Here is a 54,295-nt window from a genome sequence, read left to right on the forward strand (position 1 = left end):
TTCAGATTTCCCAAATTAAGAACAATCTAGGCCATAACCATCCCATTATTTTTAATAATAAAATACATAATTAAAATGAACTACTTTTAATTATAAATATTACTTGAATAAGTGTGCATAGACCATTTCTCTGAATTTATTTCAGGATTTAATTAATATTCTCAATAAAACTAATCACTGTTCATTGTCCCTATATTCATCAGGGCCTTTAATATATTGTATTATAATTGACAGAACTGGAGGACATCAATTGATTGTTTGTTTCAATTCATAAACAAGGCTAATGTTTGTCAACCTAAGTATTATAGGGAGACAGTGAGCTAGAAATCAATTTCTGTAGCAGAAAAAAAAGCAGTAAATGTATTTTTTTAACTTGGAAAAAAATTATATCTAAAGGATTGCCTGACTGAAAAGGAAAATATTTCTCTGTTTGCTTAATTCATTGTACTTTGACTTACTGATTATATTTATTCATTATCTTGCCAAAATGATTCATTTGTCATTAGCGACTCATTCTAGAATAGCCGTTGAAGTCTTTATTGGTTTGATTTAACACATTCTAGTTGCATTTTCCATTCCAAGAATATTTTCAAGAATGTTCACTGCTAAAAACTTCAGTCATGACCACACACATTTTGGCTGTATTTCTTATACCATCTGAGTTTCCTTTCTTTCTTCTTTTTGAGGCAGAGTAAATTAAAAAATACATTTGACAAATTTACAGAAAAGTTGGACCTATGCTTATTTAGTTCAATTAAAAGCCCAAATCACAAGGAGAAATGGTATCCCTGCAAGGCTATGTTCATCTACAAAGAATAATAACATTCATCAGTAATCCTGGATTTACATCTGAATTACCATGAACAGGACTATGCTGTATATCTCAGAATGGCCAAATGTATGTTTGTTACCACCTTGTTCTCTCCATACTGAGTTTGGAATTGCTTTGTTTAAAATATAACTGTACTCTGTCTTAACATTGATTATATGGGTCTTCAGAGGAATTTGCCACATAAATATTAAATTATTTAAAGAAAATTTCATTTCAATTAAAACTAATATTAAACTATTTTAAAGTTTGCTAGGTTATTAGGGTTTTAATTAATGGTTTTATAACTTAGTTTTATAATTGACTTCTTTTTTATTGTTGTATTTTATACTGTTGTAAGCCACCCTGAGTCCTTCGGGTTTGGGCAGCATAGAACTCGAATAAATTAATAAATTAATAAATTAGATATTATTATTATTATTATTATTATAAAAATGTCATATTTCACATGCCCTTACTAGCAACAGGCAATATTAGATTCAACAATTGTCTTGATATCATCTTCTGCAACAGTTTACACTCCACTTATGGACTACAAGTAAAATAATCCTTTTCCAACAGTGACATAGCACGATTGACTTTTGTCTCATTATATGTCCATACAAGAACCACCTCAATGGTGAGATAACCAATTACAACTTTAAAAAAGCCAACTATGATATCATAGATTCTATTCTCTCATCTCTGGATCGGGCTGTAATAGTGCCAAAAACTACAATATATATTTTGGTTGAAATCCAAAGAATCATTAAATTATATGTACCACTAATAATCACCAAACCAAGAAAAATAAATTATCCATAAAAATAAGGAAGCTCCAATCAAAGTAAAAGATCTCTTTGGCAAAAAAATAAAACAGGCTATGTTGCAAACTTTAAAAGCCATTACAAAAATCTGTGCCAGCAAATAAAGATTGAATGCACCAATTATCACATCAATCAAGAAGTAAACCTACGCACAAAGTCCACACGTGCCTTCTACAACTTTGTAAATAACCAACTCAAATACTCAAGATCCATCCCACCCCTTAAAGGACCAAATAAAGACTCTAACTCTAACAAAAGACAAATAAAGACTCTAACAATGAAACAATTAAAGCCAACCTCTTTAACACATTCTTCATCTCAATCTTTGTAAACAGCAATGGCTCATGCCAAATATTTCCTAGTTGTCAATCAACTTCAATGATCTAACACAAATTGTTTTACAGAAGATAACATATACAACCTAAAACCATCTCTATCTATTGGACCTGATGGACTATATGCATACTTCTTTAAAAATCTCTCCACAATCTTGGCATAATTTTAAAAAAATCCCTCAGCACTAGCTCCTTACACAATTTATGGTCACTAGTCACAGTCATCCCTATCTTCAAAAAAAGAGATCCAAGTAATGTTGAAAATTACAGACCAATCTCTTTGGGTTGTGTCACCTACAAAATCATGGAATCAATCATAAACCAATCCATTCCATTCCATTTAGAAACTAATAACCTATTATCCCACAAACAATTTGGTTTCAGGAAAAAATTATCAAGTAATCTGCAACTCTTACACTGCAAAAACATATGGACCACTTAACTTGATCAGGGTAACACAATAGATTCAATTAAATAGACTTTTGTAAAGCCTTTGATTCAGTAGTACATTACAAACTACTTCTGAAATTAAAACCCTATAGCATCTCTGGACCACTAAATGATTGGCTAACCGTGGTCAAAATAGAAAGTACCATATCAAATCCTGATCTTATCAACAGTGGTGTCCCTCAAGGTAGTGTTCTAGGACCAACACTCTTCATACTCTACATAACCAATCTTTGTGATCATATTATATTATATATCTAATAGACTAAGTGCTAGAGCCCATTGTAACAACATTGCCAAAAAAGCACTAAGAGTTGTTAACCTAATCTTGTGTAGCTTCTTCTCTGGCAATATTACACTGCTAACCAGAGCATACAAAATATTTGCCAGAGCTATCTTTGAATACAGCCTACCTGTCTGGAACCCACACTGCATATTGGACATTAATACAATCGAGAGAGTCCAGAAATATTTCACAAGAAGAGTCCTCCACTCGTCTACTTGCAACAGAATATCTTATTCTACCAGATTCGAAATTTTAGGCTTAGAAAACTTAGAGCTACCTTGCCTTCGATCAGATCTAAATGTAATTCATAAAATCATCCACCACAATATCTTACCTGTCAATGAATACTTCAGCTTCAACCACAACAACATGTGTGCACACAATAGATTCAAACTCAATGTAAATCACTCAAAACTCAATTGCAGAAAATAGGACTTCAGCAATAGAGTGATCGATGCCAGGAATACAGTGGTCCCTCGATCATCGCGAGGGTTCCGTTCCAGGACCCCTCGCGATGATCGATTTTTCGCGAAGTAGCGGTGCGGAAGTAAAAACACCATCTGCGCATGCGCAGATGGTGTTTTTACTTCCACCGCAGCAGCGAGGAGCCGAAGATTGGGGTTTCCCCGCCGCCTCGCTGCTGCCGCTTATCCGCGCGCGCGCCGCCGGGGCTTCCCCCACCCACCCGGTTAGTGTTGTTGCTTCCCAGCTGGGAAGCGGGCCTCGCGCGCGCGCCGCCGGGGCTTCCCCCACCCACCCGGTTAGTGCTGTTGCTTCCCAGCTGGGAAGCGGGCCTCGCGCGCGCGCCGCCGGGGCTTCCCCCACCCACCCGGTTAGTGTTGTTGCTTCCCAGCTGGGAAGCGGGCCTCGCGCGCGCGCCGCAGGGGCTTCCCCCACCCACCCGGTTAGTGCTGTTGCTTCCCAGCTGGGAAGCGGGCCTCGCGCGCGCGCCGCAGGGGCTTCCCCCACCCACCCGGTTAGTGCTGTTGCTTCCCAGCTGGGAAGCGGGCCTCGCGCGCGCGCCGCCGGGGCTTCCCCCACCCACCCGGTTAGTGCTGTTGCTTCCCAGCTGGGAAGCGGGCCTCGCGCGCGCGCCGCAGGGGCTTCCCCCACCCACCCGGTTAGTGCTGTTGCTTCCCAGCTGGGAAGCGGGCCTCGCGCGCGCGCCGCCGGGGCTTCCCCCACCCACCCGGTTAGTGCTGTTGCTTCCCAGCTGGGAAGCGGGCCTCGCGCGCGCGCCGCAGGGGCTTCCCCCACCCACCCGGTTAGTGCTGTTGCTTCCCAGCTGGGAAGCGGGCCTCGCGCGCGCGCCACCGGGGCTTCCCCCACCCACCCGGTTAGTGTTGTTGCTTCCCAGCTGGGAAGCGGGCCTCGCGCGCGCGCCGCAGGGGCTTCCCCCACCCACCCGGTTAGTGCTGTTGCTTCCCAGCTGGGAAGCGGGCCTCGCGCGCGCGCCGCCGGGGCTTCCCCCACCCACCCGGTTGGTGTTGTTGCTTCCCAGCTGGGAAGCGGGCCCCGCGCGCGCGCCCACGCCTTTGCTCGCGCCACTTACCGGGGCAAGAGGGGGAAGACCCAGGGGAAGCCGCTCAGCCCGGTGGGGAAACTCCACCATCTACGCATGCGTGGCCATAGAAAAAAAGGCCACGCATGCGCAGATGGTGTTGTTTACTTCCGGGTTGAAAACTCGCGATATAGCGTTTAGCGAACATCGAGATCGCGAAACTCGAGGGATCACTGTACACTACCTGACTCTGTGGTTTCTTCCCCAAACCCCAAAAACTTTAACCTTAGACTGTCTACAGTTGACCTTTACCCGTTTTTACAAGGTCTGTAAGAGTCATGCATAAGAGCATCACCACGCTTACCGTCCCTGTCCTACTGACCTATTATCCTCTTTTATTCTTAGTATTTACTTTATGTTAACTACTACTATTCTATATATGTATGACAAACAAACAAACAAACAAATAAATAAATAAATAAATAAAATTGTGATCATAATTGTGCAGCATTCTGTTAAGAAATGAAAATGAACAAGTAAAGAGTGGAAGGGGGTCTTTCAGGTGAGAAACAATAGCAGATGAAGTGTCCCTGTGAGCATTTCCACAAATGGAGATAACACTGCAGTGGAATCACTGGCCAAAAGCCAGTTTCCAGGTGATGAAAATCCAGCTGAAACTAAGGAGAGAGTCATTTTTACTCTGGAAGAGCTGCTCCTTGGAAGGAGAAACTAAGTTTAAATACTTTACAATTAAATTATTTTACAACCACAGAAAGATACCCTGAATGGCAGTGATGGTCAAAGATTTTCCGTTAGTATCTTCTTTTTGAGATTAGGAAGGAGTGTGTGGGAACCCACTACCTTAAAGGATTTTAATTTAAAACCAAAACACTTGACAAGATTCGGATCCAGGAAAGTTTTAAACAGATAAAGGTGACAGTGATTTTTTTAAAAAAATATAAGAAATGTTTTCTGAAGAAAGTGGCTTTGCATAAAGTAGCAAATGAGACTTTCAGATGATACCTTCATGGGAAAACTGATTGATTATTATCAACAACAGTAGATAATTGGTGTATTTTATGAAAGAAAAAGATAAGGATAGAATTAGCTAAACTCTATGCAGAGCTGAGGCTAAAGTGCTAAAGACAAAAAAACAAAAGGGGGGAAATAAAACCCTGCCTTTTACTTTCACTATTAAAATAAACATAGTTTCATTTTTTCAACATGGCAATCCTAAGAAAACCTGCTAAATTAGAAAGCACAGGAGTTCACTAGAACAATTTACAGATATAGACATTTTGCCAAATTTATTGTAGAAAATATTTGAAAAATTTGGCAAAGGTTGACTGCAATGGTTAAAAAATGAAATGGAAGAAGGCTTTGTAGGGCAACTGGCTGCAAACTAGGACCCAAAATGAAAGATTTGAAATATGACAGAAGTTATAAATAGAAAGTGGGAGAAAGATTTGGGCAATTAGCATTGCTGGAACTCAGAGACTCAACTGAAGCCAGAACCTTCCCCCTTTGGACAAAGGAATAGCAGTTAGAAAGATGCCAAAGAAATTATTTCAATATACGATTACAGTGGCAACATTACTATATGAAGAGAGTTGGAAAGATTCAGCACTACTATGGAAGAACAGTTGGTAAAACTGACAAATCTTATTGAGAGAAATGAATTATTTTCTTTGATTATAGAAAAGACACTATACATTTATTGGTGTCTCTTTAGGCTTTTTGTGTAATTTTTTTAAAAAAATGATCTTGTGATTTATGATGATGATTTTTGAAGATTAGAAAGGATTATACAAAAAAATATTATGATGATATAACTTTTTGGGAAAAGGTTAAAAAAGTTATTTATTATCATTGTAAAGAATATTGGAAGTCACTTTTTGGTATCTTTTTTTTCTGTTTTTCTTAAATAAATTTTCTTTTCTTGACTTTTTTGTATTCTCTTTGATTTCTTTTATTCCTTATACAGTGGTACCTCGAGATACGAGTTTAATTCGTTCCGGACCTGGGCTCTTAAGTCGAGCAGCTCTTATCTCGAACGACTTTTTCCCATAGGAATTAATGTAAATAATTTTAATTGGTTCCAGCCCTCAAAAAACTCACAAAGTTAGTCTAAATTATGCAGAAAGACATGTTTTTAATGAAGAAATGTACATGTACATATAAATGAATAATGAAGTTTCTTTCACTTAACTTGTAAACTTTCTTAAACTTTTAAATTTACATATGTTCAACTTCTCTGCCACCCAATCCTGTAGGACAGAGGTCCCCAACCCTTTTTGCACCAGGGACCGGCTTTAAGCGATCAAGAGAGGAATGGGTGAATGAATGGACGGAGGGTGGGAAGGAAGGAAGGAAAGAGGGAAGGGACAGGAACAGAGGAAGGAAGCAAGGAAACTTATGAAAGGGGAGAGTAAGAGAGGAATGAGTGAAGGGAGGGAGGGAGGGAAGAAGGTGGGAAGGAGAAAGAAAAGAAGAAATAGAGGAAGGGAAGGTAAAAGAGAGAAAGAAAAAGAGCAAGAAAGAAAGAAAGAAAGAAAGAAAGAAAGGGGGAAGGGACAGGAACAGAGGAAGGAAGCAAGGAAACTTATGAAAGGGGAGAGTAAGAGAGGAATGAGTGAAGGGAGAGAGGGAGGGAAGAAGGTGGGAAGGAGAAAGAAAAGAAGAAATAGAGGAAGGGAAGGTAAAAGAGAGAAAGAAAAAGAGCAAGAAAGAAAGCTGCAAGCACCCCCCCCCGACCCCCCCAGGCCGGCTGCAACCTTTTAAAACACGCGCGCCGCTTCGCAGCTGTCTCCTGAAGCCGAACGCGGAAGTTAGCGTTTGGCTTCAGGAGACAGCTCCTTGGCGCTTGTATCTCGAATTTGGGCTTGTAAGTAGAACAAAAATATCTCTCCCCTCCCAGCTCTTATCTCGAGTTGCTCTTAAGTAGAGCAGCTCTTATGTCGGGGTTCCACTGTATTATATAGGATTAGTTTTTAGCTTCTTTTTAAACATTTTAATAAAATAACTTTAAAAAATAAGAAACGAAAAACGTTTCACTTGGATAAAGAATAAATGAAAAGGTTTATTGATGAGTCTATGCTTAGAAAAAAGTTTCAAATATATAGTTCAAGAATTCTCATTTGTTTGCATACATGAAAAAGAAATTAGCGTAAAACTAAAAGTTGACTGGTGTCTTTTTTTTATGATGTCTGAGAATTATTGAAGGATAAAAGGATGATGAGAGGTTCTGAGTAGAATAACTATTTTGGGCAGTGTCAAGATTAGTCAGACATGGAACAAAAGGGAAAATAAAATAAGAATGAAAGCAGAACAATTGCAAGACAAGAAAAATAATCTTCTTTGAAAAAGTAATTAAAAGATAAATTAAATTTTTTAAAGAAATATTGTATATATGTGTAAAGGAAAAGAATATGGAAGCTGCTCGAAAGAGAGTGAGTATTATGTACAGAAGATCTTGGAATCGTATGAATTGATTACAATGGGAACTGAGAAAATGACTGAGAATTAAGAGAAAGAGGCTGTGGTAACAAGAAAATATATACTGTATAAATGAATGGCTGTTGTGAAAGGAAAAAAGAGAGAAAGAGAGAAAGAAAGAGAAATATAGAAAGGAAGGAAAGAAGGAAAGAAGGAAAGAAGGAAAGAAGGAAAGAAGGAAAGAAGGAAAGAAGGAAAGAAGGAAAGAAGGAAAGAGAAAGATCTATAAAGTAAAAACAGTGACTGATAATGTAGTCAAAGAAAGCAAAAGAGAAAAAATAGGAGACCAGAACAATTTGGAAGTGAAATTGATTGTCGGGAGCTCCAGAAGAATCTCTCGAAATTGAGTGAGTGGGCAACAAAGTGGCAAATGCATTTTAACCTAAACAAGTGCAAAGTTATGCATATTGGGGCAAAGAATCTCAATTACTGTATAGCCAAAAACTGATGGGGACCAAGCTTTCTGAAACAACCCAAGAAAGGGATCTTGGGATTTTGGTGGACAGCTCAATGAAGATGTCAACCCAGTGCGCAGTAGCAGTAAAAAAAGCAAATTCCATGCTTGGCATGATTAGGAAGGGAATCGAAAATAAGTCAGTAAGTGTTGTATTGCCTCTGTACAAATTAATGGTGAGACCACACTTGGAGTATTGTGTACAGTTCTGGTCACCTCACCTCAAGAAGGATATAATGGAACTGGAAAAGGTGCAAAAATGGGCAATAAGTATGATCAAGCAAATGGAGCATCTCCCTTATGAAATCAGGTTGCAACGCCTTGGTCTCTTCAGCCTTGAAAGACGGTGTTTAAGGGGTGACTTGATCAAAGTGTATAAAATCATGCATGGGATAGAAAAGGTGGATAGAGAAAAAATATTTTCTCTATCACACAATACTACTCCCTAAAGCTCATAGGTAAGAAAGCTAAGACAAATAAAGGCAAATATTTCTTCACCCAGAGGGTCGTTGGTTTATGGAATTCACTTCCAGAAGAAATCGTGACAGTTGTCAGCCTTAATAGCTTCAAGGCAGGATTAGACAGATTCATGGATGCAAAGTGTATCAGTGGTTATTGAAACGGATGTCCATGTGTCTCCTCTATGTTGGTTGAGGCAGGCAGGATTCCCTTGAGCCTTTGTTAGGTATCAAGGGAAAGGGAGGGTTTTGCCTTCTCTTTCTGCTCAAGAAATATACAATTGGTGGGCCACTGTGTGACACAGAATGCTGGACTCAATGGGCTTTGGCCCAATTCAGCATGGCTCTTCTTATATTCTTATGTTCTTATACACAGTATTGCATATTTGGATGTATATGTAACATTTAGCAGCACTTAGATTAGATAAATTAGCCAACTACATGTGCATCAAGATAATTTACATTTACACATCATTTAAAAGAAACAATAAAAAAGCTAAGATGGAAACAAAAAGATGAGACCAGGGCAAGCTACTGTGTATAAACAGAAAGCTCCACTCACTTTTAGCACTGAAGATGTTATCTAGTTGGGTTTCGGAACATCTCTAAACAAACAACAAGCTCAGGGAGGACCAAAGACTCCACAATACAACACTGTTTTGGAAATAGGTGAAGAAGATTGAACAGGGAATTACAAGTGGAATAACTTCTTATTAGAATTAAGAATTAAAAGATGAAATTATTTGAGACACAATTGAAGTGAGGTAGTTTAGAGCACTTTTTAAAGAATAATAGTGATTTGTTAAAAAACAACTTTTAAAAAACCTCAATATATATTAATGTCCAAGAAAAATGATGAAAAAGTAATGTAATAATGTGGAAATGTTGAAAATTTGTCAGGCTGCAGGTATCATATAGTATAAGATTTACACTCTACGTCAAGATCATACAAAGTATAAGAATTCACAAAATACTTCTTTGTATAATTGTTATAGAGAAAGCATATAATTAAATTAAATATGGAATGCTTTAAATATTTATGGAACTGGAGATCGGTAACTGAATGTAGTATTCCCTTTCCTTATCTTATTATTACTTCCTTTTTGCTAAACGTTGCTTATCCTAAAACAGAATAGTTTGGTGTATGCATATAGCAGTGATGGCCAACCTATGGCACGGGTGCCATAGGTGGCAAGCTGAGCCATATTGGAAGGCATGCAAGGCATTGCCTTATGTCAATCAACGCTGGCGGCCTGATTTTTGGCCTTGGGGAACCTTCCTGAAGTCTCTAGAGCAGTGTTTCCCAACCTTGGCAACTTGAAGATATCTGGACTTCAACTCCCAGAATTCCCCAGCCAGCATTTGCGCTGCCAAGGTTGGGAAACACTGCTTTAGAGTGTGAAAAAAACCCTGCACAACAGGCAAATCGGAAGTCTGTTTTTCTGAACTTCTGGTTTGCCCATTTGGCTGTTTTTCTACCATCCCAAGCTTCAGTGAGGCTTGTGCACATACCTGGTGTGTGTGTGCACGCATGTGCAGGGGCAGTGCAGGGGAGTGCACATGAATGGGGGGCAGGGAATGGGTGTAGCACGTGTGTGTGTGTGCTAGCCATGCACACACACCCTTTTGGCACGTGAACCAAAAAAGGTTCACCGTCACTGGCATTTAGTATGCACAGTAATTGAAATGTGTTCCTACATCTGTACATAAGCACTAATGGACCGTAAGCTATTTGCAACCGGCTCTTAGAAATGGCAGGTGAGCATGCGCTCATCCCCATTTGTGCAAGCAGTGGATGAGAGCATGTATGTGTGCTCCATTTGTGTGAGACACTCGCATGTGCATCCTGCTCATGCAAATAGAACTGCCTGTGCATATACACGCTTGCTGGCCGCTCGTGTAGAACCATATCTTGCCCCCCCCATCCACAAAGCCAGAAAGATTTATTTATTTATTTATTTATTTATTTATTCGTTCATTCATTCATTCATTCATTCATTCATTCATTCATTTATTTTTTATTCATTTATTTTATTTATTTATTTATTAGTTTAGTTTAGTTTAGTTTAATCAGATTTGTATGCCGCCCCTCTCCGCAGACTCGGGGCGGCTCACAGCAACAGCAATACAAGACAAATCCAATATTAAATTAATTTTAAGAACACCACAAGTTAAAAACCAATCATACACACTAGCATACCATACACAAATTTTATAAGCCTAGGGGGAAGGAACATGTCAATTCCCCCATGCCTGACGACAGAGGTGGGTTTTAAGGAGCTTACGAAAGGCTAGGAGGGTGGGGGCAACTCTGATATCTGGGGGGAGTTATTATCTATCTATCTATCTATCTATCTATCTATCTATCTATCTATCTATCTATCTATCTATCTATCTATTCGACTTCAATACCGCCCAATCCCAAGGAACTCAGGGCGGCTTACAACAGTGATAAAAATACAATAAAATTGATACAAACATAAAAGAAGTCGAACATTTCTAAACTAAAACATTGTAAAACAAAACCCCCATAAAGATTAAAAAACAGTCACCTTCATACAGGTTGGGGAACTCTGCAGTAGCATGTGCATTTTAATTACGATCTCTGTACCCTTTGCGGTCTTTTTTTTGCAATGCAGAAGTGATCAGTGTCTAAATCTAATGCACTAAACTGAAATCAACCTATGATTTCTAAGCCACTTATAAGCTTAAGCAGGTTTTGTTATTTTTATTTATTATTTATTTATTTATTTTGTCCAATACACAATACATATTGAAGAGAATAGACATGAAATATTATATATAAAGAAAAGGATAGAAGAAAAGATATAAAAATAGAGGAAAAGATATATGAAAGGAAGAAAATATATATGATATATAAGATAAGGAGAGACAATTGGACAGGGGATGAAAGGCACACTAGTGCACTTATGTATGCCCCTTCCTGACCTCTTGGGAACCTGGAATGGTCAATCGTGGATAGTCTAAGGGAGAAATGTTGGGGGTTAGGGGTTGACACCACTCAGTCCAGTAATGAGTTCCACGCTTCAACAACTCGATTGCTAAAGTCATATTTTTTACAGTCAAGTTTGGAGCGATTAATATTAGTTTGAATCTGTTCTGTGCTCTTGTGTTGTTGCGGTTGAAGCTGAAATAGTCATTGACAGGCAGGACGTTGCAGCATATGATCTTGTGGGCAATGTTAGTGTCATATTTGTAGTTGATTTTTTTTCATCTCACAATAACTGGAGACATAGGCATGTTAAAGTTGTATGATGTAAAAGACATTTTCACCCCTTATATCATTAAACCTGATATATCAGGTAATATCACTGTATCACTTGATATGACTCCTATATATAATACCCACATATAATGTTCAGGATTCAAGCTGAATAATGTTGCCTACCTCTGTACTGAACTGTGGACTACTCTCGTTATCTTCTGCCACAGGAAATCAACATTATGTCAAAAATCCAAATGTACATTCCTTCCAGCATTAAAATTCTGAACAGTAACACAATGTGCTTTTAAACTAAAGAATTCATTTCCAGTATTTTTTTAAAATAAAATTTTGCCTATAATGTAATACATTCCTTAGGCTAATAGGAATAGAAATGGCTGCAACATCATCCAAATTTCTAAAAATTCTTTTGCTCTGATAGTAGTGATCTGCATTCAACCTTCTATCCACTTTTACTTCCACTTTTACAAAATCTGTATTCGGTTTTCAAAGCAAACATTAAAATATAAACTAACACGAAGGGGGGGAAAAAGGGAAGGAAATAAAAAAAAGTAGTTACTTCTGTTATATAATAGATTCTTGATGTATTTTTGATACTTTTAATGTCCACTTTTAAAGTTTTGGTATAGCTTTTTCTTCAAAACCTCTGAATTTGTATAAATGAATCATCAGAAGTGTATACAAGCACAAACAATTTCATTCGTTCATGTTTTTTAAAGAAATGTTCTGCTGTGAGGAATTTAAAATTCCTTTCCTGTCTTTTCTAACCCTGTATAGCTAACAGGACTTTCCTTTGACAAAAAAGAGACACCTGGTTAAGTCATTCTGTTGTGACACAATAAATAAAATTATGTTTTTAGAAAACTACAATAAGGAACAACAGTGGGAAATAAGCATGATTTTTAGAAGAAAAGAATATAATCTCTTAACATTACTTGCTTTTGCAAATGCAATACTCTCTATCACCGTTCCCTGTAAGCTGCGCACGTGAGCCCGCGCGCGCTCCAAAATACCCCCCCGCGCACCCTTTTCCTCGGCCACGCGGGCAGGCGTTCTCCGGAGGTTGGCGGGTGCGTGGGCCGGCGCGCACTCTTCCCATCTCCCTGCCTGCGCGCCCGCCCGGAACATTCAAAGTAAGAGCGAAGGCGAAGGGTTTTCTTATTTTGAATGTTCCGGGCGGGTGGGCTGGCAGGGAGATTTGGGGAGCGCGCCCCGGCTGCCCCCGAACACCTGGCCGCCGGCCCGCTGGCCCGCTGCCCGCCACTGCCCGCCGCCACCCGCTCGTGGCGGGCGGGCGGCGAGCGGCGAGCGGGCTCCAAAAGTCAGCTGGGCTCCCGGGAGGCGGAGCGTGGCCGGGCACCGTGTCTTCGCCTCCGCGCGCCGCCTCCGCCCGGCCGAAAACAAAACGGCTCCAAAAGTCGGCCGGGCTCCCGGAAGGCGGTGTGCGGCTACTTCCTCTTCGCTGCAGAGCCGCACGGAGGCGAAGACACGGCGCCCGCCCACACTCTGCCTCCCAGGAGCCCGGCCGACTTTTGGAGCCGTTTTGTTTTCGGCCGGGCGGAGGCGGCGCGCGGAGACAAAGACACGGTGTGCGGACACGCTCCGCCTCCCGGGAGCCCAGCCGACTTTTGGAGCCGTTTTGTTTTCGGCCGGGCGGAGGCGGTGCGCGGAGGCGAAGACATGGTGCACGGCCAAAAACAAAACGGCCTCCAAAAGTCAGCCTCCGCCTGGCTGAAAACAAAACGGCTCCAAAAGTCAGCCGGGCTCCCGGGAGGCGGTGCGCGGCTGCTTCCTCTTCGCTGCAGAGCCGCCGGGCAGAGGCGAAGACAATGGCGCCCTCCACTCTCTCTCCATCTCTCTCTCTCTCTTTCTCTCTGTTGCCGGCGTGGTGAACGAGAGAGAAAGAGAGAGAGAGAGAAAGGAGGGGAGAGTGAATGAGAAAGAAAGCAAGAGAGAGAGAAAGAGAGGGGGGAAGGAGGGGGAGGGAAAGACATGGAGGGAAGGAGGGAGAGAGAAAGAGCAAAAAAGAGAGGAAGGAAGGAAGAGAGAAAGGAAGAGGGATGGAGAGAGAGAGGGATTGAAAGATGAAGGAAGGGAGAGAGAAAGGGGGAGGGAGAGATAGAAAGGAGGGAGAAGGGGGTAGTTAGGGAGAGGGAAAAGGAAGGGCTTGGAGAAAGGCAGGGGGAAAGAAAGATAGAAAGAAAAGAGGGAGGGAGAGATGGAAAGGAAAGAGGGAGGGAGGAAAGAGGGAGGGAGAGATAGAAAGGAAAGAGGGAGGGATAGATAGAAAGGAAAGAGGGAGGGAAAGATAGAAAGAAAAGAGGGAGGGAGAGATAGAAAGGAAAGTGGGAGGGAGGAAAGAGGGAGGAAGACATAGAAAGGATAGAATTATGGATGCAAGAACTTGCTCATGTGTGATAGCGCACACCCACACTTACTTACTTACTTACTTACTTATTTACTTACTTACTTACTTTATTTATTTATTTATACTTATATGCCGCCCAGTGCCAAAGGGACTGCCGCTCAGACACTATACTTTTCCGCTCACCCCGAAAAAAAATTAGAGGGAACACTGCTCTCTATAGTATTTTAAAATAAATTTGTATTTACTTTTGTGATGCATGGAATAAAGCTATTTTGTCCATCCAGAACTCCAGGTGAACACACGAAGGAAGACAGTGCCTCCTAGTGGTCTCTTTGAAAATATATCTCTGATTATTATTAAAAACTTCTTTTTAAACAAAATAAAGATTTTCTTTGCTTTATGCTTTGTTATGAAATTGAGCATTGTTGTCTGAGAGTTTGCTTTGTGAAAATGCTATTATGCAATTAATTCCAGTATAGACAACTTTGGCACATGGTAAAATTCCTTTCTGCTATCACTCATACTGTACATTTATCATCATGTTCTGTAGTGTTCTAATTGTGTATCCTGTCTCCCATATCTGCAACTGAATATCTACTGCACTTACTTTAACTTCAGCAACCAAGTTTCAAAATCTAAATTAAACAATATAAATAATTATTATTGTAAAATGCCGTGAAATCTGTGCAATAGGAAAACATATTGCATCATTAGTAGTTTCAAAAACAGATAAATTATGTATCCATTGAATTAGTATCAAGAATATTTTTGTTTGATCAAATACTTATCTAAACCCAATATAACTCCTCAAAAATAGTTATATTCCAAAATTGGGGACATAATTGAATATAAATCTTTATTAATATATAGGTGTTTGCACATATACTTATATATTATGCACATGTAAGTATTACTCCAAAGTTTGCCACTGACCCACAAGGCCAAATCAATTTTTTGCAGCAGCATCTGATTCAAAGAACAGCATTTCCCCATATATCTAGATGATCTTTAGCATTTCATAAGACTCTGAAGACCTGGCTGTAGTTCAGGCAAGCTGTTGTTAATGTGGTTTTATGATTCAAATGTATTATTTAGCTTGGGTATCATGAGCTACAGATTGGTTTCTAATTTTTATACCGTGCCAGAATCAATGGCATAAAGATGGGCAGCCATGCAGTTATTTAAACCGATACATACGTCTTAGCCTTAGAGGCTCCCATGCCATTTAGCATACTGAGCAGCCAGGGATCTTCAGAGCTTTTTATTTTGGGTGAGTACTAGAGTGTCTTCCCTTGTGATGTTTAGAATCTTTAAGTCTTCCATGAACATTCTCTGCCACGCATTTCGAGGTTGTCCTCTTGGTTTTTTGACAACAGTGGGTGTCATTTTGGGAATTCAATTGTTCCATATAGAGAATATGATCTGAAGCTGGAGCGCTTCTTCGTGGTCAAAATAATGAATCTCTAGAATACATGCATACACACACAATTATAGTGAAAGCTAAAATATTGTTCATGAATAGAAAGAGCTAGCTGGCTAGATAAATAAATAAATTTAAATAAATAAATTCAGGGGAGAGAAAATCCAGATCCTTTCATCTTTGTATCATTGGTCCAAACATTGGTCCAAACCTTTTTCGCTTACTCAAAATGATAACAGCTGCCTCACAGAATCCTCACAGGTTTTCTCTTACCAAATGTACTTTGTGCCCATCAGAGATAAATCTCTTGGGCTTCAGTGATTATGTCTAAAAATGTCTGAAAAACGCAAATTCTGACTTTGTGACTTAAATGCACAATCTTTTGGGAGTGCTATGAACTAGCTATATTTTCATCTATGATATCAATGTATAGAGAATTAACTTTATATCAAGTGCCAGAAAAGCTAATCCTCCCAGCAGCTGTTGCCACTCAAATTCAAAATGAATATGATTTTAACTTACCTCGATCTAATCTAATAAATTCTATTGTTTTCCTAAGCACTTCTGTGAATTAAAGGGCTGACATCTAAGCACACATACAGGACTGGAGTGGCTTTTAGGCACGTAGCCAAACATCTTCCCAATTCACTAATAGGGTATATAACACTCCCAATAGAAAGCCTTTGACCAAATGATAAAAAACAAACTGTTCTCCATTTCTCTTTCAAACTTTTCAAAATCTCCCAGACTTGTAAAAAAAAGTCTCCGTAGGGCCCATGAATGTGATCCTGTAGCAAAAAAATAATATGTAGTCTGCCTCCTAGCATTCTATTTCACCAGTAACTCTAGTAACCAGTAACTAGAGTTACACCAGTAACTCTAATTTATAGCACTATTCCAAATCCTTCAAAAGAAGGTGCAACAGATGCAAGTATAAAATCACCACTTACTCCATTCTTAAGTTACAATTCGCTGTTTCCACGTGCTCAATACTTCCATAAGTTGCACATATCTGAAAAACAGTAGTCTTACATTTACAAAAGTTCACTTAATCACTGTTCAAAGATATAATGGCACTGAAAAAATGACTTATGACTGTTTTTTCACACTTATGACTATTGCAGCATTCTCATGATCTTGTGATTTACATTCAGTTGCTTGTCAACTGTCTCATATTTATGACAGTTGCAGTGTCCTGAACTCACGTGATCCCCTTTTGCCACCTTCTGACAAGCAAAGTAAGGGGGGAACTAGATTCATTTAACAGCCATTTTACTAATTTAACAATTGCAGTGATTCATTCAACAAATGTGGCAAACAAAAGTCATAAAATGGGACAAAACTCACTTAACCAAATTTTCATTTAGCAACAGAAATGTTGGACTCAATTGTGATTTTGTAAGTTAAGGACTATCTGTATTGCTGATTCAGAGAGAGGTGTTTCATATAACAATTTTATATTATCTAGTTCTCAAGATTTGTAGACTTCCCAATTTAGATGCCAAGACATTGCTTCCAAGTGCCTACTAAGTCAGGTAGTGCATTCCAGATATTGATCACTCTATTGTTGAAATCAATTGTCTGCAGTTGAGTTTGGAGCAGTTTACATTGAGTTTGAATCTCTTACGTGCTCGTGTATTGCTGTGGTTGAAGGTGAAGTAGTCATAAATTGGAAGGACATTTTGGTATATGATTTTATGAACTATATTTAGATCAGATTGGAGGCATCCATTAATCATACTTAAATATTAGCACAGCAACTGAATCCCATCTGCAAACACATAACAATTTGACTTACACAAGCCTAAATATGGTTCACCGCAGTGTGAGAAGTAACTTAAATTGTCCCTTTGAAGCTGCAATCTGATCTATAGGCAGAATTCCTAATTCCATCTCCTACTTCCAATTTTCTGATCTGTGTCTCTTGCCTTGCAATGTTACCACCACCACCTCTGCAGAAGACAGGATTGTGCAGCTCGGCTGTTTGCCATCCCCTTTTTCATACTTTCCATTTAGAATTACAATTATTATCAGAGACATAAATATTTTTGGCTTCATCTTTTATAAAATACATATTATGAGGATAAGGGGCAATACTTCGCTGTCTTGAATTTCGAAAGCCTAATATACATCACTTGAGTTCTTATATTAAAATAAATAAAGAAATTCTTGCAACGCGTTAATCTGTTTTTTGCTTAAGGAACAACGCCGTACGGTTTACAAACCGCAGTTTGTTCAGGAAACCACAACTGGGCTAACGTTACGAAAACACAGTTCTGCATGTTCCTACTTAAATCCTCCGTCTATTTTATTTGTTTCTTTGGTCCAGCAAAACAATTTTATTTGTTTATTTATTCATTTCGGAATAATTAACGCGACCCCCGCAGAGAAACGTCGCTTAGACTCGCGGTGGGCGGTCGCAGAGCCGAGTTAATAAAGGTCTGACAAACGAATCACTTCAGACTACATTTCCCCGGACACACTGCGTCTTCTCCGGAACGAGTAGCTGGAGCATTTCCGGGTCAATCGAGCATGGCTTCGCTAGGAGTAACCGGCTGCTTTAGAAGCGGGAGGGCGGCTTTGTTGCTTCCAAGGCAGAGGCTCTTGTTGCTAAGAGGCTCGTGGGGATGGAGGGGGTTTTGCGACAGCCCGGGTGCAGGTGAGTTTTGGCGGCGGTGGCATCACATAGTGGGCGCATCTTAGATGTTAGTGATGACCGACTGGAGGAAAGTATTCCCATGGGAGAAACCTCATTGAAAGTACTATACGAACAAACTATGGTTGCGTTAGATCCTTCTCCTGCCTCTCCGCTCGAATTCATGGATTTCATCAAAAGAGTATTAAGTGGCGTCAAAGAGATGCAGTAAACTTTGCTGTCATTGCTCACCGTCCAGATTTTTGCAAACCCCCATCTGGGTTGCTCAGTTCAGGCACCCACAATTCCTCTATCGGCTTACTGGAAATCATTTGAAGCAGTCCTATGTGAGCAGCAAAAATTTGAATTGTGATGATGGCAAAAAGCAAAAGGAATCAGGATTTTGGCAGCTCAGATAATGATTGATTGATTGATTGATTGATTGATTGATTGGATTTCTGTGCTACCCCTTACTGAAGACTCAGGGCGGCTCACAACATATGAAAAACAGTAAATTACAATAAAATGAATCCAGTTAAATTAAAACTACAGGGTTAACTAAAATCCCTAATTATATTAAAAATCAGTTCCAATCATTCATGCAGCAATCATACAATCATTCGTTGGCAGGGGCTAAGATCTAATTAGCCCAAGCCTGATGACATAAATGAGTCTTAAGACTCTTATGAAAGGCGAGTACGGATCTCCGGGGGGGGGAGCTGATTCCAGAGGGACAGGGCCCCCAGAGAGAAGGCTCGTCCCCTAGTACCACCAAACAACATTGTCTAGTTGATGGGACCTGGAGAAGGCCGACTCTGTGGGACCTAACTAGTTGCTGGGATTTACGTGGCAGTAGGTGGTCTCGCAAGTAGTCTGGTCTGATGCCACATAGGACTTTATAGGTCATAACCAAACTTTGAATTGAGTCCAGAAACCAATTGGCAGCCACTGCAGACCGGATATATGGTGGCTCTAAGTCAGCGTTTCCCAACCGGTGTGTGCTGCGAGACACGGTCAGGTGTGCCGTGAAGCTCCTAGGGAAGCTCCAGCTGGGCAGGATGCTGCTGGTGCCGGTGCCTCCGACCTGGAGCTCCCACTCACAGCTGTCCCCCGGCTCCTGCCCGATGCCACTGCTTCCGGCGCTCTCCTGCTTGGCCCCAAAGAAGGAAGGCAGGAAAAAGGAGAGTTTCATTCTTCGCGCCTCCTTTTTCCCGCCTTCCTTCTTTGAGCTCCAGGTCGGAGGCACCGGCAGCGCCCTGCCCAGCTGGAGATTCCCTGGCAGCACCAGGTAGTAGCCGGCAATGCAGCACCCTTTTCCAGTGCCGCGCAAGGAGCTGGGCGTTGGAGTTTGGGGTGGGGAGCGATGAAAGTGCAGAGGCCGGCGCCGCGGCTGCCCCCACACCCCAGTGCCTCCGCCTCCCTCGCGCCCCTGGCTTCTCGCCGCTGACGCCCGCCCGCCCGATCTGCCCCTTTCTCCAGCTCCTCCCGCAGTGATGGCTGCAATGGCAGCGAGCTCTCGGAGAAAACCTTCTCACAGCGGAGGTCGGTGAAGATTCTTTGGAACGTCGGGGGTGCGTACGTGCGCGCGCCCTATACCCCAGCCAGCCTACCCGGAAAAAGCTTTGCCCGCCTCCGCAGAGAAGAAAGGAAGAGAGAGAACAAGAGAGAGAAAGAAAGGAAGAGAGAGAAAAAGATAGCAAGAGAGACAGAATGAGAGAGAGAGAGAGAAAGAGAAAGAAAGAGACAGCAAGAGGGGGGAAGGAGGGAGAAAGAAAGGAAGAGAGAGAAAGAGATAGCAAGAGAGAGAATGAGAGAGAGAGAGAAAGAGAAAGAAAGAGACAGCAAGAGGGGGGAAGGAGGGAGAGAGAAAGAGCAAAAGAGAGAGGAAGGAAGGAAGGGAGAAAGAAAGAAAGATAGCAAGAGAGACAGAATGAGAGAGAAAGAGAAAGAAAAAGAAAGAAAGAGACAGCAAGAGGGGGGAAGGAGGGAGAGAGAAAGAAAGAGATAGCAAGAGAGACAGAATGAGAGAGAGAAAGAAAGAAAGGAAAGAAAGAAAGAGACAGCAAGAGGGGGGAAGGAGGGAGAGAGAAAGAGCAAAAGAGAGAGGAAGGAAGGGAGAAAGAAAGAGATAGCAAGAGAGACAGAATGAGAGAAAGAGAGAAAGAGAAAGAGACAGCAAGAGGGGGAAGGAGGGAGAGAGAAAGAGAGCAAAGAGAGAGGAAGGAAGGAAGAGAGAAAGAAAGAGAGAGAGAGACAGCAAGAGGGGCGAAGGAGGGAGAGAGAAAGATAGCAAGAGAGACATAATGAGAGAGAGAGAAAGAGAAAGAAAGAAAGAGACAGCAAGAGGGGGAAGGAGGGAGAGAGAAAGAGCAAAAGAGAGAGGAAGGAAGGAAGAGAGAAAGATAGCAAGAGAGACAGAATAAGAGAAAGAAAGAAAGGAAAGAAAGAGACAGCAAGAGGGGGGAAGGAGGGAGAGAGAAAGAGCAAAAGAGAGAGGAAGGAAGGGAGAAAGAAAGGGATGGAGAGAGAGAAAGAGGAAGGGAGAGAAAGAGGGAGGGAGAGAGAAATAGAGTGAAAGGGAGGAAGAGAGATTTTTTTGTCCAAACTTTTTTGCGCCCCCCTCCCCCCGCTCAATGTTCCCCAGGATTTTGAAAATGTGAATAATGTGCCGCGGCTCAAAAAAGGTTGGGAAACACTGCCCTAAGTTATAGAAATTGAAGCACATGTCTCTTGGAAGGCGTCAGCCTGGAGAAAGTAGCAATAGCATTTAGCAGAAGCATTTAGACTTATATACCACTTCACAGTGCTTTATAGCCCTCTCTAAACGTTTACAGAGAATAAGCATATTGCCTCCAACAAACTGGTCCCTCATTTTACCGACCTTGGAAGGATGGAAGGTGAGTCAACCTTGAGCTTACTGAGTTTTGATCTGCCAAACTACTGGTGGCCAATGATCAGCAGAAGTAGCTTGCAGTACTGCACTCTAACCACTGTACCACCAAGGCTTTATCTAGCGTTCATTTGCCAAGTTGAAATGATTTCTTTCAAAACCAATAAGCCTTAAAGATTTATTAATCTCAATGGGATCAAGTTTCAGTTCATTGGGTTTATCCTTTTTGATTTGCATTGCTGAGTTGGCAGTTCAGTTGATATCAGTGGGAAATATTTTTCATGGTTTTTATTGGAACATCTGACTTTATGATAATAGGATGTAAAAATGTAAAAACCAACGGTGAATATAGGAAGCTGCTTATTTAGGCACTGTTTATCCAGCATAATAATATATGCTGACATATATTAATATAATTAATGTTTGTTAATATGATTTTTCTGGTGGCTCTTCTGGATCTCAGATCAAAAGAAGACTTAACTGAAATCTCGATAGAAAAAAAATGCTGTTTTGCTCAGCTGGATTTACTAATGTATGGTATTTATAAGTAGTGCAAAAGGACAGTAGACCAAAGGTCTAAAAAAGGATGTTTCAGTATTGTGTGTGTGTGTATCTGTCTGTCTGTCTGTCTGTCTATTTAATGTCTACAGTGATGCTTTCAGGCATGCTGTCATCTCATGATGTTATAGCCACCTAGTCATCAGTATAATTCTATGCAGTTTGCTCTTGTAGTCCATGAGCTTGAAGTCAGATCAGAATTTAGTTCCCAAAGTCGTGTTTCTTTTGCTTTATTACTATGAAACACTGCAGTTAATCACTTAGGCATTAAGTGACTCAGACTTCTCCCATTAGCTTTGCTTGTTGGAAACTGGCTAGGAAGTTTGCAAATAATGACCAAATAGTTCTTGGATGCTGCCAAGTGTTTGAATTTTTATCATATCATGATGATGCCATGACAGTTGTAAACGCAAAGACCCATTGTTTAAGTTTTCTAATACCATTGTAACTTTGAACAGTTACTAAATAGTTGTAAGTTGAGAACTACCTGTATAAAATAAAGTAGAATAGTATTCTGTGATTATTAACCAATTATGGTGACAACACCTATGTGGTATAGTGATTTATTTTATATTTTATTGTTTTTAAATCTATACGCCAGTTACAGTAATACTTTGTCTTACGAACTTAATTGGTTCCCGGAGGAGGTTCGTAAGGCGAAAAGTTCGTAAGACGAAACATTGTTTCCCATAGGAAACAATGTAAAATGAATTAATGCTTGCAAGAAAAAAACCGCAAAAAACCACCACCGCCCGGCTGTCACCTTTGAAACAGCCAGGCGCTTCTCAACGTTCTCCCAATGCCGAACCCGGAAGTTCGGCAAAAGTTCGGGTTCAGGTGGCCGCCGAGAAGCCCCGCCGCCCAGCTGTCACCTTTTGAAACAGCCGGGGGGCTTTGAAACAGCTGGGGAAGTTCGGCAAAAATTCACGGTTGGCGTTCGGGTTCAGGAGGCCACTGAGAAGCCCCGCCGCCCGGCTGTCAGCTTTTCAAAAGAGCCGCGGAGCTGTCGGGCCGGTCGGGAGGCTCAAACGGAGGTGGGGAATCCCAATAGGGAATTCCATGGGCGGAACTTTGACGTCACGAAGACATCCTTCCTGGAGTCCATGTTTTGGCCGGCCAGGAAGGACATCTTCGTGACTTCAAAGCTTCGCCCATGGAATTCCCTATTGGGATTCCCCACCTCCGTTTGAGCCTCCCGACTGGCCTGACAGCTCCGTAGCTCTTTTGAAAAGCTGACAGCCGGGCGGCGGGGCTTCTCAGCAGCCTCCTGAACCCGAACGCCGACCCCGAACTTTTGCCGAACTTCCAGGTTCAGCGTTCAGGAGAACGCCAAGAAGCCGCCCAACTGTTTCAAAAGGCGACAGCCGGGCGGCAGGGCTTCTCGGCAGCCTCCTGAACGCCGAACCCAGAAGTTTGGCAAAAGTTCGGGTTTGACGTTCGGGTTTGGGAGGACGCCGAGAAGCCCCCTGGCTGTTTCAAAAGGCGACAGCCGGGCAGCGGGGCTTCTCGGCGGCCACCCGAACCCGAATTTTTGCCGAACTTCCGGGTTCAGCGTTCGGGTGGTGGGTTCGTAAGACGGTAAAAGTTCGGAAGAAGAGGCAAAAAAATGTCCGAAACCCAGGTTAGTATCTCAGATTGTTCGTATGGCGAGGGGTTCATATCACAAGGTATCACTGTATTTCCTTTCCCTGGATAGAAGGGAAAAATTACTTTGTTAATAGTAATTGGACTCCAATACTTATTTAATCAAGATTAAAAATCTGTATGAAATCATTTTCATATTATTTATTTGCTGTATAGAATTAAGTTAGAGCCTTAACATATGAAATCTTAATGCTTGTACTCTTCAGCTGTGAAGGAGCTTCAAGTTCCAAGCCAGCACCTGTTGAGATTGACTGTTTTATATCCTTGGAAAGCATCCTAAGAACCACAGATTATATAGTGCCATATGCAGGTGAATGAAAATGTCTACCCCAATAGCTCTGCTGTTTGTCACTGATGGATAAGACAAAGCAGATAGTATGCCAGGGTATACTTTATATCTCCTGAAATGACACTAGAATGGACAGAATGGGAAATAATGCATTTATTTTTCCTTTCTTGGGTTTAGTGAGATGAAAAATACAAATTAAGCAATTTAAAATGTCTGCATCTTTTTCTACCTTTCCAAAATGAACCTTGCAAGCCATGGATTTCTATTTGTTCTCCATGAATTCTTACCTTTTATCCCAAGTATGATTATTCGACCCGTAAATAACCTATACTGCTAGTGCAAATTACTTTGTATTTATTTGTGCTTACTCCCAGTTGCATATAAGGTTGATAAACTTTTTTAAAAAAAAATTCCTTCATGATATACAGTAATTTAATATTCTACTGTTGCGTTCTAGCATTTATGTATTTTGTGTGCACTGCTTATTTTACAAAAGAAACCAAAACCGATGTTCCAAAGCCTTGTTTCATGGATGAAAAAGTTCAGAACTTGCTCTCCAAGATGACAGGGATGGATTTGCAGAAGATTTTCAAGGCAAGAAAACAAGAGCGAATGCCTCCTGTATACAAGGTCATGACAGAATCCCAGCTGGAAGAGGTATTCCAACTGTTCTACGACCATAAATAGAAGATAGGTTGATCTGTTTCTGTGTAATTTCTTACTTGATTCTCCCCCCCCCCCCCCCAAGGCTTCAGCACAAGCTGTTAAGAAGGCTAAAGAGTATCTCAAAATGCCTCCAGTACTGAATGAACGGAAACAAATTGATGATATATTAGCTGAGGACAGGATGCTTGATGGAACCGAGCCCTATAAATATGTATTTACTGATTTAACGTATGACATCCCACACAATGTAAGTCTTTTAGATACCCATGATAATAACTCTGAAATGTAGCATGGCTTAATTCTATTTTCAGTTTTTCTGATAGGCAGTGTTGTACAGAGAGCAGTAGCTTAATAGCTTATTTTTAGGACGAATTACAGCGGCTAAGGCTTTTCATATCACTTATGAGTTTATGAAAAATCAAAATGTTTCAAAACATGCCACTTTGTGACTTTGTATACTCATAGTATTTAAGATGGACTGGGACTGAGCCATACTTTTAATTTAGGTTAGCTCTTTCTCTAGTTATTTTCTTCATTTTCCCAGATCTGAACTGCCTTTTATTTTTTCTTTGCAATATTCTATGCATATTGAACATTTAGAAATGCAGTATAAGGCTCATGGTTCTTGTACAGTTATCTTTAAAATAGATACTGAATTACCGATTAAAATTGAACCCAACGTTTCTGTTCCTAAGTGAGATGTTTAATGAATTTTTCACACTTTACCATGATTCTTTCTTGAATCATTGCAGTTGTTAGTAACGTGGTTGCTAAATGAATTAGGCTTCCCTATTGACTTTGCTTATTGGAAGATCACAGAAGGTGATCACATGACTCTGGACATTGTAAGCCTCATAAATTTGAGTCAGTTGCCAAACACTTGAATTTTGATCACATAACCATGAGGATGCTGCAATGGTCATAAGTGTGAAAAATGATCACAAGTCACTTTTTTCGGTGCCTTTGTAACTTTGAACAACCATTAAATGAATTGTTGTAAATCGAGGGGTACCTGTAATGTTTGCAGAACAGTTTGGAAATGGCTACTAAATTCTATGTGATAATTTTCCCATTTGTAACATTTTTTTGTGTAAAGGCAAAAATAAGTTGTTATAGAAGAATTGACACAGCAAGTTAGTTTCTAAATTTTCCCATTGAAATAACAGCATTAGGGTATTTTAAATGAGTCCTTTGCCTGGATATATCATTGATATAATCCTTTTGTATATAAATACAATATATGTTATCCATTCAAATAGCTGCTTGGAATTTCTCAAAAGCCAGTTGATATTTTAAATTTATATTAATTCCTGTCTACTTTAAAATGAAAAGAATTAATGGCACTGTGATAAAATTGTAGCTTGCCTAAGTTTTCTTTTTCAATTTCAGGAGAGATTCATTGTAGTTCGAGAAACAAATGGAGTATTACGCAAGGCCATTTGGGAGGAACGGGATAGGATGGTACAGACCTTCTTCCCAAAAGAAGGGCGTAGAATTTTCCCTTCGTCTATATTCAGCAATAAAAATGCTGCAATGGTAAATATAAGAACATTAATTTTCCTCTCATAGTATTTAGACTGACTTATCAGATGGCTTAGCAGATGCTTGTTATTTGGGGGCAATTGTCTAGCATTACCTTTTAAATTATTAGGCACCTAACTCCAACTTACCTTAAACCATAATTTAGCATGTGAGGATGTTGCCTGTGTCTTATGTTCTAGTTTAACTGGACTAAAAATAAATTGAAGTGGATTTAAGATTTTGATTAATAAGCTGATATTACACTACAGGTATGTAGCATTAATACTGGAATACTAATGGTTTTCTGGTGGGGATAGGAAAGTTTACCTTCATTTGAAAACTTGATTTACATACCTGACTAGCCTTTATTCCTAGAATCTTACTGTGCTAAGCATTCTCCTGTTTTATGGAAAGTTTAAACCAAAATTTTTGACATGAAATGCTGTCATGTTTGTACAATATTTCTTGTTTTAGACTATATTTCTTCAGGACCGTCATGAAGAATTCCTTGATCGCTGTCTTCTGCAGTTTGATCCAGATTCAGCTGACTATATTAGAGTGAGTTACTGCTCAGTGGAGAGGTGGAACTTGGGAACTGGTCACCAAAATACTGTAGAGTAAAAGAAAGTTTATGAACTCTTTAGCACTATTTGTAGTTGTAGTGGATCTGAACTTCATTTTATTTCTATCTTGTCAAGACCCCATGTAACTCCTGATAATTTTAGACAGTGTAGAAACGAGTATGTTCATTTCAGGGTTTGCTTTATAGGGGAAGCGTGTATATTGAGATTGCACTAAGAGGTGTGTTAGCAAACACAGAGGAATCCCTATAGTACTTAGGATCATTTACATTAAAAACCATGTAAGTGGCCTATAATTCATTTGCTGTACCTGCAGATATTAATGTCCCCTTGAAGTATGCTTTGCAAATCACCACTCAGAAAGACATCAATTCAATATTTTCAATAAGTGCATGATACAATATATTAATTTTGATGGCATTTGTTCAGTCAACTCATTCATGGAATAAGATGTGGGCACAGATCGCCTTGCAGTACTGTAGGATTATATACAGTAGTACCTCTAGATACGAGCTGCTCTACATGCGAGTATTTCAAGATACGAGCTAGGAGGGGAGAGACATTCTATTCCCGAGCTGAAATTCGGGATACGAGCCGAGCGTCCACTAGGTGGCGCAAGAATCCTTGCTTTTGGTTAGAATCCTTGCTTTTGGTTATCTGGAAGGGGAAAAAGTTATTTGTTCCAGAATACGAGTTACCTAGAGATACAAGCTCCCTTATGGAACCAATTATGCTCGTATCTAGGGGTACTACTGTATATTCTAAAAGCTTTGCTAAACGTCACTATTACAGATTTAGCATTTAGCAATATCATTTTGACTTATACACTGCTTTACAACCCTATGCGGTTTACAGAAAGTAAGCACATTGCCCCCAACAATCTGGGTCCTTATTTTACCGACCTTGGAAAGATGGAATGCTGAGTCAACTTTGAGCCTACTGAGATTCAATCTCTGAAAACAAATGTATTATGATTCGTAAATATGCCTAAATATTTGAACAGATTCATCATGAGACATATGAGGATATTGATAAACATGGAAAATATGATCTGCTGCGTTCAACAAGATATTTTGGTGGGATGGTCTGGTACTTTGTAAATAGGAAGAAAACGGAAGGATTGCTGCTGGACATGATCCAAAGAAATTTGTAAGTACTTTGGTAATCCACTGTTTCTGTATGAAAGGAATTCACTGAATTGTTTCACTTGGCAATATTGCATTAAAAATGAGCCATGTTTACTCATGTTATCTATTCAAATTGAAAACTAAGCTGATTAGTACTTTTTGGAAGTTCCTAAAGAAATTCCACTGTTCTGGGCTAGACTGTTTTTTTCTTTTGGTTGATATTGGCAGTCTGTTCTATACAGCTGCTGAAAAACTGATTCTGTAAAATCCCTGGGAGTTGAATTTCAGTTGGGAACATATTTATGTTTGTAGAAAAAATGTATTTCACAATTTTAGAATAGAATTTTATTGCTCTTTAATTTTCTTTTGCTACTGTTACAAGTATTTAATAAATAATTACCCGATTTATGTTGTGTCTTAGTTCTTGGCAAAAAAATTGGATTGCTAAAATTTAAATATTAAGAATTGGATTTGAAACATAACTTTAGTTACAGAGTAGCTGAACATTTTTTAAACAAAGGTTTATGTGCTACATAGTAGTGGCATATTGAAATTCATTAGTATTTCTTTCACTGTAAGCTAGTAACAATAGCCACCTCTTGCATTCTTACAAGAATTTCAAATTAAATATATGAAACTATTTAGATGTTTTTACAAATTAATTTCAGGTTTGAAGATGCTATAAGTTTAATTACCCTTTACCACATGGTGCATCCTGATTGTGAATCAGCAAGAGAGGCACAAGAACAAGAAATCCAAGGGATAGATTTAATTAAGGTATAATATACTTTTTATGAATGTAAAAAAGTTTGCCATAGAAAAAGCATACATCAACATCAGCTTGGGAGTCACATCTTTGCATCTTCCTAGTGGCTCTTTGAAATAAATGCAGTTTATTCATATTAAGAATTTGTTTTTTAAATTTAGTGTAATTCTTTTCAGCCCTTTTAGCTGTCAATTCCTTATTAGAAGTTTAACCACATAAATCCTGAGTTGCGTTAGTATAAGAGTCCAGGATGCTATTTTCAAAATCATATTAGATACCTGATTATTGTTTTAATTTTTTTACAGGCATTTGCAAAGGCAGAAACATCAAGAGCCAGCTACATTGAACTTGTACTAGAGGCTTATCAAGCACTTTCGGCGAAGTCTGCAGCTTCACAAAGTGACTAGATCAATAAAACCACTTAATATCAAATGTATGGGAAAGGAGGGAAATGTACATAAATCTCTAAAATAACATTTTTATACCATGTATGATAAAAAATAATTATTCCACAATTTCCTCAGCATGCCTACTTTTTCATCTTTCTTTTAAATCAATTTTATTCCTTTATACACCAGAGACTGAGGGAATCCAAAAGACATTTATTGGAGAATTGTCTCATCATGTGATATGAACTTACTACTGTACCTAAGGAAGCCTACATCACAATGGAAGAATCTAGATCTGTACTGTAAAAGACTGTCCCTATTTATTTTTCATCTTAAATATAAAAAAGAGCTACTTTTCAACAAGACTACACTGTCAAGCATAACTAGATGTAAGAATGTGCATCAGTTTAAAAGTTCAGTCAGACATTTCTTCATCCAGAAAAATATCGGTGGTATCAATATCCTCCAATTCCAAGTTATCCAGATCGACATCTAGGTCCAGTAAAACCTAAAACGAGACATAAATATTTAGGGTGGGGGGGGGAAATGTAACATTATCTTACTAGGAAAAAAAGTAGACCATCATTTTGCAAGTTGTAATAGTCACCTGAATAGTGTAAAAGGGTGTGGAACTTTCTTGGCTGTAGGATGTTTTCTATGATGATACAGCAGAAAACATCTTGCAGCCAAGAAGGTTCCATATCCTTTTGCAACAGGTGACCCTGAGGACACAGATAAATCTCCAAGTGGCCTCAACATACTCTAAAGCAGACCTGGGCAAGATGCGGCCCTGAGGGCCGGATGCAGCCCACCCGCTGTCTGTGACCGGTCCGTGGAGGTCGGTCCAACTTTTCTAGATAAGAACCGGGTGTTCAAGATATAATTATATATATAATATATTATATAATATATAATTATAATATAAATAACTCAGTTCTACTCAATGATCTACAGTATTGTGTAGAACTGAGTTAATTATATTAGTCCGGCCCTCTAAAACCATCCCAATTTCTCATGTGGCCCTATGGCAAAATTAATTGTCCACCACTGCTCTAAAGGAATGCAAATTGCCAGCTGTCTTCAAGGAACATAAACCCCTTCCACTCCCCACCATCCAGTCAGAGCTGAAGAAACTTCTTGGATGAGAAGCTTCAAAGAAAAAAAGTCCAGTTACCTCCTGAAAAAACATCTTTGGGACTTAAGTATTAACTTTATTATTTATTTTATTTATTATTTAGATTTGTATGCCGCCCCTCTCCGCGAACTCGGGGCGGCTCACAACAAAAAATATAAACAATCGTACAAATCCAAATAAATTCAATAAATGTAAGTATTTAAAATAGTTTTAAAAGGAACCCCACTATATTAACAAGCACATACACAAACATACCATACATAAATTGTACGTGGCCGGGGGAGGTGTTTCAGTTCCCCCATGCCTGACGACAAAGGTGGGTTTTAAGAGCTTTACGGAAGGCAGGGAGAGTAGGGGCAGTTCTAATCTCCGGGGGGAGTTGGTTCCAGAGGGCCGGGGCCGCCACAGAGAAGGCTCTTCCCCTGGGGCCCGCCAACCGACATTGTTTAGTTGACGGGACCCGGAGAAGGCCCACTCTGTGGGACCTAATTGGTCGCTGGGATTCGTGCGGCAGAAGGCGGTCTCGGAGATATTCTGGTCCGATGCCATGAAGGGCTTTAAAGGTCATAACCAACACTTTGAATTGTGACCGGAAATTGATCGGCAGCCAATGCAGACTGCGGAGTGATGGTGAAACATGGGCATACCTAGGTAAGCCCATGACTGCTCTCGCAGCTGCATTCTGCACGATCTGAAGTTTCCGAACACTTTTCAAAGGTAGCCCCATGTAGAGAGCGTTACAGTAGTCGAATCTCGAGGTGATGAGGGCGTGAGTGACTGTGAGCAATGAATCCCGGTCCAGATAGGGCCGCAACTGGTGCACCAGACGAACCTGGGCAAACGCCCCCCTCGCCACAGCTGAGAGATGGTTTTCTAATGTGAGCTGTGGATCGAGGAGGACGCCCAAGTTGCGGACCCTCTCTGAGGGGGTCAATAATTCCCCCCCCAGGGTAATGGACGGACAGATGGAATTGTCCTTGGGAGGCAAAACCCATAGCCACTCCGTCTTATCCGGGTTGAGCTTGAGTCTGTTGACACCCATCCAGGTCCCAACAGCCTCCAGGCACCGGCACATCACTTCCATCGCTTGCTAGAATAAGTGTAGGATCCTTATTCAACATACAATTAGTTAAATAGTTAACTAATAGGTGGGAGGGATTGGGATTGCTATCGCCCACAAAATCAATATTGAAATTATATCAACAGTGCAATAGTATAAACCTGCAAAACATGATGATAATAAGCAAATAAGTTGTAAAAAATCCCAGTTTTTATCATGCTTGGGATACAAAAATTAATTTCTAATAAACTAAGATAATAAAGCCATTTTAATTAAAAAATTGAACTATAATTACTGAAGCTGTTTACTATGTTGGATCAATGCTGAAATTCATTCAACTTTTGACTTGGTTTGATATAATTAACCATATTCAAACACAGTTTATTTTTTGGGAACAAACTGGAGAAAATGTATTTTTTAAAAATATTGTTTATCATCATTTCTACCAGTTAATTAGTATTTTAGAAAATAAGGCAAAAAACTGTTGTATTAGTGTCCTAAGGCAAAATGAGGGACAACTTACATAAAAGAAAGCTTGCGCTCAATTTACAGTACAACTTGGCTCTGCATAGTTTGCAAAACATTTAATTTTGACACTATCGCACTATCACAAAGAAACTTGAAACAAGGAAATTACAGTAGTATGATTAGAACTAACAAAGTGTTAATTCCTTTCTTTCTAGTAGAGTAAGTTTACCTTTTCATCTTTGCTCTCAAGTGAAACTTTTCCAGCAACTGGAGGTGCTATTACCGGACTAATATATGGGACCAATTCATCTTCTAGTTCCTTAAAGAGAAGGAAGTCCAACCATATAATGAAGAAATAATGTATACCATTAAATTGCTTTATTTTACTGACACATCTTTTACTATTACTTATGGTTATCTATACTATAAATATCCTGTTTTACTAACATAAACTGAACTTATGGGTTCAGAGCTTTGACGTCATGGAGACGTCCTTCCTGGAGTCCATGTTTCGGCCGGCCAGGAAGGACATCTCCATGACGTCAAAGCTCCGCCCCTGGAATTCCCTATTGGGATTACCCACCTCCGTTTGAGCCTCCCGACCGGCCGACAGCTCCACGGCTCTTTTGGCAAGGTGACAGCCAGGTGGCGGCACTTCTCGGCGTTCTCCTGAACCTGAACGCCAAACCCGAACTTTTGACGAACTTCCGGGTTCAGCATGCGGGAGAATGCCGAGAAGCCCCCTGGCTGTTTCAAAAGGTGACAGCCAGGCGGAGGCGCTTCTCGGTGCTCTCCAGAACCCAAACTTTTGCCGAACCTCTGGGTTCGGCGCTCGCGGCGGCGGGTTCGTAAGGCGAAAAAAGTTTGTAAGATGAGGCAAAAAAATTCCGAACCCTGGGTTCGAATCTCAAAAGGTTTGGAAGACGGGTTCGTATCATGAGGTACTACTGTACTATGCTTTGAAATGCTATAAAGAAATTATTTATTTATTTATTTGTGATGCGAGTTTGGGGTCCATATCATTTACCCTTTATCATTCCCCCCTCCCCGCATACTTTTTTGTCTATGTTTTTTCCCTACTGGAAAAACTTGAATAAGCTCTTATCTTCTTAAAAGCCTTTGGGGAGGGGGGGGGGATTTGTCCAGCTCTGCTTTCACTGGTGCTCTCTAAAAAGTGTGATATCCTGAAATGTATTAATACTGACCTCTAATGGCTTATTTTGCAATGTGACCTCTTTGGCTTCTTCCAAGATATTTCTTTCTTCATTTGGCTAACAACAACAACAAAAATAAATAATTCATAAATGGAATTTCACTGGCTCTCAAGATTGCTAAATTCTAAAACTGTTAGTATCTTGCATCAACTTACAGTAACTAGAGGGTATTCACTGGCTGGCCGTGATATGGTTTGGGAATTTTTAATGTATTCTTCAGCAACAAATGCTTCCTTCAATCCAGGGAACAAATTTTCATACTCTGTGGGATCAGCTAGGGATTCGGCAGCTTTCTGATTGATTTTAGAAAGGTTTTCTCTCCATAGTTTCACAACCCTGAAATAGATTGACAGAAGCTCAGTTTTGAACAAAATAGTTATACAGTGGTACTTCTACCTAAGAACACTTCTACTTATGAACTTTTCTAGATAAGAGCCGGGTGTTCAATATTTTTTTGCCTCTTCTTAAGAACTATTTTCTACTTAAGAACTCGAGCCTGGAAAAATTTCCCAGGAAATTTGAGAACAGCATGAAGGCCCGGATAGTTTCCTGCCATTCCCCCTTTAATCCCAGCCATCTCGAGCTTTTCTGGGCTGCCAGAGGAGCCTTTTGGTGGAGCTTAAGAAGGCTTTGGCAGTCCAGAGCGAACGGAGCATTTTCCTTTCTCTGGGCACTTGGAGAGGGAATAAACCACTTCACTGTGTTCACTCCCTCGCGCTGCCTCCCATACACCCGGCTCGAGGTTGCCTCCCGGAGCGTATGGGCACGGAAAGGCAAAAGGGGGCGCTTCACCCTGGCTGGATCAACTCAGCTTCAGCTAAACCAAGGAGTCACCACAGTGAAGGAAATGCGCCGGCTACAAAGCGAGCCAGCGAGAGGAGTGGGGAGCCCTTCAGCATGGGAAGGAAGAGGAAGAAGGTAGCAGCAGCAGCCGCTTTTCGGTCAAAGGAGCAGGAGGTTCCCCCCTCTCGCTCGCCTGGGTTTCTCTCTTTGGCTTAGTATATGGGAGGCAGCCTCATGCCAGGTGTAGGGGAGGTGAGTGCTCAGAGTCCCTCTTTTTTTAAGCCTTAAAGTTTTGGATTTTTTTTTATTCCCCTCATCTCACCTTCTTCTTTTGGCAGCGACTGTCCTCCTCCTCTTCTTCTTCCTCCTCCTCCTACCCAAATTCCAAACTTTTATTTCTTTCCTAATTAAGAACCTTCTCACAGAACGAATTAAGTTCTTAAGTAGAGGTACCACTGTACTGCATAACATGGATTTCACAGTTTAGTTACCTTGAAACTTGACTTGGCAAATATGTTCGCGCTAAGAAAGCTGCTTCCGGTAATCGTCCAGTTTTAATTAAAAGTTCAAGACAACTGTCAAGCCTACAATGAAACAGAACTTTTTTAAAAAAATGGACTTAAATTAGTAATATAACAGCATTAAAAAAAAACATTTTCCTAGAGAACCAACAAGACTGGTTGCAGTGATATAGTCAGAGGGGAATAAAGAGAGATTTTGGTGTATTTTCTAAATACCATGTGTATTTTTTGAGGATACTTGGGAAATGCTACTGAATATGACAAAATGTTTGATACTTACTCTCCTTGCAGAAAGTAGCTCATAAATGCTACATTGTTCTTGCCATCTTTTTCTGCTGCTTCAGCTAGCTTGTTCACCATACTAGTATTTCCTGAAGCTGTGGCTAAAAGCAATAAACCACCATAGTCTTGTGCATGATGTAGACATTCTTGGGCAAGGCTAAACTGGCACTTATTGATAGCAAGTTCAGCTAGCTGCTTCCACTTCTGCTCAGACTATAAAAACAAAACATTTTCATATTTTGAGTATCAAACATGCTAAACGGTTTTGAAGATCATTTGCTTCTTCTAGGGCTAATTTTTTATTTCCTTTTTACACTTTTCCTTTTGTATAGTAAAGAGAAAATATGCAACTCATTATCAAATCAAAGTTATGAATATGCCTTTTCCAAAGAGCAATATGTGTATAATTTATAGAAAGTTATTCCTAGACAATTCAACGTTCTCATTATGGTAACCATGAACTTTCAGTAACAACCTATGAAGATTTTGAGCTAGCTAATAATTGTGACCATTTGCCATCTCAGAAGAATGAATTGAATCATTCATAATTTTTCAATATAAGTATGTGTCCTTTTTAAACAATTCAGAAAAAATGTGTCTTATTATTCCCTCAGTATAGTGTTACTGACCCTTCAAGGTTTATCAATAATTGGACAGGAATGAATTTTTAAATTCAGCTCAATCCTGACAAAGATATCTACAATTCATTCCATTCCCAGGCACTCAAAATTCTATTTCTTTTACACAAACCAAATCTGATGCTGATTCATATAAATATTTATTCTGTTACTAGGCTTAGATGCAGTTAAATTTATGATCGACTTTGAGCAGTTCAGTAGTAAGGATAAAAACATAAATCAAAATGTACAGTAAATTGCCAGGACTCTGAGGAAGTCTGTTCTCTCCTGAGGAAGACATTTTCTCACAGAGAAACAAATAAAATAACCTCTGGAGACCTATTCTTTATTGCTTTCCAAAAATCAAATGGAGTTGGGCCAATCTATTATCATGGAGAATTCTGTACTCCAGAGAATGGGATACTTCTGTTATGATATTTTTCAGATTTTTAAGATGATACCAACATACCTCTGCTTCCAATGCAAGTTGATATGCAATCTTAAGCTCACCAAGCTGAAGAGCAAGCTCAAAACGATGTTCAGGGTCTGTTGATACAGCAAGTGCCTGCTGTTTGAAACCCTAAATACATTTTTAAAACAACAACTTGTTATTGATGCAATTTTATTAACATCCTGTGTAGAAGTACGCTTTTTCCTGATAGCTACATAATTTCAAATATTTAAGTGTTAAATGCTAATTGATATTTTCCATTTTTCTAAATATGCAGCTCTGTAGTGCTAGCATAAGGCCCAGGGGAAGAGCCTTCTCTGTGGTGGCCCCAGCCCTCTGGAACCAACTCCCCCCAGAGATTAGAATAGCCCCCACCCTCCTTGCCTTTCGTAAGCTCCTCAAAACCCACCTCTGTCGTCAGGCATGGGGGAACTAAGATAATCTTTCCCCCTACAATTTATGTATGGTATGTTTGTATGTATGTATGATTGGTTTTATAACAAGGGTTTTTAGCTGTTTTAGTATTGGATTTTGACATTCTGTTTTTATCACTGTTGTTAGCCGCCCCGAGTCCACGGAGAGGGGTGGCATACAAATCCAATCAATCAATCAATAATAAATAAATAAATAAATAAATAAATAAATAAATAAATAAATAATACATACATACATACATACATAAATACATACATAAATAAATAAGTAAACAAACAAATAAATAAATAAATAAATAAGGGTGTCAAACTCAAGGCCCACGGAGTACTTATATCTGGCTTGCCAGGGCCAGTCTGGAAAAACAACGGAATGGCCTGCAGTGTCTCTGCTAGCAAAAATGGGGCACGGACAGGATGCCCACTCAACTGCTTTTGGCCTCTAGAGTGTTTCAATTCAATAGAGTGTTTCAGGAGGCCGTCCAGACCCAAAATAGGGCCTCTGGAGTCGTTCAAGGGGCCTTCCTTGACTCAGAAGGTTATAAAAGGAAGAAAAGTAAAATATTTTACCTTTCAGGCTTGTAGGATTCTGCTACTATAGTTTATGTCAATAATTTATAGCTCTAGTCTTCCTATGGAGTCAGTTTCTTGACCTGGCCTCTCTCGCATAAGGTGATCAAGTAAATATTAAAAAAATGAAATCACAGAAATGTAAAGTTTTATAAAACCATGTCTTCAGAGGCGTGGCCCCATGCTACGTTCACCCACCCCGGCCCTTCAAGGTCAAGCCCAATCCTGATGTAGCCCCCAGTGAAATTGAGTTTGACACCCCTGTGTTAGCATATTAAAACAAGACTAAGCAATGCAGGCTGCCTTTTATCCCCCTGCCCCCTTCCCCTTAATTTCTGGCATCTCAAGCATATCAAGATGGTATCAATACACCCCAACTGTAAATTGCCAAATTTTCCAAAACTAAGCAATACAGTAGCCTGGTTACATCTACTTTACACTTAGGTATTACAAATAAGAGTTGAAAATTCTGCCCTGTCTGATAACACTGTTGCCTTATTAATAAATTGTAGAGTCCTTGGTGTTTTCTGCATTTGGTTGTTTGCTTGCAGACATTTCATTATTTGCTTTCCCTGTCAATGTTGGACGGAGTGCAGTTTTTCTGCTTCATAATTAATACGTATGTTATTTTCTGAGTTCATAATTGCGCCTTCCTCACGCCCCAAAGCAAAGAATATCGGGACATCTTAACTTTAAACAAAACTAGTTATTTACAACATAAAATTCCACTACATATTAGATGTTTAGCTAAGGCAAAAGTTTTTACCTGCTTCTCAAGGAAGTGTGCAACTCTGGTCCTCTGTTCCTTTGGAATTGTAGGGAGAACTTTGTCCGCCATACTGAAATCTCTCCTCATGACTGCAGTTTGATATTCTAGCACTGAGACTAGTAAGGAATAACTCACTATATTCAATTCTTTGTCACCAAGGTAAAGTCTGTTGTCTTTGGGGATATACCCTAATAAATACATTGTTCTTTAAGAAAATAAAAAGAGGAAAGTATGTTTCAACACAAATGTAAAGTTTCAAATAGATGGATATGAGAAATAATTTAATTCAATTTGATTTATTAGACTTCTATGCTGACCAATCCCATGGGACTCAATCCTATAAGAAAGATTAGTTATTTACCTAATGTTAAATAGGCAAATTGCATCAGCAAGCCTGTTCAAATTATGATTAGATAGAACAATGAGGTATTATCAAAACAGACCAGAGTACCTCCGGAACCGCCTGCTACTACACGAATCCCAGCGACCGATAAGGTCCCACAGAGTTGGCCTTCTCCAGGTCCCGTTGACTAAACAATGTCGTTTGGCGGGCCCTAGGGGAAGAGCCTTCTCTGTGGCGGCCCCGGCCCTCTGGAATCAACTCCCCTCGGAGATTAGAACTGCCCCCACCCTCCTTGTCTTTCGCAAACTACTCAAGACCCACCTATATCGCCAGGCATGGGGGAGTTGAGACATCTTCCCCCAGGCTCTTTATATTTTATGTTTGGTATGTATGTGTTGTTTGGTTTTAAATATGATAGGGTTTTATATTCTTCTTTTTAAATATTAGATTTGTTTCGCTATAACATTGTTGTGAGCCGCCCCGAGTTTTCAGAGAGGGACGGCATACAAATCTAATAAATTATTATTATTATTATTATTGTTGTTGTTGTTGTTGTTGTTATTATTATTATAATTATTATTATAAATATACTGAGGCATGGCATTATTATTATTATTATTATTATTATTATTATTATTATTATAATTATAATAAATATACTGAGGCATGGCAATGGTTTTTCTAAAGGAACCAATGAAAATCAACTGTGCTGTAATGATAAATATCCAGAGTTGTTTTTTTATTGAGGAATACAGCTGAGAAATTGTGTAAAATATTTAATTTTATGCATTGCATAATAATAGAGAGTTAGGATTATGGGATCCTCCTGCCATCAAGACTTTTACTGGAGTCCTATTAGGACTCCACCATATCACTATCAACACTTCCCACCATCAAGACTTTTACTACAGTGCTGGAGTCCTCTCAACATTATTTCAATCTGAACAGTGCCCTAAGGACTATATTCCTGCCCATTTCTGGCACAGCACTATATGCCTGTCCATTAAGAATGGATAGAAGGGACAATGGCAGAATGATTTTACATCAACAACAATTATATCTTATGAACTACAGAATGCTTACCGGTCCAAGTGTGCAATAGTGACAATTTCTCCTCCAACATAGTAGTTTAGTCTGTTCACAGAGCTTGTATAAATAAAACAATCTCCCACCCAAAGTCCTGTTTTCACAATTTCTTGAATTTCACCAAGGACCTAGTGGAAAAGTAAAATATATATATATATATATATTTTTTGTAATATACCAACAGATTCAAGCAAAATTTCATTAAGCAGAAGTTTAGCCATACTGGCAAATGCATGCATTATTTCATGAGCTCTAAAATGAATTTGCCTTAGAATTCTTAGAAATATGAATTTGCCAAATTGAGTAGTATTGTGCTAAAGCAGTGACATATTAAGCAAAAGATGAACATTCACTACTCATATATAGCTTGATAGAAATTAGAAAATAATTAATGAAGAAGAAATTCACAATTATATTGATCCACCCATTCACCTATTTTATCAGGAAAATACATCTATACTAATACAACTGACTACAAGTTAATTTTTGATTTATTAACATTGACCAGAGATCAGATCCCACTGTACAGATACCTCAAAGGCATCTTCAATGCCATCTTCAGTGACTCCCTCATGGGTATCTTGTGCAGTTGCAACTTTTTCAGAAATGTATTTCAGAATAAAGAATGATTCTTCTGTAGCAATGCAGACAAGTTCACCAGAGTCAGACCAAAAAATCTAAATCAAAACAACAGAAGTCATGGTGGTGGGGTGAAAAGTAAGTATATTGAGCTGAATATTCTGCATTTGAAGAAAAATATTTAAAAATTCAATAAGTACTAATACCGTGTTTCCCCGAAAATAAGACACTGTCTTATATTAATTTTTGCTCCAAAAGTTGTGCTACGTCTTATTTTCGGGGGGTGCCTTATATTTCTCAAATAAGACAAATTCACAGGCAGAAAAGCTGACACCCCCAAAGAAAGTGTACCGTACAGTACACTGATTACGGTACGGTACCTGTCAGTATGGCACACACACACACAAACAACGGCACTTATATGGTACAACAGTATACTCCCGCTATTGCAGCTTCCGGCCACAAGAGGAACTACAGTCTACGCACTGTAGTGGAGACTGTAATGGCGGTGAGACAGCAGCAGACGGTATAAAGCGATGGAAGAGGCCAGCAGGGGACGCCACATTATTACGGTACCGCTATGAACAGCTTTGAATGGTACCGTATGTTTTTCCACTGTACCGTATGTAAACTTGACTATGCCTTATTTTCGGGGGTGCCTTATATTAGCAAATTCTGCAAAACCTCTACATGCCTTACTTTCGGGGTACGTCTTATTTTTGGAGAAACAGGGTACTATATTTATTGAATTTAAAATTTTTCTTCAAAGGGGTTAAAATTAGTTATCAGCTTAGATTTATAAAAAATAAGCTTTATTAATTTATTTGCTTACTTACAACTTATTTCAAACAACCAACTCTGAATGCTACACAGCTCCTCAAATATATAACTTGGGGTTAAAAACTTATTGGTAAATAATAAAATTTAAAAACATGCCATACTTTAAAATAGCATATAAAAACCAAGAATCGTTAGAATAAAATCAATTCACCTGGAGGGATACTCATAACAATCTAGCCTTCATGGCTTCATCAAATAAATAGCTTTTCACCAATGTTTCCAAAATTAGGAGATTCTTAGATAATGACTGAAACTCAGGTGAAAAAACTCACATGTTTGGGTTGTATTTCAATTCTGCGTATCAGTTCTGTATTTTCCCAGTCATAAAATGCCAAGCCATTGACAGATCGGACACCCAATAAGAAACCACCATATATACCTACGTCAAAAAGAAACAGAAATTAATATTTTACTAGAAAATGCTCCCTCTGTCTAAATAGAATACCAAGTATTAAGCGCTCAACGTACCTTCTGCTCCAAAATCAGGTTTAAAGGATTTCTTCTCTTTGAAGTTTTTAAATATCTTGACGCTGCTGTTGCTTTCTCTGATTGCATATCTACACATAAAAGAATTCAATATGACTTCAATATGCCAATAAGAAGCAGGCCACGATAGGTTTTTAATTTTTAACTGATCTACTTTGTGTGCCACATAAGATAATATGCAAAACTCTTTTGATGACTTTACTTACTCAGAAGAATCATGTGCCCACGCAAATTCCTGGGCAGAGCCAAAGCTCTTGTTTCTCAGCGCCATAGCAGTATAAATGATATATTCACCATCCCCACATACTACTACAAATCTGAAAAACATAAACATAGTCAAAGCATTAGTATATCAGATATTTAAAAATCGCTTGTCTGTAAGACTCAAAGAAATTACAGCGGTACCTCTACTTATGAACTTAATTCATTCCGTGACCAGGTTCTTAAGTAGAGTTTTGTAAGTACAGTAGTCCCTCGCTATATCGCGCTTCACCTACTGCGGCTTCACTTCATTGCGGGTTTTCAAGAAATATTAATGAGAAAAATCATTCACGGATTTTCGCTGGTTCGCGGGTTTCTGAGGAAGTCGATCAGCAGATTTAAACAGCCCGCGGAACTCGATCGGCAGGTTTTTCAAAAAAAATATATCTAAAATTGTAAATACTGTACTTAAATACTGTGTCTAAAATAAATACTGTGGGAAGGGTTTATAAACACTTAAAACAATGAAAACTTACCAAACAATTACAATATAAATACTTAAATAAGTACTATCAGTCGATAAATTTCCCATCGCGGATTTCACCTATCGCGGCCGGGTCTGGAACGTAACACCAGCGATAGGTGAGGTCTTAGTGTAGAAGCAATTTTTCCCATAGGAATCAATGTAAAAGCAAACAATGCATGAAAATCCATTAGGAAAGAAATAAAAGCTTGGAATTTGCGTGGGAGAAGGAGGAGGAAGAAAAGAGGACAGTCGCTGCCAAAGGAAGAAGGTGAGGTGAGGAGAATCAAAAACATCCAAAACTTTAAGGCTTAAAAAAGAAGAAGATCGCAAACGCTGCGACTTTGCTGAGGCTTCCCTCGCTGGGAAACCCCACCTCTGGACTTCCGTTGCCAGCAAAGCGCCCGTTTTTGCGATGCTGGGATTCCCCTGCTGGGATCTCCCTGCAGCATCGCAAAAATGCGGAAGTCTGGAGGTGGGGTTTCCCATGGAGGAAAGCCTCCGGGGAATCCCACCAGCGTGAAAACGGGCGCTTCAGCTGGCAAAAGGGGTAAATTTGGGGCTTGCGTGCATTAATCGCTTTTCCATTGAATCCTATGGGAAACATTGTTTCGTCTTACGAACGTTTCACCTTACGAACCTCGTCCTAGAACAAATTAAGTTGTAAGACAAGGTATCATTGTATATAAAACAACAGCAGCGGGGTCCAAGCCTTGTACGCAATTCTGGGTACACTTAAAATAGCACTGTGAAAAAACTAATTATTATTATTTTTTAACATAAAACTATTTCTTGGCAGTGATGGTGTAATTTAAAGTAACAGAGTTCCACACAGTATGTTCCTGAAATGCCTTTGGCTCTACATATAATTTAAGACAAACCATTTCCCTGAAACCTTCTGAAAAATGAACCTTACCGCCCATTCGGATTATGCTGAATAGTTTGAGGATATATTTCACAGCTGCCCATATCTTTCACAGCCAGCGGTAGCCTCTCCCCATCTTTGATTTCTGCATCTCCCATTGCCTTGAGATTAGCCTGTTGAATTTCTGAATGCCTGGCCCAAATAATCTTTCCATTTGCATCCATTGACATGGCAGGCTCTTCCCGACCAAGCTAGTAAGAAGAAAATTAAAATGAAAATAGAATGAAACACCCTATGCATTCTCCAAACCACTTTGCTTACATCTCTGATATTAACAAAAATTAAGAAAAATCACCGATGCCAAATGCTCAATAAGTGTCTGTTTCTCACTTATGAAAAATAGGCAATCATTCACCAGGTAGATATCAATTATAGGTTTTCTAAGACAAACGTACTTTGACAATGATGCTACCCTCATCATATCCAAGGGCTACATTGTTTGATCCTCTTAGGCTTGCAACACACCACACGCGTTCCATGCCATAATTCAAAGTACTTTCCAGGCGATAAGTGCTTGAATGCCAGATACGAACAGTTCCTGTATTTAAAAAAAAAAAGACACCATAAACAAACCTATATCATGATCTGCTATTAGGTTTTCTTTATAAGTCAAATCAGGAATAGTCCTATGAAATCTGGATTTGAAGAGTTCCTAATCGTAATGCAAAAAAAAAATATGTGTACAATTTATTTATTTGTTTGTTTGTTTGTTTATTTATTGGATTTGTATGCCGCCCCTCTCCGTGGACTCGGGGCGGCTAACAACAGTGACAAAAAACAGAATGTAAAAATCCAATACTACAACAGCTAAAAACCCTTGTTATAAAACCCATCATACATACAAACATACCATGCATAAATTGTAGAAGCCTAGGGGGAAAGATTATCTTAATTCCCCCATGCCTGATGGCAGAGGTGAGTTTTGAGGAGTTTACGAAAGGCAAGGAGGGTGGGGGCTATTCTAATCTCTGGGGGGAGTTGGTTCCAGAGGGTCGGGGCCGCCACAGAGAAGGCTCTTCCCCTGAGCCCCGCCAACCGACATTGTTTAGTTGACGGGACCCGGAGAAGGCCCACTCTGTGGGACCTAACTGGTTGCTGGGATTCGTGCGGCAGAAGGAGGTCCCTGAGATAAAGGTGGTCCCTAACAATATGGTTGTGATAGACATTTCTAATATTTTTACTGTTATAATATTTGGGAGTGGAATAAATAATATAATGCTTTAAACAAAATGTTAAATTAGTTTTATAGATGTATATCTAGATTACCATCTTCAGAGCCAGTGATGATAATAGGAAGTTCAGGGTGAAAACTGACACAAGAAACATTCTGGGCATGTCCCTCCAGAATTTGCACACACGTTTTATTCTAGGAGAAAATAATGAAAATAAGTGATAAAAGATTCAATTGCATTAAATCATCATCACGATGAACATCAAGGTTCAACTTTAGTAGTAAAATAATAGCAATAGTAATAATTTACTAAATTTATATGCCGCCCAACTTGCAATGACTCTTAAGTGATACAATGACCATTTTCAGAAATATGTTTAGCATTCTCCAATGACAACGATGTTCAGCTGACAAAACATAACTATAAATCCAGTTTTCAGTTACAACCCAGAATGACCAGCTATTTTCCATCACCCCCCAAATGGTTTAGAAATAATATGATATCTCATACCTGGTAATCCCAGATTTTAACAAGACGATCATCTGCTCCTGAAATTAGGTAAGGCTTATCACCTCCACTGTAGTAATCAATACTATTTACACCTTTCTCGTGCCCTTCTAAAGTAAAGTTGGGTGAAGAAGAGCCAAGTTGCCACACCTTGCAAAAAAAGTTTTAAAAATGAAATCACAGATTCTTAAAAAACAGTAATCATAGAAGATGTCCTACAAGCTTGATTGATTCTGTAACCCTCAGCTACATTAAATTTATAGTCCGCTCAAATTCTTGTAAAATTAAATCAGAAAGGAAAAATAGATCATTCAAAGAATTTAAAATCTTAATATATTAGAATTTTGTTCAGTTTTACAAATAAACACTGAAATTGAATAAATTATGAACTTGTTGAAACAACTTCAAGCTTAATCAAAAGGCATCCACATAAAAACTTTTTTCTTAGTCTTAGTCTGCCAAACACTCTCTCCATCTTTAGAAGCTGATTTTAATTATCATATTGAATCGACAGAATCCATACCTCGAACTACAGACAGAGTTAAGCATTTACAAAGTGATGAAATTATTTTATTTTAATAATTTTGACTTTCCAACTAAGTGATATTAGTTACTATTTTAAAAAACAAATTTATTATGCATATATTATACCTTGATTGTTCTATCCAGAGACGTACTAGCAAACTGGTTATTGTCCTTGGGATTTATGACAATCTGCATTACATAATGAGTATGCCCTTCAAATACTTGAGAACAGGCCCATTTTTTATCCCAGTCCCATAGTTTAATGAGCATATCATCTACGATAGAGAAAGAACAAAAATCACTACAAATTTCTATTTTGTCACTACTATTATCCCAAAATTCACAAAGATTTGCACATTTTTACTATAGTGAAAAATATAACTTGGGAATTCAGCAGTATTATACATGTTTAATCACATTGCAACAATCAAAGTACAGTAGTACCTCTAGATACGAGTTTAATTCGTTCCAGAACGGAGCTTGTATGTCGAACAACTCGTATCTGGAACAAATGGCTTTAGACTTTGTTTTTCCCCTCCGAGATAACCAGAAGCAAGGATTCTTTGGCCACCTAGTGGAAGCTCGGCTCGTATCCCGAATTTGAGCTCGGGTGTCAAAAAGAAATTTCGCTCCCGTCGTGGCTCGTAACTTGGAATACTCGCATGTGGAGCAGCTCTTATCTAGAGATACTACTGTATCTTGAAATTTAGAAATAAATTCATAAAGTCTACTTGACAAAAAAAGAAAACACATCAAGCATCCAACTATAAATACTGGCATTCTGTGGTAATTTGATGGAATGGTATTGAGTTATTCAATTACAAAAAAAAAGTACTTCAACCTTCAGAAAAAGAGTTTGGACATCAGTGAATAAAAAGAAAGGTGCAAAGAAACCATTGATATACTTACCACTGCTAGTTAGAATGAAAGGCTGCGTAGGGTGCACAGCAATGCAGCGAATATAATCTGAGTGTGCTTCAAACATATGTACCCTTTCCAAAGTATTATAGTTGAAAACTTTAATTTGCATATCATCCTGTGGGGGAGGAAATCAAAGGAATAAGTAAACAGTTATTCTATTCAACAGTTATGATGAACGACTGAGAAAATGAGTGCAGAATATAAGGATGATGAAATATTGTCAGTTAGAAAAAATTATTGCAGTTGTGGAATTTGAGAGAAAATGGAAATTGAAGGAAATGAGGAGTGAAAAAATGGAATAGTTATTGCAGTTAGCAAAAATAAATGAGTTATGTAAAAATGATAAGATTGATAAGAATGAATGAAATGTACGCATTAAGAAATGTGAAAGATATTTCTAATGGAGAAAGATATTATGAAACATGAGCGTTGTTTGTAGCAAAATCTGAAATGTAATATACAGTGATACCTCTATCTAGGAACACCTCTACTTACAAACTTTTCTAGATAAGAACCGGGTGTTGAAGATTTTTTTTAACCTCTTCTCAAGAACCATTTTCCATTTACAAACCTGAGCCTCTGAACTGTAACCGGAAAACACAAGGAGAAACTTCCATGGGGCCTCTCTAGGAATCTCTTGGGAGGAAAAAGGGCCGGAAAAGGCAGGGAGAAGCCTCTGTGGGGCCTCTCTAGGAATCTCCTGGGAGGAAACAGGGCCTCCACCTTCCCTGTGGTTTCCCCAATTGCATGCATTATTTGCTTTTACATTGATTCCTATGGGAAAAATTGCTTCTTCTTACAAACTTTTCTAGTTAAGAACCTGGTCACAGAACGAATTAAGTTCGTATGTAGAGGTACCACTGTACAAAAAAGCATGCTTACAAAAATACTGAAAAAGTAATTATATTTGTTTTTTCTAGCTACCCAACTCCAATGGGAGAGAACAAAAAATAAGAGTAAAGATAAAAGTTTCCCTTGTCATCGTATTTGACTTTAGAGGCAGTGCTTATGTCCGTTTCTTAGCTGAAGCAGCCAGAATTGTCTGAAGACCTTTTCTATGGTCGTATGGCCAACATGATTATACATCAAAGGCACACGGAATGCTGATAACTTCCTCCCATAATTGTACCTATTTATCTACTTGCATTTGCATGTTTTTGAACTGGGCAGGAGCTGGCGCAAGTAATGGGAGCTCATCCCACCACGCAATACTTGGGTCTTGAACTAGGCTGTCAGCTTTCCAGCTGACAAACTCAGTGAGTTTGTCCTCTGCACCCCCATAAAAATATCAAATCAGACAGACAGACCAACTTAAAATATTCTAATAAACAGATAACCAGAACAAAAATGAGTTCTAATAATAAAACATAAATTTCAGGCCAAGCACAAAAAGCCAGTATGCTGATTGCTAATATGATCAGTCAAACATAACAAAATACTTTTTTGTGAGATATAAATTTGATGAATGGCTAAATAATCAAATGTTTAATGAAGCATTCAACATCAGAGTAAGACAACAATATAATGCTTGACTGTTTCATGAATAAAAATACCAAGGATTGTTGTGATGACTTTAGAGATTAGGAATATGTATTTTTCCATGCAAATATCTGATGTTTGATTGTATTATTTTTTACATTGTTTTCTGTTCATAAATTGATCCATCAATATAATGGAAAGTTCAATTAATATTATTTTGTGACCAAATTTTATAACAACATGCTTAAAAACCTAACCAAATTACTTATTATACAGTGGTCCCTCGATCATCGCGAGGGTTCCGTTCCAGGACCCCTCGCGATGATCGATTTGTCGCGAAGTAGCGGTGCGGAAGTAAAAACACCATCTGCGCATGCGCAGATGGTATTTTTATTTCCACCGCAGCAGCGAGGAGCCGAAGATTGGGTTTCCCCGCCGCCTCGCTGCTGCTGCTTGTCCGCGGCGCGTGCCGCCCGCCCACCCCCCCGCGCTGTTTCTGGGGCCGCTTCTCAGCTGAGAAGCGGCCCTGGGGTTTCCCCGCGCGCGCGCGCGCGCCGCCCGCCCCCCCGCGCTGTTGCTGGGGCCGCTTCTCAGCTGAGAAGCCGCCCTGGGGTTTCCCCGCGCGCGCGCGCGCGCCGCCCGCCCCCCCCGCGCTGTTGCTGGGGCCGCTTCTCAGCTGAGAAGCAGCCCTGGGGTTTCCCCGCGCGCCGCAGCGCGCCGCCCGCCCCCCCCGCGCTGTTGCTGGGGCCGCTTCTCAGCTGAGAAGCAGCCCTGGGGTTTCCCCGCGCGCGGCGCGCGCCGCCCGCCCCCCGCGCTGTTGCTGGGGCCGCTTCTCAGCTGAGAAGCGGCCCTGGGGTTTCCCCGCGCGCGCGCGCGCGCCGCCCGCCCCCCCCCCCGCGCTGTTGCTGGGGCCGCTTCTCAGCTGAGAAGCAGCCCTGGGGTTTCCCCACGCGCGCGCGCGCCGCCGCCCGCCCCCCCGCGCTGTTGCTGGGGCCGCTTCTCAGCTGAGAAGCAGCCCTGGGGTTTCCCCGCCGCGCAGCGCGCGCCGCCCGCACCCCCCGCGCTGTTGCTGGGGCCGCTTCTCAGCTGAGAAGCAGCCCTGGGGTTTCCCCGCGCGCGCTCGCGCGCCGCCCGCCCCCCCGCGCTGTTGCTGGGGCCGCTTCTCAGCTGAGAAGCGGCCCTGGGGTTTCCCCGCGCGCGCGCGCGCGCCGCCCGCCCCCCGCGCTGTTGCTGGGGCCGCTTCTCAGCTGAGAAGCGGCCCTGGGGTTTCCCTGCGCGTGTGCCGCCCACCCGCCCACGCCGTTGCTCGCGCCTTACCGGGGCAAGAGGGGGAAGACCCAGGGAAGCCTCTGCCCGGCGGGGAAACTCCACCATCTACGCATGCGTGGAAGGGCACGCATGCGCAGATGGTGGAGTTTACTTCCGGGTTGAAAACTCGCGATATAGAGTTTAGCGAAGATCGAGATCGCGAAACTCGAGGGACCACTGTACTGTAATACAGTATGGTTTTATTTACCATTTCTATTTTTCCCTTTTTCAGATTATTAACACACTAGAAATAATAAAAATATTACACTGCATTTTATAAGTAAAGTGACTTAATTTTATCTTTATTAAACTGAAGGCTTAAAAAACTGTAAAAAAAACACCTAGTCAACAGTTAATTTGGAGAAAATCAAGAAGTACAAGCAAACTAAGAATCCTAAATTTCCATATTAAGATGGAGTATGTATTTTAATTGTTAAACTGTGGGCATAAAGTTTAATTAGACATAAAGTTATCACAGTTACATTTGAACTTCAAGATCACTAACTTAAATAAACTATAGAATATCTCAGTAGACTTTCAGAAATACATGACACAAAAGAACAACTTACAGCTCCTGTAACAACCCAGTTCTTTCTTGCCACAAATTTAGCTGCTCTGACAGGTAAGTCACATACTTCAAAGGTCTTTACCAGTGTCTGAAAATAAAATAGCTTTAATTATTTTAGCGCAAATACATTTTTCAAAAGGTTATTTGTCATGTAAATTATAGCATTCTAAGGCTAGAGCTATAAATTTACAATCATTTTATTCCAATGCTAAATAAACCTGATATGTGGGAGGGGAGGGGGTTGGGGGGGGGATAATAAAAAATTCAAAATTTCCTGGATGCCTCCAAAGAGGAGAAAAATACTAATATCCTAAACATAACCTTTAATGGGAGGACAAAAGAGTTAATTAATATTGTATCAAATGAATTTTTTTTAAAAAACATACACAAGGAGAGTATTATTTTTTGCATAAATCTACCTCCATAATAACAGTTATATTTTCACAAGGGTTACCAACTATATTTAATATCAGGCTTACTTGTGTTTCATGGTTCCAAACACAAACACTGCCATTGTAAAGGCTAGCCAACATCCATGGTTCTGTGGGATGCAAGTCCACACTCTTCACTCGGTCAGATCGAGCTGTTAGTTTCCGCTTTATATCAAGTCGGAGAGGCTAAACAGAGGAAGATTTATTAGGGTACTTCAAACACAAACAATATATATATATACTATTAAAAATGAAAATAAAAGCTTGGTTATATTTATGTAAGCATGTACTATTATTCTTTCTGCAATGTGCCAGTTTAGTTTTTCATATAGGTGATGTTTGAAGTTTCTCATAAATTTTGTGAACCCCTGACCATAATGCAAAGCAAACAAGCAAGCAAATATTGTCACTAACTTCACAAAAATATTCATGATTATGTAAAAACAGCACAGTATCTAATCAAAATAACATTTATGGCAATATAAAACAATCACAGTTCCTATATTTAAAAAAAATATCTTGGGGCAGCTCCTAGAATTGGGCAGGAGTGCAATTTGTACAAATGGAATAAGAAGAATAAGAAGAACCTGTGAGAACTGTAAAACCATACTGAAAGCAAAAACATCTATATTGTTTAATGAGATGCCTCTTTAATATAAGCATAACTATTAAGAGAAAACAAAGGTCACTGGCAAAGTATGAAGATTTTATGCTTTTATGTTCCAGATTTCTTGTCCTTCATGTCTGAAAATAAAATACAATAATCTGAAAAGGTTGAACTACTCAGAGTTGATGGTACTCGATCAAGTCATGACAATATTTCAGTTAAAAAAAGTAGCAGTGTTGTTCTGATCAGTGAAAAAAAAATTATTATTATTATAATTATTATAATTATTATAATTATTTATTAGATTTGTATGCTGCCCCTCTCCATAGACTTGGGGCGGCTAACAACAACAAAACAGCACATGACAAATCTAATATTTAAAATAATTTAAAAACCCTTATTAAAAACCAAACATACACACAAACATACCATGCATAAATTGTATAGGCCTAGGGGGAAAGGAATATCTCAATTCCCCCATGCCTGACGGCAGAGGTGGGCTTTAAGGAGCTTACAAAAAGCGAGGAGGGTGGGGGCAATTCTGATCTCTGCGGGGAGCTGGTTCCAGAGGGTCGGGGCTGCCGGTCAAAAATGCATTTAAGCATATCCATATATATCTTTAAAACTCCAACATGCAGATTTAGTTTTGAATAAGTAAAGGAGTATCATTACAAGAATCATGCAACTTCACCAATAAACTAACCCAAAGGTTAGCTATGGACACCAGCAGTTATTTTTTAGTCCTAATTTAATATGTCTACATTAAGGCACTCATTGTCTATACTGAGAAAATCTGGATGGCCATTAGATGGAAACACAGAGAAACAGAAAAGTCTCTTTGCTGCCAATAGTGATTGTCAGGTTAGGCTCAGTTAGAGTGTCTGAAGAGGGCATGAATGAAAGCAACAATTGCAGCATTGTTGAATGTTCACCTATCATAAAGCATGCACTTCACACAGCCTGTCCTTTTCCTAGCAACCTTTGGAGCAGATACTGAGCTAAGTCCCAGGTAAAAGTAACTGGCAATAATTGACCCAGGAGGTAAAGCCTAGCAGTTAAACCCTCTCAGATCATAATAATGACAATTCTAGCAAGGTTCTTTCATCCACAACCAAGAGAACCGAACATTTTCAAGTCGTATAAACCCACGGGGGGGGGGGGGGCTCTTTTGATTCAACAGCATCTATTATAAAGGCAAATTGGCAGAAATAAATGAAATCAAGCTTAGAATCCATTTGAGTTCTTCTCTACCAACCCGCCCCCCCCGTCCCCCCGATTTTGCAAAGGAACCATCAAATACGGATTTGCTCTCGCCGTATAATTGAGGCCCGGAGACCCGGTTGGATTTCTGCTTATTGCACGGCTCATGAACACGCCGAGCTTCTCTATCGATTAACCTAGGCAAACAGCTGCTTGGAAGACAACGGCGAAGCTGCTGCATGAATGGAGGTGGAAGCAAACGAAGTCTCTTCTGCACGTATTCCTGACCCGACCCTGCTTCGATCTAGCTACGTTCCTCTCCCCTTTCGGCCTAACGATTATACATATCGTAGTTCTTGTTTTTGAGACTCTCAACTGGCCCCAGCTTACCATCGCGCTGGCTCCCGCGTCGGCTGCTCAGGCCACCCAACTTGCCCGAGGTCCGCTCCCAGCTCAATTCACCGACGTGGAGTTTCCTGCTTCGATTGTTCTCGCGAGAACTAAAACCTAAACGAGAACGTCGGGCAAATACTCTTCCGGCGTGCCTTCTGAGCAGGGAGATTTAGAAAAAAGATAGAGATAAGAAAAAAGTGAAGAGGAGCGTATTCCACTTGGATAGTCTGTTTTATTGATTGATTTATTTTATTTATTTGTCAAAACGATTGGTGTACAAGAGACCAAGTATGATGTAAACATAAATAAAAGCATAATAGATATAGGTAAATTTGAACAGTAGTACAGGGACGGTAGGCACGATGGTGCGCTTATGCACGCTTATGCATTTATTAGAAAATGACATTCTGTATTAAATGGAGCACATTTCTGTCCCCCTGTGAGCATTTAGAAGAAGAAACTATTAAATATGCAATAATATGATACCATACGTATTTACTGCTCATACTGTGTCGGTATAAATCTTGAAAAAGCATCATTGGGACTATTCTGTACTGTTACAATTAAGAGATGTTAAATCTAACAAGAACACCTTGTGACACCTACGCAGTCTAGTTTTGATTTTTTTAAATACACATTTGAATTTTTCCCTGTTCTTTCCATCTGTTGTTAAGTGCTTTATTTAATCATTGTTATTCTTTACTAACTGGTCTACAACTTTACAGCGATTACATAGATACATAGGAAAATAGAAAACATTAACTGTTGGAGTAAGTTTTATCACTGGATGGAAAAAAGGAAAAAAGTAAAATCAGAGAATTAATAAATATTAGATAATATGGGAAGTAAATGTCAGAAAATTGGTCACCAAAAGAAAACCAAAAGACATACCAGATTAAGATCTTTGCTAAAACTCGATGTATATATGTACAGTGATCCCCCGATTATCGCGAGGCTTCCGTTCCAAGACCCCTCGCGATAATCGATTTTTCGGGATGTAGTGGTGCGGAAGTAAAAACACCATCTGCGCATGCGCGCCCCTTTTTCCATGGCCGCGCATGCGCAGATGGTGTTTTTACTTCCGCACCTGGGAAGACCCAGCAGCTGAGGAGCCGCCTGCCTGCCTGCTTGTCCGCTGCTTTTCAGCTTGTCCGCCGCTTGTCCGCTTTTCCGCCCGCCGCTTTTCCGCCCGCCGCTTTTCAGCCGCTTTTCCGCTTGTCCGCCGCTTGTCCGCTTGTCCGGCCGCCGCTTTTCCGCTGCTTGTCCGCCCGCCGCTTGTCCGCTTGTCCGGCCGCCGCTTTTCTTGTCCGGCCGCCGCTTGTCCGCCGCTCTGGGAGTTGAAGACCCAGGGAAGGTTCCTTCGGCCGCCCAGCAGCTGATCTGCTCGGCAGCGCAGTAGCAGCAAGGAGCCGAAGATGGGGTTTCCCCATTGCCCACGCAAAGGGGAAACCCCATCTTCGGCTCCTCGCTGCTACTGCGCTGCCGAGCAGATCAGCTGGTGGGCGGCCGAAGGAACCTTCCCTGGGTGCTGCCCGCCGCTCGAGAGCAAGAGGGGGAGAGATAGAGAAAGAGAGAGAAGGAAAGAAAGAGATGAGAGAGGGAGGAAGAGAGTGTGAGAGAGGAAGAAGCAAGATAGAGAAAGAGAGAGAGAAAGAAAGATGAGAAAGGGAGTGACGTCATCGGGTGAAAAAATCGCGATATAGCGTTTCGCAAAGATCGAGATCGCGAAACTCGGGGGATCACTGTAAATATAATTTATGTAATAGTAAATAAGCACCATTAGATTTCTACTACAGGCAAGTCACAAAAATGTCCAACTTTTATTTTAATGTTCTCCCCCCCCTTTATGTGTGAGTTTAATTGTTTGTATTTTGTGTGTTTAAATAAAGTTTATTTTTATTTTAAAAAAGGAAAATAGAAAAGTCATATGTCTTCATGGTATTAATTCTATAATGATTGAATACTAGTGATTATGCTGTTAGGTAACTACGGCAAAAATTCAAGAAATAGAAAATCATTGAATGACTTTAGGCCAGTTATTCTGTCAATCCAACCTACTTCACAAATTTAATGCTGGAGAAATAAAATGAAGAGAAATCCCCCATGTAATTCTTAACTCTTAGAAGAAACACAGAACATAATTGTAACACATAATACAAAGCAATGTTTGGTTTTGGACTTTGAAAGTATAAATATAGTGAGATGAAGAGGGTATTTCATGTAAATGTCTAAAAAAATAGTTGTCAATTGATAGTAGCTGATACAAAGTAACTAATTTAAGATTAAAACATTTCTGCATGATTTCTATTTCATTATCTGGTTTGCTGATGTGCAGTGCAGTTGGAATAGGTAATAAAACATGAAGTTAATTGTAGCAGCAATAATGAGCAAAAGACAGAATATTAATTTGTAACAGTTTAAGATGAAATAGTGGAATTTATAATGAGAGGCTTTGCTTGAAGGAAAAACAAATAGAGCTGTGAACCAGTGGGAATTTAGTACATTTCATTTTTGCCTTTGGTCCATGATAAATCATCTTCCAACACAACACTGTCATTTCATGCCAACTTTATTTGCACAGGTTTTAATTATTTGCAATGGATGTCCTCATCTTAGAGAACAATTTGGTTAGTGATCTATATGTCATGATTTTCAAACAGATAAAGATTATAGAATGGTTGGCAAATAACCTTCAATAGACTTTTGTTGAAAATATATTAATCTACTTCATTAACTCTTATTGAGCAGATGGCAATTTTTAAAAATCTGGCCTGAATCTTAGCTTATGATTTTGCGGTGATGACTGTCTATTCCATTACCATCTGATAATTATTCCAATGTAGTACATTAATATACATATTTTAATGTGTGAAAGGACAAATGATGGTTTGCAGAAAACCTCTCCTGATGAACATCCACAACTTCTGAAGGCAAGTTGTTCTACTGGTTAATTTGTTTTTGTACAAATTACTGCCAAAATAGCAGCATCATTTGGTAATTAAGACAACTGGAAAGAAAGAAAAATCAAAAATTTATTTTAGCACAGTGTCTGGAAAGTGTCTATTTATTTGCCCCTTAAGGATATAATACACTGCTCAAAAAAATAAAGGGAACACTTAAACAGCATAGTCCAAATAAATCAAACTTCTGTGAAATTGTAACATTTAACTATAACTGTCCATTTAGGAAGC

General features: G+C 39.8%; 2 protein-coding genes across 2 annotated transcripts; one reads left to right on the forward strand and one right to left on the reverse strand.

The window, feature by feature from the left end:
- The first annotated feature begins 18,123 nt into the window (after positions 1-18,123).
- Positions 18,124-29,072, forward strand: MRPS22 (mitochondrial ribosomal protein S22). The gene is made up of 8 exons (XM_070753277.1): positions 18,124-18,302; positions 24,156-24,316; positions 24,408-24,572; positions 25,715-25,861; positions 26,321-26,404; positions 27,431-27,576; positions 28,223-28,331; positions 28,626-29,072. The coding sequence occupies exons 1-8, from the start codon at positions 18,176-18,178 to the stop codon at positions 28,725-28,727; spliced, it is 1,041 nt and encodes a 346-aa protein (XP_070609378.1). The 5' UTR covers positions 18,124-18,175; the 3' UTR covers positions 28,728-29,072.
- Positions 28,309-51,262, reverse strand: COPB2 (COPI coat complex subunit beta 2). Its single transcript, XM_070753276.1, has 22 exons — positions 51,102-51,262; positions 48,953-49,090; positions 48,475-48,561; positions 45,107-45,233; positions 44,324-44,472; positions 43,676-43,822; positions 43,260-43,359; positions 42,389-42,531; positions 41,985-42,184; positions 40,551-40,661; positions 40,327-40,415; positions 40,131-40,237; positions 38,973-39,116; positions 38,437-38,567; positions 37,008-37,215; positions 35,259-35,369; positions 34,171-34,385; positions 33,861-33,953; positions 32,742-32,922; positions 32,578-32,643; positions 31,602-31,691; positions 28,309-29,217 (listed from the first exon to the last, which is right to left on the reverse strand). Exons 1-22 carry the CDS (start codon positions 51,102-51,104, stop codon positions 29,125-29,127), a joined length of 2,733 nt encoding a protein of 910 aa, XP_070609377.1. The 5' UTR covers positions 51,105-51,262; the 3' UTR covers positions 28,309-29,124.
- Between the last annotated feature and the right edge of the window lie 3,033 nt (positions 51,263-54,295).

This window comes from Erythrolamprus reginae, chromosome 5 (assembly GCF_031021105.1).
Source record: "Erythrolamprus reginae isolate rEryReg1 chromosome 5, rEryReg1.hap1, whole genome shotgun sequence".
Lineage (NCBI taxonomy): Eukaryota > Metazoa > Chordata > Lepidosauria > Squamata > Dipsadidae > Erythrolamprus > Erythrolamprus reginae.

What these genes read in the sequence shown, in the direction of transcription:
- COPB2 (XM_070753276.1), bottom strand. An exon ending in AGGGTAGCATCATTGTCAAA is followed by an intron (nt 42,185 to 42,388) that starts GTACGTTTGTCT and finishes TCTTCTTACTAG; the next exon opens with CTTGGTCGGGAAGAGCCTGC. An exon ending in AACTTGCATTGGAAGCAGAG is followed by an intron (nt 34,386 to 35,258) that starts GTATGTTGGTAT and finishes TTGTTTTTATAG; the next exon opens with TCTGAGCAGAAGTGGAAGCA.
- MRPS22 (XM_070753277.1), top strand. Translation starts at nt 18,176, where the DNA reads ATGGCTTCGCTAGGAGTAACCGGCTGCTTTAGAAGCGGGAGGGCGGCT. An exon ending in GACATGATCCAAAGAAATTT is followed by an intron (nt 27,577 to 28,222) that starts GTAAGTACTTTG and finishes AATTAATTTCAG; the next exon opens with GTTTGAAGATGCTATAAGTT. An exon ending in AAGGGATAGATTTAATTAAG is followed by an intron (nt 28,332 to 28,625) that starts GTATAATATACT and finishes ATTTTTTTACAG; the next exon opens with GCATTTGCAAAGGCAGAAAC.